Source organism: Heterodontus francisci, chromosome 22 (assembly GCF_036365525.1).
Source record: "Heterodontus francisci isolate sHetFra1 chromosome 22, sHetFra1.hap1, whole genome shotgun sequence".
NCBI lineage: Eukaryota > Metazoa > Chordata > Chondrichthyes > Heterodontiformes > Heterodontidae > Heterodontus > Heterodontus francisci.
Genome location: NC_090392.1, coordinates 62,495,578 through 62,567,666, shown reverse-complemented (window position 1 = coordinate 62,567,666; position 72,089 = coordinate 62,495,578). Strand labels below are relative to the sequence as shown.

At 43.6% G+C, this 72,089-nt stretch overlaps 1 protein-coding gene across 1 annotated transcript; it reads left to right on the top strand.

Annotated features, from left to right (window-relative positions):
* Nucleotides 1-44,093: 44,093 nt before the first annotated feature.
* On the top strand, nucleotides 44,094-44,828 carry LOC137381562 (putative nuclease HARBI1). Its single transcript, XM_068054255.1, has one exon. It carries the CDS (start codon nucleotides 44,094-44,096, stop codon nucleotides 44,826-44,828), a length of 735 nt encoding a protein of 244 aa, XP_067910356.1.
* The last annotated feature ends 27,261 nt before the right edge of the window (nucleotides 44,829-72,089 follow it).

Genomic DNA, 72,089 nt, shown 5'->3' with positions numbered 1-72,089 from the left:
GATGAGCAGTCGACTGTGAGATGCCACCTAAGTCCACAGATGATCCTGGGAATGATCTGGTTGCATAGAGGTTTAGGGTGATGTAGGCCTTGATGGCTGCAGGTAGGAGACTGCCAGCAGAGCCATGAGGTCTCAAGACATTGTGGATCAGAGCACACAGCACTGAGACTATCTGCCTGGATAGGTGCAGCCTCCTACGGCACTGGTGCTCTGTCATTTCCAGGTAGATGACTCTTGAACTGTACACCCAATGTCTTGGGTAGCACCTTCCTTCCCTTGCAGCATCCCCCCCACCCCACTCCGCATCCACCTCCCCCACCACCCGCCCACCAGTGTTCCTCTAGCCTCCTGCTGTACAGAAGTTTGCATCTGCCGCAGCTTATCCTGGCTGATCTGTCCAAAGTCAGAGTAGCCCGTTCCCATCTGACCTCCCTTAGCTGGACTTATTGCATTCACCAGGCCTTCTCCTCCAACCCCTGCTGCAATTGATGCCAGTGGCATCACATACCTTTCCGGTTTCCTGCCACTCCCCATTGAGAAAAGCAAGTCTTACAGCTGCAGCAATGGTCACTCTGTGGCACTTTTGAAGCAGCTGAGCTTTTTTTGGGCCTCTGTCGTCTTTTAATCGGCCCTTCTCATGGCCCCCTGCTGTGTTCATGACTTGAATACCCTGTCGTGCTCTCCCCAGTGGTGTCGTCCACATTCCCAGCCTTTTAAAAATTAAAAATTGCTGCTGACAAGTATGTTAATGAGCTCTTCAACGAGCTCAGTAGGCACTTAATCAGAAGCATTTGCCTGACCCATTCCCTTGCTGATAGCCTCACTTTAAAAATGGTGTCGTGTTCGGGAGCCACCTTGTCCCAGTGCCAACCTTTGAGAACACGATATTCTATTAATGCTGTCCTTCATACCTGCGCCCAGCGGGCTTTAATAATCCAGCCCTATAGTCTTTCTGATCTCCCAGTTTCTGGGTGAGATTGGTATGACAATACAACAAAATACTTTCCAATTATTGATGAATCATGTACTCACTGGTCTTTATATTAGTGAATAACGAGCTAAACTCTTTTGAGCATTTCCAGTGACTCGAGATTCAGTAATTTCATATTTTTAGTAAAAGTGAATAACAGTTGATCACCAGATGTGGGTTTGAATGTTAGAGGCAGAGTGGCTTGGGATTCATTGTGACTCTTGATTTTCCTGTGACACAAGATATATTTTAAAAGCAGTAATTTTGATAGTGGCACATTAGCCCTTACCTTGTCAGTTTAAGCGAAGGTCAGTTTAATCATCCAGACTGCATTCTGGGATTGCTAGCAAGTTGACTAATGTGCCATTAGCTGTTCCTGTCTTGATGTGTACTTTTTTTATGTGCCATTGAATGAGTCCAGGTCAGTCTATTGTATTTTCTCTTTAAACATGCTGTCTGACCTATTGAGCAGAATCTTACCATCTTTGAAAATGTGCTGCAGTCAGGAACAATAGCAGATTCTTTGCCTGATGGTGCTGGCTGCACGGCAGCATGATCTTAAGGGAGGTGGTCAATTAAGAGGCTTCCTCATCATTCACCATCCAATTAAGGCAGGTTCCCGAGGCAGGAGGCCCAGTTACAGGGCCCAAAGGTCTTGACGGCTGGCAGCCCCATCAGGAGAGGTGGCCGCTGCTGAGACAGGTAGGAGACAGTGAGGGTGCTCAAAATGGAGGTGCTCTCTACAGCATTCTAAAAATTTAAAATTCAGGGCCACAGCTGTCAGGCTATCAGGTTGGAGGGGGAACCTTTCCACAGGATGGCTTGTGACCGTGACTATGGCCCTTTCATCCTAGCAGCTCTGTACTCAGTTGATTAACAGGAGGCACCTATGGTCCCCTGACCTGCCACCGGGAGGCTGCCTGCAGTTACTTGCTGGGCTCTAGCCTCACTGGGGGGCCTGTCCACTATCAGGAAGATCCTTACAGCACCATAACATTGGCATTCAATGGTGTTAAGTTCGCTGTATCCCCCATTATCAACATCCTGGGGGTTACCATTGACCAGTATCTGAACTGGAGTAGCCATATAAATACTGTGGCTACAAGAGCTGGTCAGAGGCTAGGAATCCTGCGGCAAGTAACTCACCTCCTGACTCCCAAAGCCCCTCCACCATCTACAAGGCACAAGTCAGGAGTGTGATGGAATACTCTCCACTTGCCTGGATGGGTGCAGCTCCAACAACACTCGAAGCTCAACACCATCCAGGACAAAGCAGCCTGCTTGATTGGCACCCCATCTACAAACATTCACTCCCTCCACCACCGACACACAGTAGCAGCAGTGTGTACCATCTACAAGATGCACTGCAGCAGTGCACCAAGGCTCCTTCCACAGCACTTTCCTAACCTGTCACCTCTACCACCTAGAAGGACAAGGGCAGCAGATGCATGGGAGCACCACCACCTGCAAGTTCTCCTCCAAGCCACACCATCCTGACTTGGAACTTTATCGCCGTTCCTTCACTGTCGCTGGGTCAAAATCCTGGAACTCCCTTCCTAACAGCACTGTAGGTGTACCTACCCCACATGGACTGCAGTGATTCAAGAAGGCAGCTTACCACCGCCTTCTGAAGGGCAATTAGGGATAGGCAATAAATGCTGGCCTGGCCAGCGATGCCCACATCCCAGGAACAAATAAAAAAAAAAAAAAACTATGCCCTGCATTGACCCCTAATGGACCTAACTGGCTATCCCCTGTTGCCAAGCAGGTAGCCCATGCCATGGTGACCCCACCTCTAGCAAGATTGCTCAGAGGCGGGAACACATCGGGTAGCCAACCCGACATGCTAATTCCCAAATTTCCTCCTAGCCTGCCTCCATGGGGCTGGCAAGATTCCATCCTTTGTGTGTTTTCAACATTTTCTGGTTTTATTACAGTCTTTGGAAATTTAATTGTCTAAATAAAGGTCTTGGGAGAAAGTTTGGATAAGGCACAGGGATTGCGATGCCTGATTAACCCACACCCGTACATTGCAATGTAGGCAGCATGCCATCGCGAAGTGCATTGCTGAGTGGCTGCATGTCTCAGTATTGGGCTCAAATTTGTATGAGTCTAGCACTATTTAAAGTTAGCCTGTATCTGTTAAAGGGGAGGTGCATCAGCAAGCCTGCCAGAAAGCCTGCTGTCACTATCGAGCATGGAGGAGTCCAGTACTAACTGGACTTTGCATAGAGCTTGGAGCTGATCCTTTCTGGTGTTGAAGTGGCGGTCAAGTTTATGAGAACACTTGGAGACCCAACCATGATGCAGCATCTGATGGCCAATGTCTCAGCTTTCATTTTAGTGCAAACAGAAGTCACCCAATGTCTGAGTGCTGCATTAAAGCTCCGACTGCTTTCCTGTAATCTCAGCTTGTTGCCATGCAGACTTAGACCGCTGGCATCCTGCAACAGATTACTGGAAATGCTGAGGCGCTGCCCTGGGGGAGTGGCAGTGGTTCAGTGAAGCACCAACCTGCTGTAGTTTTTCATGATAACAACATTTGTCCTCCCACCACTGCCACTCCATCAGTGCCCTTACTATTGCCTATCAATCAGCTAGCCTAGCCCAGACTGCTGCTGCCATACTAAGATGGTGCAGTTAGCATCTGGGCCTTCTAGGGCCACAGGTGCTCAAGGTCGTCTTGTAAGGCCATCTGAAGTTTCTTATGCTGAAAGTCAGCAGCCTCCCACCAGCTATGCTGTAGCCACTGGGGTAGCATTGCAAGAAGCATTAAGATACGCAAAGGCAACTGCAAAATAGGCACAAAGGGAATGCACAAGGGTGATTTGTTGACTTCTGTATGGAGTACTGGATGGTTTGTTCAGTAAAATTGGTTTGGAATGGGTGTTTTGTGGTGGCTTTTATTTCAGCATTCTGTATCAGTACGCTGGACCGTAAGATTCTCCTTTATCACTATCCTCTTTATTGGCTTAGGTAGTACTTGTCCACCAACAACCAAGTCCGAGGTTACATTGTGAATAGCTACATTGTGTCCCTCCAGTATACCCAATGTCTTTCCCGCGCATGCCAACCCATCTACTCCCGCATAATACAAATTTAAACCTTCTCTGTCCTTTGTTGGTTCGAACTATCTTGATCTGCCGAGCAAAGTTGTTTCTGGCTACAGGATAATCTTCCCACGTCGCCACTGCTTCCAGCGCGTTCATTCGTTGTGATTGCTCCAATGCAGATTCACCCATAGTCCCAAATATGGTCAATCCAATTGCAATGCAATGTATCACCCTCTTCTTTGTGGGCTGGACCTGTAATATAAAAGTGTAATTTCTGCTCTTATTTACAGTTTCTTTCTTATCCTATTTTAAGTCCAGTCTCTCCATACACTGAGCCAGACTGTCTATATCTTCTTCCCAATTTGTTACTGATTCTAACCATCCATTTCTCCTCGTCCACTTACTTTCCCTGGTTTCTTTATTTTTCTTTCGTTTTTTCCCATGATTTCCCTCTATGTGGATGTACAACGTCAGGTTGTCTTTCAAACACTTCCGCTTGGATCTGCAATTGATCCTGCTCTTGATCTCCCTGACTTCGATCGGAACATCGGTAGCATCAAGCATCACATGCCAACTGTGATTATCTTGTTTTTCTCCTACTAACTTTAACTGATTAATATGATACCAGCCACTTTTATCTGGTGCCGTCAATACTTTGTATACAGATGGACTAGCTTTATCTACGATCTCATAGGGACCGGCGAACTTTGGACTCAAAAATGAGATGGGCTGGTATATTCTGATCATTACCCTTTGTCCAAGGTCCAACTCTATCGGGCTGGCTTTCGCATCGAAATAAGCCTTACTTTGCTGTCTCTTCTTTCCCTGTTGGTGAGCTGCCATGTAATTTGCTTCCCTCACTGTTTCTACTAACTGTAGTACCCATTTTTCTGATAAAATACTGTCCACCTCAGGTTCGGACAAGTCCAAACCTACCAACCCCTCCATTCCTCTCGTGTCCCTTCCTGTCATAAGTTTATAGGGAGTAACCTGTTGATGAAGCTACGGTATTCCTGATTACCATCAACACATAGGGCAAAACAACCTGCCAGGTCGCCTTATGCTGCTGTACCATTTTAGCTATCATGTTTTTCAATGTCCGATTCATCCTTTCCACAATTCCACTAGACTGTGGTCTATAGGGTATGTGGAATCTCTGTTTAACTCCAAAGAGGGTCATGACATTTTGCATTACTTGGGCTGTAAAATGTGTTCCCTGATCTGCTTCTATGCTTCGGGGTAAACCCCACCGAGTGAATACCCTGTCTAACAGAATTTTCACGGTGACTTTGGCTGTATTTGTTCTGGTTGGGAAAGCTTCCACCCATTTGGTAAACGTATCTACTATTAGAATGTACTTAAACCCTCCTGGAGTGGGGGGTAAGGGTCCTACATAGTCTATATGTAAATTAGTCCAAGGCCCTTCTACTGGTCTAGTATGTCGGAGGGCCCCTTTCTTGACATTCCTATTGGGGTTGTGTTGTGCACAGATCAAACAATTCTTGACGTAGTGTTCCACGTCACCTTTCATTCCAGGCCACCAGCACACCTCCTTTATCCTTTCCAGGGTACTCTCTGTCCCTTTATGTCCCCATAAGTCATGGTACCAGTGGATTATTTGGTTTCATCCCCCTCTGGCACTACGAATTTTCCTTCACATAAAAATACTCCGTCCTGTATATTTATCCCCTTGTACTCTTTGTATGTATCTGACTCTACTCCTTCTATCAGTTTTTTCAATTCTCCATCTTTCTTCTGCTCCTCTGTTAAATCCATTACCTTTAACCTGTTTTCCTTTCTGTTCCCCAATGTCCTCTATCGGTGGCTGCCATTCCTGCCCACTAACAGCACCTTGTTTGGCTAGCTCATCCGCTTTCCTGTTCCCTTCCGGAGTAAGTTTTGAATGAGCTTTGACCTTCGTGATCCCATATCCTTTCCATGGCTTCCCATCTGCTGAGCCAAAATCTCTCTCCTCCCATAAGGGCAAATGTTCCGTGAGGCTATTACAGACATACATGCTATCAGAATATATAACCGATCCAGGTGGGAAGTATTCTGGGTGGCCAACCACATATGCAACAGCTGCTAATTCTGCCGCCTGCGCGGTCATGGTTTTAGGCAATTTTAAGGCTGCGCTAAACTTTTCCCGACCGTGTTCGTCTTCTACATATATCCCACACCCAGTCCTCCTCTCGCCATCCTGAACTGATGAGGAATCATCCACAAAAATTTTTAAGTGGGGTTCTTCTTTTACCTTTGTATCTTTACTTTCTATCCCTGTTGCTTTCTCCAATCCACTCCTACCCCCTCCTTTTTGTTTTGATACAAATGGTCCCTTGGGATCATTTGCTATCATGACTTGACACTCATGTTTCTCTCCTTGAGACACTAGGTTGTCTGCCAACATAGTGGTAGTTTTTACTCCTTTCACGCTTATGTTTCTTCCCTGCAACAACAGTGTCCACCTAGCAATTCGGTTCTGACTTACTGACCCATCTTTGATCCTACCGTCTAATAGTAACTGTACAGGGGTATGTTCTGTCAATATTGTAAGTGGATTCAGTCCCACTATGTAAGTAAAATACTGTACTGCCCAAAAAACTGCTAACAAATGTTTCTTGCACGTCGTATACCCCTGCTCTACCGGTGAAAGCAGACGCGAGGCATACGCTACTGGTCTCAATTTCTCGTGTCTCCTGTAACAGAACTGCCGAGAGGGTGGTGTCTGTGGTAACTACCTCCAATGAAAACGGCTCAGTTGGATTTGGGGTTTTCAGAGCAGGCGCAGCAGCTAGTGCCTGCTTTAAATCTAAAATGGCCTGTGTGTGTTCAGTTTTCCACTCCCACGCCACATTCTTTTTCAATAGTTCCATTAATGGGGCCGCTTTTGTAGTGAATCCATCAATGTGGTCCCTGCAATATCCAACCAAACCCAGGAAAGATCTCAACCCTCTTACATCCCGCAGGACAGGGAGTCTGCCAACCGCTACTACCCTTCGTTGGTCAATTTCTCTCTTTCCCAATGTCAAGATCATTCCCAAATAAGTAACCTTCTGTTTCATAACCTGCACTTTTTTAGGGTTTACTTTTAGTCCCAATTTGTGTAACAATTGTAGTAATTCACTTAGTAACTGATAATGTTCCTGTTCCGTTTCAGTTTGTAGCAGTAAGTCATCTACATATTGCACCAGACATTCAGGCTTTGAGAACCTTTTTAACCCTTCCCTTAAACGTTGGTGAAATATAGACGGGGAATTATGAAATCCCTGTGGCAGGGCGGTCCATGCATATTGTTGTCTTTGAAAGGTAAACGCAAATTTATATTGGCATTCCTTCTCCAGTGGAATAGACCAAAAACCGTACTTATGTCTAAAACCGTGAACCACTGTGCATCTTAATTTTGTTTAACTACCATCTTTGGGCTAGTTGCTACGATAGGGGCTGTTAACGGGGTTACCTTATTTAATTCTCGATAGTCTATCGTTGGTCGCCAGCTACCATCCGGTTTCCTCACCAGCCAAATAGGTGAGTTGTTAGTGGAGGCTACCGGTCTTAATATCCCTTGTAGCAACAAACTCTGTATCACCTTTCCTACCTCCTCTTCTGCCTGTTTCAGAAAACCATACTGCTTCTGTGGTTTGGGGTCTGGGCCCTGTATACACACACTTCCGATCATTTTCCCACAATCATGTTTATGTCGAGCAAATACTACTGCATTCCGTGTGATAATTTGTTGTACTTCACTATCGCTACTCATTTCTTCTGGTGTGTCCACAGTTCCCCAAACGTGCATATCCTATCCTGGTATTCCCCCACCGGGACAGATGTGTGATCTATACTACCCATGCCCAAGGGCATTTGCCAAATCGCGCAATTAACAGGATCAAAACAGAGTCCCGCTTTAGCCATGTAATCACACCCTAATATATATATCTAACCTGTCCCCCTCTGAACTTGAGGCACTCCGTTCTCTCAGGTCTAACCCCGACATGGTCATCAAACCTGCAGACAAGGGTGGTGCTGTTGTATGGCGTACCGACCTCTACCTTGCAGAAGCTCAACGCCAACTCAGACACCTCTTCCTACCTCCCTCTGGACCATGACCCCACCACCGAACATCAAGCCACCGTCCAAAGGACTGTCACTGACCTCATCTCCTCTGGAGATCTTCCCTCTACAGCTTCCAACCTCATAGTCCCGCAACCCTGGACAGCCCGCTTCTACCTCCTTCCCAAAATCCACAAACGGGACTGTCCTGGCAGACCCATTGTGTCAGCCTGCTCCTGCCCAACTGAACTTATTTCTTCCTATCTAGACTCTATCTTTTCTCCGCTGGTCCAGTCTCTTCCCACCTACATCCGTGACTCTTCTGACGCCCTACGTCATTTTGACAATTTCCAGTTTCCTGGTCCCAACCGCCGCCTCTTCACTATGGACGTCCAATCGCTCTACACCTCCATCCCCCACCAGGATGGTTTGAGGGCTCTCCGCTTCTTCCTGGAACAGAGGCCCAACCAGTCCCCATCCACCAACACCCTCCTCCGCCTGGCTGAACTTGTTCTCACATTGAACAACTTCTCCTTCAACTCCACGCACTTCCTTCAAGTAAAAGGTGTCGCTATGGGTACCCGCATGGGTCCTAGTTATGCCTGTCTTTTTGTGGGATATGTCGAGCATTCTTTGTTCCAGTCCTACTCAGGCCCCCTCCCCCAACTCTTTTTCCGGTACATTGATGACTGTATCGGTGCCGTTTCCTGCTCCCGCCCCGAACTAGAAAACTTTATCAACTTTGCTTCCAATTTCCACCCTTCTCTCACCTTTTTACATGGTCCATCTCTGACACTTCCCTTCCCTTCCTCGACTTCTCTGTCTCCATCTCTGGGGATAGGTTGTCTACCAATATCCATTATAAGCCCACCGACTCCCACAGCTACCTCGACTACACTTCTTCACACCCTACCTCCTGTAAGGACTCCATTCCATTCTCCCAGTTTCTCTGTCTCCGACGCATCTGCTCTGATGATGCTACCTTCCATGACGGTGCTTCTGTTATGACCTCCTTTTTCCTCAACTGAGGATTTCCCCCCACTGTGGTTGACAGGGCCCTCAACCGTGTCCGACCCATTCCCCGCACCTCTACCCTCACCCCTTCCCCTCCCTCCCAGAACCGTGACAGGGTTCCCCTTGTCCTCACTTTTCATCCCACCAGCCTCCATATCCAAAGGATCATCCTCCGCCATTTTCGCCACCTCCAGCGTGATGCCACTACCAGTCGCATCTTCCCCTCCCTTCCCCTGTCAGCATTCCGAAGGGATCGTTCCCTCCGCGACACCCTGGTCCACTCCTCCATTACCCCCACCACCTCGTCCCCGTCCCAGGGCACCTTCCCTTGCAATCGCAGGAGGTGTAATGCCTGTCCCTTTACCTCCTCTCTCCTCACTATCCCAGGCCCCAAACACTCCTTTCAGGTGAAGCAGTGATTTACTTGTACTTCTTTCAATGTAGTATACTGTATTCGCTGCTCAGTGTGGTCTCCTCTACATTGGGGAGACCAAGCGCAGACTGGGTGACCGCTTTGCGGAACATCTCCGCTCAGTCCGCAAGCAGGCCCCTGAGCTTCCGGTTGCTTGCCATTTCAACACTCCCCCCTGCTCTCATACTCACATCTCTGTCCTGGGATTGCTGCAGTGTTCCAGTGAACATCAACGCAAGCTCGAGGAACAGCATCTCATCTACCGATTAGGCACACGACAGCCTGCCGGACTGAACATTGAGTTCAATAATTTCAGAGCATGACAGCCCCCCACTTTACTTTCATTTTTAGTTATTTTTTCTTTGGCATTCCTTTTTACATTTTTTACAATCTTTTTTTGTATTTATTTCATTTCATCTTAGTTTGTTCAGTTTGCTCACCCACTGTTTTTTTTCAGGTTGTTTTTCTTCAGGTTTGCACTTGCTGATGTTCAATATTCAGTATATTCACACCTAATCTGTACTAATGCTTTGTCTTTCAACACACCATTAACATATTGTTTGCCTTTTCTCCGTGACCTTTTGGTCAGCTATGTGGCCTGGTCCAATCTGCACCTTCTCCTTTTGTTATCTCTTGCCCAACCCCCACCTCACTTGTTTATAATCTGTGACTTTTCTAATATTTGTCAGTTCCGAAGAAGGGTCACTGACCCAAAACGTTAACTCTGCTTCTCTTTCCACAGATGCTGCCAGACCTGCTGAGTGAATCCAGCATTTCTTGTTTTTGTCCCTAATATATGTTCTTGTTCTCTGGGTAACTCAATGAGAACCACTGAGTGCTCTATTGCTATGTCCCCCACACTGACTTCCAATGGTACGCTCACATATCCCACTTGTGAATGTCCTGTAAATCCACGTAAAACAAGTTTACTTTGAATTTTCCAATCTACTTAACTAACATTGGTGGTGTTTATGGTGGTTCGGGATCCTCCAGTGTCCCAAAGGAATGTAACAGGGCGGCCTCCAACCCTACCATTCACTAGGGGTCTCCCACCGTGTGTCACACACCCATAACGGAGAGGCCTGCAACCGTCATTGTGGTTCAGGGTACAACCCCGAAGACGGTGCTATCTCTAGTATATCACATTGAGGATTTGACCTATTTGGTCCTTCCACGGGTAGGCTCTGGCATTTGTTCTGGCCTCCTCCCCGACCTACATTTTCTCGTCTCAGGTTTGGGCATTCTCTTTTGAAATGTCCCTCCTGGCCACAATTATAGCAGTGGGTCAGCCCGCCCAGAGTTCTCCCTGTTCCTGGGACGGATCCTCTCCCAATGCCTCTACCCTTTCCTCCTGTCTGATAGGCTGGGTGGGGTATGCTCTATGTAGTTCCCCTCCCTTCATTTTTCCAGGTTATTTCCTGATCTTTGACCGGCATCGCCTTTCCCCCAGGGGCCTTGGAGAATTTTGTTGTTTCCTTCTCCCATGCTCTAACCATCCTCCTGAGTACCCAAGCCTCTGTGTGCGTGTCATCAGAGGGATCAAATTGATCGAGTGCCCTTCTTGACTCCTCAGTGCCATGCGACACCAGCGTTCTCAGCCATCAGTTTCTAATCTCTGGCATTGGATTGGCTCTATCTAGGTTCGTGCCATATACTCCTTGAAACACCGCCCAGATGTGGGCTGAAAACACGACAGGGTGTTCACCTTTTCTTTGATAACATTTCGTTAGTGCCTCCATTGGGTCCCCTCTATTAGCACCCATGACATTTAATACTTGTTCTTTTAAAGCCTCATTTGTGCCTCAACCGGGTTTTTGCTCCTCTGGTAGGGCGGAGTGCATGTGTGGGTGTCAGCACATTATAATTAATTTTCTTTCTTCAGCATCACTTAAGTCGTGTATTCCTCTCTGTTGACTGACCGCTTGGAACAGCTCCCTAGGATCATCCCCGGGTGCGCACGTCCCAATATCTTTTGCAATATCCCTCAATTGCTGTCCCCCCATTGGAGTGGAATATGTCATACGCGGGCCAGCTGTCACCTGGCCATCTGCCCCTATTGCTGCCCTAGTGGTCACAAGGGGGGCCATGGGGGCCGATGACTCCTTTGGCTCTGGCTCATATGCTGGCGGAGGATCCTCGGGTAGAGGGTCTCCATCATCATAACCGTATCTAGCCGCTTCGTCTGCTAACTCATTCCAATCTATGCCCCCTTCACCGTTCTCCTCACTTCCTTCGGGTGCAAAAGCACAGATTATACCTCTCTGCGTGGCTAGCTGCTCTTGCAGTCTCGCTATGTATTTTTGACAATTTGTGTGATCAGCTGAATTACTTCTCTTTTCCTGAGCTGCTCTCTGAATCACATTCATGGCAGTTTTTAAATCACTACATTGCTGCTTCCATCCTTCCACCTCAGCTTTAGCTGTTTGGGCTTCTCCCTCTCTCCTACTTTTTTCCGTAACTAGTTTTTCGCACTGTAACTGATATTGGTTCATATGCATCAAATCTTCACTTCTTTGTCCCTGCAAATTAGTTACTTTTTCACTAAAATGGGCTGTCTCCTCACGGAGTTTTTTAATCTCTTCCTCTCGTCTGTTCTGCTCATTTTTAGCCTGCTGTTGGCATTCTATCCATTCCTCAAGTAAGCAGTTACCTACTGATTTCTGTATCTTTTTAAATTTCCTAGCTGACATCTTTGCTTGTGCAATCTTCCAAAGGGCTTCCCCTACAGGTTTTCCCTTATCACTAGTGTGACCAGCATATGCTCTGTATTGCGGCCATTTCGCTATTACGTATTTTTGGAGGAATCCTTTCCAATCAAAACAATCCGGGTCTCCAGGGTTTGGAGATTCCCTTTGTTTCGTCATCTTATGTTAGCTACAAATTAACCCCACGTTCCTGTTCTCTCTGTACTTTGCCAATTCGGTTCGGCTCGAGTCTCCCGCTGATTCAACGGAGAGATTTATCCTCGAGCCCACCCAGGGACGCCAATTATGTTAACCATGGAGCGGAGTCAACTCCCCCTTGTCCACAGCTACAGTTACTGGCTTAGTACAAAGAGGGGAACTCAGTCCTTTCTTTAACTATCAATTTACTTTATTCACGTTGTACAATGTAAGAATAAGGCTTATACACTTAGTTAGACAAAAACCTACAACTCCCCTGAATTATACAGTTAATAACAAAACTAGCTAGAATTCATAAGCACACCCACTAGGTTCTTCTGACCTTTCCCTGTCCTAGTCACAGAATACAAAGGATATTACCCGAAAAAGGGAGAGTTAACGCTGGCCAGGCATTCCTGTCTCTCTGTCTCTCTGTCTCTCTGTCTCTCTGTCTCTCTGTCTCTCTGTCTCTCTGTCTCTCTGTCTCTCTGTCTCTCTGTCTCTCTGTCTCTCTGTCTCTCTGTCTCTCTGTCTCTCTGTCTCTCTGTCTCTCTGTCTCTCTGTCTCTCTGTCTCTCTGTCTCTCTGTCTCTCTGTCTCTCTGTCTCTCTGTCTCTCTGTCTCTCTGTCTCTCTGTCTCGATGGTTGATCTCCGGAGTTGTTGCTGGCACTATGCCCAAAAAAGCTCCGATTCTTATCCTGTTGCTTATCTCTCCAAATCTGAGCTGTGTCTTTCCGGTTGGTTTAAGCTTGATCACCTCGTTCACAGCTGCTCTTAATTGGCCCAGGCTCAAAGACCCCGGTATCACACTGTCCAAATAAGGCCCTTTTCCTGTGTCCTCTTCTTTGTCTTGTCCCATAAAGTAATTAGTTCAAACTGGTTTTTACAAGCACAGGCCAGTGTCCGAGCTCCAGGTTACTACAGGTCAAACAATTCCAGCATTTTGTAACTGATTCTGTGTTTCTTGCAGCCCCTGGCCAACAGTGGCATCGTGGCTTTCATTAAAAGTGCACATATGCATGGGTTGCTCACCAGAGACCTGAGCCAAGGGGCCAGCAAATAGCCCTCACTCAGCAACCACCCTCTGGTTTGATGTGCTGGCTCAAATACTGAGGGAACAGTGGACAGGCACAGAATATAGGCATCATGATGCTGATAGGATAGCTGGCTTTCACCTGCATGATGTGCTGTGCATGGTCACACACCAACTGCACATTCAGGTAGTGGAACCCTTTGTGGTTGCAATACATCTCTGTATTTAGATGCTGTGCCCACAAAGCCATGTGTGGGGCCTGTTTCTCTGGTCAGAGAGCTCAGTGTACTCCCCTCTCCTGTCACTAAAAAAAGCATCAGTCATTTCCCTTATGCTGCAGTGGATGCCAAACTGGGTGATGTGACAGATGTCACCTGCTCCAGCCTGGAAGGATCCCAATGCAAAGAAATTCATACCCATGTTCACCTTCACAGCCACTGGCAATGCCACCCTTGCCCTGCTCTGATGTTGCAGGTCTGCCTGCAGGAGGTTGCAGATTTCTGTGAGCACCTCCTTCATGCAAACAATACACACACTGCTCCTGGCTTAGATTGAGGTAAAAGAAATGTTCTCTGAAGGCCCTTAGTTGAATAAGGCCTCCTGCTGACATCCCTTCTTCCCCTCCTCCTTTTCCCTCTGAAGCAGCTGGACCTCTTCTGTCCTGCCTCTGCTCCATCTTCCTTTGATGCTGCAGGCCAAGGGTGATTGTGATTATAACAGCCATGACTGGGAGAACATGGTCTGACCAGAACACTTGAAGTTAAAACTAAGGTCTTCTTCATGGGCAGCACCACTCCCTGTCAACTTCACCAACTTTAAGCAGCAATAGAAATCTCACAGCCCTTCTCTAAACTCAGACAGAACCAGTAAAAATCAATCAGCAACTAATCCAAAAGTAGTTGATCCATTTAAGGCTTCTTGAGAGAAGCCTTCCTGCTGAATAAATATTCAGCTGTGCGTGTTTAAGAGATGGTGTTAGCTGGTTGTAAATGGCAGCACTGGCATCAAACCAGCGTTACACGCTGACGGACACCCTGATCTGCCTACTCTGAACATTTCCAGCGCACGCTTGTCATGCCTTTACCAAAATGGCACCTGCAACGTCAAAACTACGGGCACTACAGAGCTGAATTTTGAGGCCTTTATGGTCAGTTTATGGCAATTTTTGCTTTTTGGGCCCACTTTCACAGTGGATGGAGGAAACAAGGGTGAACATTTTTTAAAGTTTTACTTTTAGAAGAGAACTAAGTTTATGAAAGAATTTTTAGGTTAGATAATGAAGAAAAGGGAACATTAAAGTTAAACTGTTTACCGTTACACTCTAATGGCAGTAGAGAGAATTGAAAGAAGAACGAAAGAGAAAAGGAAACCAGGTAAACAGAATTAATATTTTGTTTTTTATCTAAAAATACTCCAAGCATCTATTTTAGTAGCAGTGTTATTATTGAATATCTTCATCTTTGTTTCTGTCTTTTGCAGGAATTGCATTTATATAGTATTTTGTCATGTTTTTCATTTTGCCGACAGAACCGTTTGTGAAGTATTTTGGGGCAATTCTGAGAAATATCGCATAATATGGAATGGGAAAAGGCAATTCAACATCAAAGCGTGCTCATTCCATAGGTTATATTTAAAACTACCAAATCATTTTGATTATGACCAGGTGAGAAGGGATTCTAGGAGTCCCTCTCAGCCTTCATTTCGTCTTACCGTAACAGGGTCTAATTTTAAACACACTGTTTTTAGCTCCCCCTTGGTGAATCCTTGTTTACGGCTTTCCAATTATAAGGTAAAGAAACCAGCACAAACAGGTTTTCTTTGGTTTAAAGAGCAAAGGTTGAAATTTATTAAACTTAAACTCTAATTCGGTTAATGCCTACGGATACATGACATGCCCACGCGAGCAAGCATACGTGATACACACATGCACATAGAGACCGAAAAGAGTAGAAGAAATAAAGTGGAAAAGTTTGAGGCAATATATGAAGAGTTTTTATTACAGTTCTTCAAACTCACTGTGGAGTCCTTGATTGGAGGTAGATCTTGATTTTCGTTAGGGCCCAGTATTCTTCTTAAACCTTGTTCGCTGTAGGAGACTTTTCTCTCTTGGGGTTCATGGGGAATTCAAGGCTTGTGAGAAAGAGATGTGAGCAGACAAGAGAGATCTTCTCAGTCCAGGAGAAAACAGTCTTTCTCAGTTCAAACTCTCTGTGGCTAGTTTAAAGGACCCTGGAACAGCCAGTTAGCCATGTGACCAGCTGGTCCAACCAGTCCTGGACCCTGTGGATTGCATCACCCCAGCAGGCCTTGGAATGCGCTTCCCCACCCCCTCACTGCCTGGTGATCAACATCCATTGTGGGTTGAATGGGTCAGGGAATGGTCCTTTGTTTACACAAGCACCGTCTATTAGTATGCAAATGCTTTTTTTCCAGCCACAGTTGATCTGTTCAAGTCATTTCCTCACTCCAGCAACAGTTCAAAATCAATGTGCCTCATTCTTGGCAGGTGAGGGCCTCCACACCCAGCGGAATGAAATGCAATTTGAGAAAAGCGCATTTCATTAAAAGGGTTAAGAAAAAATATGATACAGAAAAAAACATGCATTTTCTGCATTCATTCACATTCATTCATAAATCCTAAAACCTATTATAGCTTGTCTTTTCTTGGTGCCAGTGCTGCTTTAATTGTCACCTTTTTGGCATCCCAGTAAACATGTGGTTCTTTGAGGAAATTTTTCTTCAGTTTGCCCATTTCCTTGGCTGCCTAGGGTCTTTGAGATGGTTAGGTTTAATTAGCCCTGAGTTGGAAATTTTTTTTCCAGGTCGGTAGTGGGCAGATCTTCTTGAACTTGCTGAGTCATGCAAAAGCTTTTGACTTTAGGGGATGGGTGGTTCACTTTTTTTCAGACTGTGAGGGAGGATTCTTTGCTAATCTCCCCTTTGTCCTCTGGGACACTCCTGCCTGCAGGTATTTGTGCAGACTCTACTGCACTCCCCTGTGGCACTTAGACTAGGTGAGGCATCACCCTCAATGTTTCTCTGCCCCCTAGGAGTCTTACTTTGCTGCTGGCTCCTGTACATGATGTTAGAAAATCTGGTGGGGTGCTTCTAGTGTCTGCATTTACATAGGAGGATGTGGGGTCTAACTTTTCAAATATTGCGGGGTTGGCTGACCAGACGGGAGTCCTCCCGGACCTCCTTTAACCTGCCCTCTTGGTCACTTTTTCCCCTTCTCTTTCTAACCTTTTGCCAGCCTTGTGCCCGCCTGCTCCTTTTGTTCTCGGCGGGGGTCCTTTTCAGTTTACCAGCCCTCTGTTGGAGGGTCCCCCTAACACCAGTACAAGACTTGGGGGTGCAGGTTTCACTGTAGGTTGGGGTTTCCCCTCAACTTGGTACTTGTGGCAACTCCTGCAGTACTTCACCACATCTTTGTGAAGTTTTGGCCAGTCAAACTGCTGTCTAATGCGGGCTTTGGTCTTTTGCATACCGGCACATACATGCACTGTAGTCTCGTGGGCCCTTTTTTAAATATTTCTCTCCAGTACTTCTGCGGCACCACTAACTGAACTACTGTCCACTCCTTGCTGTCCGGTCTGTGAGGAGAACTCCATTTCCTCATCAGTACCCCATTCTTTAAATCGTAGTAATCAGAGACTCCCTCTGCTTCACTCTCAGATTGGGCAGCCTGTGCTATCCCTCACTATACTGGGTCGGCTCACTGAGCCTCAGCTAGGGAAAATCCATTTAATTCATTCCCTGGGTCTTCTAACTTTCCAAAGAAAGTCTCAGACAGACAGACCTGGTCATCTGCCTGCAGTGCCAATTCAGTCTCCTCTGGGGGAGCTGGTTTGATCGAAGCAGAGGGAGTCTCTGCTACTATTTGAAGCCACGACACATTCAGGGAAACTGCAGGGCCCATCTCCTGCCACAGCCCTGTCTCTCTGACATCCTGCGGTCTTTCTTTCACTACTGGGGAGGCTACCACCTTCACCCCCGCCAGATCATTACCTAGGAGCAGGTCAACCCCGTCCATAGGCAAACTAGGGACAATCCCTACAGTCACCGGTCCTGAAACTAGGTCGCACTCCAGGTGCACCCAGTGTACAGGTACAGGCATATATTGCCCTCCAATATCATTCACCACCATTCTGGTGTTCACTGCACTCTCTGGGGGGAAAGGTCAGGCCTGAGAATTACTATGGGCTTTCCTGCCCCACTCAAGGGGTTACTTTCCCTTCAAACACAAAGCCCTGATAACCTTCAGGAATCCTATTAGCTTTTCCTGCACTTGGAGCCATAAGCTTCCTGGGTCTCGCTCTTACTGCAGTTAAAGCCACAGCTTGTTCTGCTGTGCTTTCCATCAGGTTCGCTTCTTTACTGAGCGGGTGTGCCCTGATTAACCCCTACAGGTTTTCTCTTTTAGTTTCCAGCTGTCAGCTTATAAATGCCCTGCTTTATTAGAAAGGAAGCACACAGGTCTCCAGGTCTCACTCTTGCTCACAGCACCTTCCTTTTTGGTTCGAGGTGTGCCCCCTGTGTCTCCTGATTTCCTTTCTCTCCCAGGACTGCTTGGGCTCCTATCACCTTCCCACCTTTTGTCCCTTTCAGATTTGTGGAGGTGATTAGGAAAGGTTCTCCCCTGGGAAACTGATAAATTAAAGCAAACTCATCAGCTAGAATGGCCGATTGTCTGGCTCTCCGAACCCGCTGCTCCTCCACATGTGTCTTTATGGAGAGTGGGAGAGAATTTTTAAATTCCTCTAACAGAACTACTTCCCTGAGATTCTCATAGCTGAGCTGTACTTTAAGTGCCCTCAGCCACTGGTCAAAAGCCAGCTGCTTACTTCTTTGAAACTCCAGATAAGTTTGATTAGCTTGCTTCTTGAGGGTTCTAGACTTTTGGCGATAGGCTTCGGGTACTAATTCATATGCCCCAAGGATAGCACTTTTTGTCAGTTCCTAATTTGATGAACTCTCATCTGGCAACAGAGAATAAAACTCATGGGCTTTTCTGGTTAGCTTGCTTTGTAATAAGAGGCCAGGTCTCAGCTGGCCATTTTAGCTGCCTTTCCAGTTTCTGAAAGGGCACAAAAATTCTTCTACATCTTCCTCATTGCATTTTGGGATTAATTGAGCTAGTTTTAACGATTTTGTACCCAGCCCTGAATTATGCTCCTCCATATTGGCCATGCTTTCACTGGGGTTACTCTGTCGCCCCCTAGTTAACTCAAGCAGCTTAAGCTCTCTTTCTTCACATTCTTCTGGAATATTCTTTCCCTCTCTCTGTCCTCTCTCTCTCTCTCTCTCTCTCTCTCTCTCTCGTTCCTTCTCCTGTCTTACTTTTTCTTCACGTCCCTTCTAGAAGGCTCTTTCTTTCTCCCTCTCCTGCTGCCCTCTCTCCTTTTCCTGTCTCTCTCTTTCCCTGCCTTCTAATTAAATTTTCCTTTGTACCAATTGTATCTTTGCTAGCAATACCCTGTCTGGGTCAACTTCTAACCCTGCTTCTGCTTCTTCAGATTCAAGGGAAAAATGGTTTGCCACTAGTCTTATGAGTCTGGACTTCCTAGACTTGCCACATACAGTGATCCCACACTGCTCAGCCATTTTCCTCAACTCCTCAATAGACAGTGCTTTTAACTTATCCCAAGTTACTTCACCCTGGCTTGAGGAACTACTAGCTTCAGTTGCAGACATGTTAGTATTCAATCACACACAACCACAAGAAAACCTGTATTGAAATCTTGCTCTTTTTTGATTGGGAACAATTTGGCTTCCCACTTCCAATTTCTCTCCTTTGTCTGTGGGTCAATCCTGGAATCAAGGACCCAAATTTCTGTTATGACCATGTGAGAAAGGGGTCTAGGGGTCCCTCTCTGCCTTCACTTGGTCTTACTGTAACAGAGTTTAATTTTAAACACACTGTTTTTAGCTCCCTCTTGGTGAATCCTTGTTCACTGCTTTCCAATTATAAGGCAAAGAAACCAGCACAAACAGGCTTTCTTAGGCTTAATGAAGAAAAGTGACATTTATTAAACTTAAACTTAAACTCTAATTTGGTTAACGCCTATGGATACACAATGTGCCCACGCTAGCATGTATAGTGATGCACACATGCAGGTAGAGACAGAAAAGAGCAGAAGAAATGAAGTGGAAAAGTTTGAGGCAATATCTGAAGAGTTTTTGTTACAGTTCTTCGAACTCACTGTAGAGTCCTTGATTGTAGGTAGATCTTGCTTTTCGTTAGGGCCCAGTATTCTTAAACCTTATTTGCAGTAGGAGACTTTTCTCTCTTGGGGTTCATGTGTCTTCAGTGGATTCAGAGGCTTGTGAGAAAGAGCTATGAAAAGACAGGAGAAATCTTCTCAGTCCAGGAGCAAACAGTCTTTCTTAGTTCAAACTCTCGGCTAGTTCACAAGACCCTGGAACAGCCAGTTAGTCATGTGACCAGCTGGTCCAACCAGTCCTGGCCCCTACGGATTGCATCACCCCAGCAGGCCCTGGAATGTGCTTCCCCACCCTCTCACTGTCTGGTGATCAACATCCATTGTGAGTTGAATGTGTCAGGGAATGGTCCTTTGTCTACACAAGCACCATCTGTTAGTATGCAAATGATTTTTTTCCAGCCATGGCTGATCTGTTCAAGTCATTTCCTCGCTCCAGCAACAGTTCAAAATCAATGTTCATATGACAAAACCAATGTGCCTCATTCTTGGCAGGTGAGGGCCTACATGACAATTTGTTCAGCCTAATTACTTTCTCCCCCATTTCTGTGCAAGTATTCTCTAATCCTCAAAGCTAATCGAGCTAAACTCTCAAATATTCAACCACCCACATATCTCCAATATTCAGCTGCCCTCTATAGTATTTTGGACCCCAAACCTCAGTGACTGGGAATTAATGTTCCTCTGTCAGAAATTGACTGTCTTTCTCTTTAGCTGATCCTTTAACTTCACATTTGAGTTTTTCTTGGAGGAGTTAAGTGACAGTTTCCTATCGAATAAAACAGAAAGCACAAATCAGGCAGCATCAGTAAAGAGAAAAGGCAGGTTATGATGCTTTGGATGTGGGCCCTTCATCAAAATTCTGCCTGTTTTTTTTAATGAGAGCAGGTTTTACATATTCACTGCACTGTCAGGTTAGTATTTGCTTAAGCATCATGATGTGTAAATTTTAAAGAGTAAGAATGAAATTCTCTTGGATCTGATGTCAGTCCTTGGGTTAATAAAACACATCCCAAGACACTTTTTAATGTAAGTATGAATCGTTAGGTGAAGAAAGGATATATAGTAATTTAAGTTCCCTGATGTGAAACAAACATGAGCACCATCAGGTTCTTGAGTCAAAGTACAGTGTTTTTTTATTCATTCATGGAGATGTGGGTGACGCTGGCAAGGCCAGCACTTATTCCTCATTCCTAATTGCTCTTGAGAAGGTGGTAGTGAGCTACCTTCTTGAACTGTTGGACTCCAGGTGGTGAAGGCGTTCCTGCCCTCATAGTGCTGTTAGGAGTTCCAGTATTTTGACCCAGCAACAATAAAGGAACATTATATTTCCAAATCAGGATGGTGTGTGACCTGGAGGTGAACTTGTGGTGGTGGTGTTACCATGCACCTTCTGTCCTTATCCTTCTAGATGGTATAGGTCGCAGGACTGGGAGCTGTCATTGAAAAAGTAGCGTACAATCTTCACTATGGGAAAATTCAGCAACCTTTATTCTTGCTTTATCCTATATGCAGCTATCATAATTTTAGTAAATCAAAGCATAAGTAAAAGTAGAACTGAAAATGGGAGGACATGCTTCAAAATGCACTAAATGACAGAGATTATTAGCTGTAATAGAATTGGAGCATGATTGCAAAAGTAATAAAAAAAAAAGTGAATGTTCAGTATCTTATTTTTTCCCATCACCTGGGGGGATTTCCGTAACGATATCACATTTTTCTCTGGATTGGCAGCTCATATTGTATGCTGTGTTGGATTTTCCTAGGGCTGAATTTTATCAGTGCGCCGCGCTCTGCGGTGGAGTTCCAACACGGAAGTTCTGCCGAACAGCCCCCACAATATTTCTCCGGGGGCTGATTTAAATAGAGGGGGCGGAGCGGCCGTCCCCGATAACATAGACGGGATGGCCGCCACGTCCCCGGCAACGGCGTCCAGCGCCACTGGGCAGGCGCCGGCGCCATTTTTAAAGGCCTTTAAGCCCTTAGCAGAGATTTAAATTTTTAAAGGCACAGTATGCATTTTGTTTGTAACAAATAATTAGGATATGGAGACCCTTCCCCAACCCCCCCCCCCAATAGTCATTTTGTTGCCCAATATATACAAAACTTACTTTATTCTCCAACCGTACTTCCCCCCCCCCTTCAAACTTTTGCCCTTCAACCCCTTCCCACCATCACAACAGCCAATAAAATGTGTTTTACCTGCTCCCCAACCCCTCCCATTCTGAAAATTTTATTCCTTCCCTCTACCACCAGGTTCTTGCCTTAGAACACCTTATGGAGTTCCGAAGGCACGTGAGCTGTGCTCGGCAGCTGTAAAATCGGCATGGGACGGCCGCTGCCTGCAGGTAAGTTAATTTACATATCATTATTCTGCATTTAAAGATTTAGATGAAGGCCCTGCCGCCATGTGGCGGGGAGGGCCGTACCGAGATCACCCCGCTGCCGGTAATATGCGGCGGGCCCTTCTCGTCGTTGGAGGTCGAGGCAGATCTCTTCCCCCGTTGAATTTTATGGGCCCCCCTGCTGTGATCCACAGCATCGAGGGGCTGGTGAAATTCAACCCCTAATCTTTTGAGGCAGTCACAACCCTCTCTCTTCTCTTTTCACCTCGACGCAATTGTTAAAACTCCAACAGATTGTGCAAGTATTTAAATGTCACATATTTGATAACTGGAAATAGTCAAAGTGAAAATATTTCAAACAATTATCAGCTTTAGTTGCCACTCCCACTGCTGTCCTAAACACTTCAGGCCTGATGTTGACCTCCTGCATTTGATGAGAACGAGCCCTGCCGTAGGTTAAAATTAAGGCAGCCTCCTTCCCTTACATCAGGTGCCATTCTTTCAAGTGTATTTGTGGCGGCATGTGAGGCCCTCACCAAAAGCAGGCGAGGGCCTTATAAATACTCAAAAGTTGGAACCTAATGACATCATTTAGACACTGACATGAATTTAACTGGCAGTCTCGAGGTTCATCCGAGGAGCGAGAAGATTAATTTTCAATTTTTTTTCAAAATTTTCTTGTGGATTGAGAGGAACACAAGGACACCTAGGGCCTACCCTGTCCCAAGACTAATCACATCTCATGAATGAATTTTGAAAATAGCTTCTTCACCCATTAATGCTGACCATGATCACCCACCATCACTTAAGTGAATGCCAGGGACCATTCCCACATGCCCCCAGGTAGCGGACTCCTGTTGTGCTCTCCATGTCATTCCAATCAGGCTTCAACAGGAGTTCGACCTAAACTACGTTAATGAGACTAGGAAGTTAAAATGGCTCAGACTTCAACCTAGTGAGTTAAGGTGAGCCTGCTGGTAGGCTCTGCTGGCCCCCACACTTCAAGTTAAAAACGGAGTATTCAATTTTTCAAGTAATCAATCGTGTCAAACTTTGATGAAATATATAGGGCTGAATTTTACTGACCCCCCCCCCCCCCCACCAACATTGGGTGTCGTGGCAGAGTGGGGGGGCCCAGAAAATGCCTCCAGGAGAAACCAGTCATGGGCCTCAATGCCGGGAAGGCCCCAGCCCATATAACCAGTCATGGCGAGGCTTCGTGGCAGCCCCCACCGTCATCAACGGGAGACACATTTAAATATGTTAGATGTAAATTGAAGAATAATTACTTACCTGGTGCCACCAGCCATCCCACTCTGATATTACGATTGGTGGCCGGCACTCCTACGCCATCCGATCTCCGACCAGTGAAGGATGGCAGAACACTGGTTGGGAGTGGGGAGGAGGTAAGTATATCAGTGCGGGGGTGGGGGGGTGGGTGGCGAGCGGGGTCAAACCTACATGATTGATCTAGGGGGTGATGGGAAGGGGTAAAGTTAAAAGTTTCTGACCTTTGTGGGGGAGGGGGGTGGGTGAAGGTCAGGGTCACAAGGTGAGTATTTTGTGCTGGGGGGAGCAGGCAAGGGATGAAATATAAGGCCATTGGGGGAGTGGGAGAGGGGCTGGAAAGATATGTTTTATTACTTTTAATACTTACAATATCCCTTTCAACATTTAAATTGTCATTTAGGGCTCTAAGCCCTTTAAAAATGATGCTGGCGCTGGACGCCGTTGCCGGGGATGGATCGCCCATCCCCTCCACATCGTCGGGGGGGGGGAGGCGGGGATGGCCCACCCCAGCCATGTAAATAAGATGCTGTGTTTACTATTGCGGTGGCTCCGTGGAGCAAATCCCGAGATTGGCGGCAAGCTGGTAAAATTCAGCCCATAGTTTCTGGCAGCACTTTTTAGGTGAGGAATGCTCAGGAATAAGGAATGGAAGTTTCCACCTTTTGCACTAGTGTAAGAATTCCTATGACAATTGTACTTTGCAGCAGCAACAAAGTTGCAATTACATTTATTTAGCACCTTTTAGAGAAACAAATGCCCCAAGATGCTTCACAAATAGATATAAGGAAATGTATTCTCAGTCAGGAGCAAAAAATGGGTTAGAATACTGTCCCGAAAACTTGGTTGAAGAAATGTTCTTTAAGATGGTTTTTAAAGGTACAGATAGTGTGGAGAGGTGTCGGATTTTAATCAAGTTATTGAAGTCAGAGGATGGAGCCAGCTGAAGGTTCTGCCACCTATACTGAAGCATAAAATGCATGAGATGCCAGAGTTAAAGGACTGGAGTATTCAGGAAAGGATATAGACTTTAAGGTGACTGCTGATATAAGGTGGAACAAGGTCCTGGAGGGATGTGGTTGGAAATTTTAAATTTAGTGTCTTGAAGAATGGGCAGCCACTATGGGTCAGCTAAGATTGGCAATCAGGACAGAATACAAACTGCACAATTTTGTACAAGAACATACTTCATTCCTCAGTTTCAGAAGAATTGCCTTTGATGCACTTTGACAAAGTTGGCCTGTCGGGGAAGTTAAATAATCAGATTATTCTGGCCATTTAATTCATCGCTGTTTGTGGGACCTACCTGTGTATGGTTTGGTTGCTACGTTTTCCTACATTACAACGGCGACTACATTTCAAAAGCACTTCATTAGCTGTGGAACACTTTGGGATATCCTGAGGACATAAACGATGTTACATAAATATTTCTTTCTTATATATGTTACGGCCACATGGTGCGATGTGGGTGGTTCGCATTGTTCAACTCCCCACCTGACCGCAGCAAGTGTTTTGTTATTTAATCCCATTGGTGTTTTGTTTTTCAAATAAACAGACAGCGACAGGTTTTCTTGTAGGTTTCAGAACCAGAACATCAATTGTTTATTAATTAATGCGCCATATCCTGAAATTGTCGCAACCACGTCCACTCAAACATTCACTCACACACACACACAAGAAGAGGCATATAGAGAGGGAAACAAAAGATAGTGATTGTTAGTTGGGGGTGGGGGACGTCACGATAAACCTGTTGAATTCTCTTGGAAATGAAGTTCTCGATAGATGCAGGCCTGAGATGATTGTAGCTTTCGCTCTTGATTGAAAGTTTGATTGAAGCCGATGGGACACTTCTGGTTCATTGCTGTCTAATGTAGATATAGGATTTTACAGCAGGGTACATGCCTCTGGCTTGCTGGAACACAAGCTGTTAGATGTTGCTTCTCCCTCTCTCTTTCAGCCTCAGGCTGTCTTTTTATAAGGTAAAGCTGTATTACTTCTCACCTCCTGTTAGGAGACATTCTCATCTCTTCCCCACAGTGATTGCAGAATGGCCCAGGATGTGGCTACTTCACACCTTCTTTGTTTCAGAAGAAGACATTCAATTCTGGAATGTTTTAGGATGGGGTGCAGTTGATACCTCTTAGCTTTGAAGATTTGTCCTTTGTCATTGTCAGACAGTTTGAATACACAATTCCTTAGGTGGCATTGTTCATTTTTTAAAAGACAATGTCAGTTTTCATAACTCTTCAAAGTTAGTCCATAGTTTGTATCATCACACTTCTGGTGTGCATGACATATGACCTCCTGTGAGTCAGCCAATGTAATGTAATTAATAGGGCATTTGATGCAATTTTGTGGTGGGGACATGTGCCTGTGTAAATTGAAATAAAATTGACTGAATTCAGTTTGACCAGTACAACTGACAGGAAGAGGTAAGGCTTTAATTCTATTAATTTGGACCGGATTAAGCACAAATCCTTGAGGTGAAAGAGAGTATTCTAACCCAATGCAACATCCAATTTCCCTGTATTTTAACCTTTCCTACATTTTTCAACAGTGTGGAAATTTGTTAGAGCTGAGAAAAATTGCGATGATTCGAACAAAATAAGTTGTCAGCCAGATTGACCTACCAGTACCTTTATCCCATCACTTACCAGTTATTATGTAGAAATCTGTCAAAGATTGTTTGTGTCTCTCAATAGTAGGGCAACTGGACTGGTGACCTAAATTGCTGCCTTGTATGTCAGATGTAAAAGGGATGAGAGGAGAAGAGAATGGAAGTGATGCCACTTGAAGTAATGTCCTCAATCTAAATTCCCTGGAAGAATAAAATTATAATAATTGTAAGTTCAGAAATGTATTATCATGTTCAGAATGTGAACTTTAATGGAATTGTAGCTTGGGAGCAGTCATTTACTATTGAAAATGCTGGATTTTTTCAAGTAAAGATTGATTTATGATGTCAGGCTTAATTAAACTTTTCTTATTCGTGACAGTATATGACTTATTCTTCTGAAAATATGTCAAAAATTTGAAAAAGTAATATTTGTTGCAGATTAATTCATTCAAAAGCCTCAAAGTGGTGCTATTGAATCATGGGGAAAGTTGAAATGTTAAAAAGAAAATAATATACATTTCTAATTTTGAAACCTTGGCAGATTGGTTTGGAAGTGAAAAAATTCAAGTTTCTAAAATAAAAAACAGAATTGGAATAGAAGCTGCAAGTCTATCCTGACCACTGGAACAACAGTGTTTTGGGAGAATTATATATAACAAAATTGTACTGTTAAAGACTTCCACAACTTTCATATTTTCTGCAAAATCAAACAGTTGATGGTGCTGATACACAGATAGTGTTCTTTTTACTAAAATCATACCATTTGACACCTTCTAGGTGACAGAGCCTATAAAGAATCACCTAATTTAAGCTTGTCGGAATATAAGAACTCACAGTGAAACAGAGGCATAGCCAGGATTTGGTTGCTTGAAAGCTCTAATGTAAATCAGCCATGTTCACCACTGGGGAGGGACATTATCATGTTCTAGTACATTGCAGCTTTACAATTAATACCCTTGATTATATAATAAAAAAAATTGTAGCAACAGTAATTTACATCAGTGCAATGACAATCACATAATTTCCCTGCCCCCACCATATGCAAACATAGTTGATCAATAACCCATTAATATTGCAAGTTTCCATCACTTTCAGATCTATTCCCTTTCATTCTGCATATCAGATTTAGTAACAATGAAAAACTGCGCATGAGAGATTCACTGGCTTGAATCATACCTAGCACAAAGGGAGATGGTTGTGATTGTTGGAGGCCAATCATTTCAACCCCAAGATATCGCTGCAGGAGTTCCTCAGGGTAGTGTCCTAGGCCCAGCCATCTTCAGCTGCTTCATCAATGACCTTCCCTACATCATAAGGCCATTAGTGGGGATATTCATTGATCGCATACTGTTCAGTACCATTTGCAACTCCTCAGATACCGAAGCGGTCTGTACTCACATGCAACAAGACTTGGACAACATTCAGGCTTTAGCTGATAAGTGGCAAATAACATTTGTGCCAACAAGTGCCAGGCAATGATCATCTCCAACAAGAGAGAATCTAACCATCTCCCCTTGACGTCCAATGGCATTACCATCTCTGAATCCCCCATCATCAACATCCTGGGATGGGGGGGGTGGGGGGTCAACATTGACCAGAAACTTAACTGGACCAGCCCTATAAATACAGTGGATACAAGAGCAGATCAGAGGCTGGGAATCCTGTGGTGAGTAACTCATCTCCTGACCCCCCCCAAAGCCTGTTCACAATCTCCAAGGCACAAGTTAGGAGTATGATGGAATACTCTCCACTTGCCTGGATGAGTGCAGTTCCAACAACACTCAAGAAGCTCGGCACCAAACAGGACAAAGCAGCCTGCTTGATCGGCACCCTGTGCACCGCCTTAAACATGCACACCTTCCACCACCAGCTCACAGTGGCAGCAGGGTGTACCATCTACAAAATGCATTGTAGCAACATGTCAAGGCGCCTTCGACAGCACCTTTCAAACCCGAGACCTCTACCACCTAGAGGAACAAGGGCAACAGACACATGGGAACACCACCTGTAAGTTCCTCTCCAAGTTACACATCATCCTGACTTGGAACTATATCACTGCTCCTTCACCGTCGCTGGGTCAAAATCCTAGAACTCCCTCCCTAACAGCTCTGTGGGTGTACCTACAGCACATGGACTGCAGTAGTTCAAGAAGACGGCTCACCACCACTTTCTCAAGGGCGATTAGGAATAGGCATTAATTGTCAGCCTTGCCAGGAATGTTCACAACCCATGAATGAATTAAAAGAAAATTCACATGCATGTATCACCAAGTCAGAAGCACGCATATTAAACTACTATGAGCGTCCCTTGTAAAGGCCATTAGTTTAGGTTTTTGATTTTACAAGTCTGGTAGGGCCATTGCCAGATACTGTTGTCAGGCTAATAAAAACAAAAAGTGCTGGAAAACATTCAGCAGATCTGGCAGCATCTGTGGAGAAGGAAGCAAAGTTAACGTTTCAGGTCAGTGACCTTTCATCAGATCTTTCCGATTAAAGGTCACTGACCTGAAATGTTAACTTTGCTTCTCTCACCTCAGATGCTGCCAGACCTGCTGAGTATTTTGCAGCACTTTTTGTTTTTATTTCACATTTCCAGCATCTGCAGTATTTTGCTTTTACTGTTGTCAGGCTGCCTTGCAAAATATTCATACTGCAGTGACTTTATAGAGCTGCCTAAGATGTCAAGAACACCATCACAGACAACACTATGAAGTAAACAAAGTGATTCCAGTGCCATCAAAAGCAATGATGCCAAAAACCACATTGCTGAACAGGAGTTGAGAAGTCAGCGTGCACATAGTTCAAGTCAAAATGGTGGACCTGACGATCACTAATGCTAGTAATTGGAGGTAATCTCCTGCCAGAGGAAGGCAAGGTACCTTTGATGGCACATGCATTGATATGTTTCGTTTACAGTATTGTTAATGAAAGTGCTGTTGCCATGTGAGGCAGTTCCACAAAGTAACTGGTGTTTAAATATCTTGCAAGACACATTACCATTAGAAAAATATGTGCCTGCGCTGTCTTGCTTGACAAGCACATCTGAAAGTAGGGTCCTTGCCACTGATTTATTAAAGGTAAATCTCACGTAAAATGAATTCATGGCAATCTTTAAAAAAAGATTTATTTTTCACTGATTCTGTAATACTCTTCACAATGTAAGATTTAAAATGTATAGACAAAGAAACAATAGATAATAAAGATATGAAGGGGGATAAACATGGACAAAGACAAAAATATCATCATTCAGGAGTAATTTTGATAGTAATGTTTTGATCAGGCATTCCTCTTCCAATTGTCAATTGTTTAAACTTTCACAATTAAGAATAGTACACTTATATTTTCAAGCAGCAACAATGAAGAATGTAAGATTCCAGGTCAAACAAATGCTATTTGGGCTATCAAAGGTCATCCTTTTAGTACTATATTTTTTTCTGCCATCAAGGAGCCCCAGTAAAATTGAAGCCAATGGGAATCGGGGAAAATTCTCCACTGGCTGGAGTTAAACTAGCACAGCAGAAGATGGTTGTGGTTGTTGGAGGCCAATCATTTCAGCCTCAGGACATCACTGCAGAAGTTCCTCAGGACAGTGTCCTAGGCCCAATCATCTTCAGCTGCTTCATCAATGACTTTTCCTCCATCATAAGGATAGAAGTGGGGAAGTACGCTGATGATCGCAGTGTTCAGTTCCATTTGCAATTCCTCAGTGCCCACATGCAGCAAGGCCTGGACAATGTTCAGGCTTGGACTGATAAGTGGCAAGTAACATTCATGCCAGGCAATGACTATCTTCAACAGGAGAAAGTCTAACCATTTCTGGTTGGCTTTCAATGACATTACCATCATCAAATCCAAATCCAACACCATCAATATCCTGAGGGTCACCATTGACCAGACACGTAACTGGACCAACCACATAAATACTGTGACTACAAGAGCAAGTCAGAGGTTGGGTATTCTATGGCGAGTGACTCACCTGACTCTCTAAAGCCTTTCCACCATCTACAAGGCTCAAGTCAGGAGTGTGATGGAATACTGTCCACTTGTCTGGATGAGTGCAGCTCCCACAACACTCAAGAAATGGGACACCATCCAGGACAAAGCACCCAATTTGGTTGGCACCCCATCCAACATCTCCATCAGTGCATTGGGACTGCAATGCTTACAATTTACAAGATGCACTATAGTAACTCACTAAGGTTTCTTTGACAGGACCTTCCAAACCAGCGACCTGCATCACCTAGAAAGACAAGGGCAGCAGGTGATTGGCAACACCATCACTTGCATGTTCCCCTCCAAGTAACTAACCATCCTGACTAGAAAATATATTGCCCTAGGTGTGAGGGTTCTCTATTTGTTCCTGGCTTTCAGGATTGCTTTGGGTGGTGGAGGATAGCTTTAAACAATTAAAGGTTTGGAAAGCCTGTGCATTGTATAACAGGGCAATCAGTTGTACAGATTTTAATACTTTAAAAAATAGTTGAACTTCTTTAGCCAGAGCTTAGACATAATTGATATAAGGATTTCCAATTTTTTGAATAAAATTGTAATACTGCATTGTTGAGGTGGTTTGAGTTGAATTGTAGTTGAAAAATATACAGCAAAAAAAGACATCTGCCTCTCTGGTAACTCCAAGCTGACAATAGCCAGCAGCTGTGTGTACGTAGGGCTGGATTTTGTCGAGGAGCCTTGTCTCCCGGCGCCGGGCCATAATGGCGGGGGGAACCCCACCTCGGTCGTTTTGTGCCCCCCAAAAGTGATCTTCTGGTGTTTTGAAGGTTACATGTCTTGCGCCGGGATCTCCACCCCTTTCAGGACGGGGATCCTGCCTCCATGAGTTGCCAGCCAACGACAGGGCTGGCAGCTCAGCAGTATTGGCAGCGCCACCAGGAGTGGTGGCCACTGTTGGTATTGCAGAGGCCTTGGACCCTCGCCCAGCCAGGAATTCCGCGCCTCAAGTCCGGAAGGCCCTGGAGAGGGGAGTTGGGGTGTAGTCGTAAAGCACGGGGGGAGGGGGGTCCTGGGAGTTGCATTGTTTCACGGCTGTGCTCTCTGTGGGCCACAGATTTCCCATGGAGGAAGGACATCCCCCACCCCCCCCCCCCCCCCACCAAGTCTGCAGGAAGGGAGCCTCATTTTACAAGGTACCCTCCCCACATGGTGGGAAGAATCCCTTAATTGGCCGCTCATAGGCCACTTAAGGGCCTCAGTTGGTCTCTGGATGGGAAGGCCATCCCTGCCCTGGCAAGATGGCTTGGTGACGGGGCGGCGACGGGCCCTCCGCTCCCACCATTGCGATTCTGTGGGTCCCCCACCTCTGGCCTTGCCTCGGGGGGGCCCATACGATCTAGTCCATAGAGATGACAAGAAGTAGCAGCTCAAGCCACTGAAAACAATGCAGACCATCTTTTTGAAAGGACTGATGGTCAAATATCCAGATTCCATATTGGCATTTCCTGGAATTATCACAACTAGTTTAAATTTGGATTAATTTGGACTCAGACGTGGTGCTTATCCTCACAAATTAGTATTAAATTTGAAGCTGTATTTATCCCTTTTCTCAATACAAATTGGATTGGAACTGTTGAAATTGATTTTCTTTTAAGACTCTTAGCCAGCAGAAAGAAGAGATTATCCGATGTTTCAGGTTGAATTTGAATCCAAGTTGCGAAGGTGAAGTGACGGTGTTCTAATTTACAACACACAATTCCTTATGGTCCATGAATTAGCTGCATGGAAATTATCCAAGTTATACCACACCTGAAATGAGGACAGCCTAGTATCGCCAGTAGCGGCATGCTGGCCGTCAGTCAGAGGACTAAAAGTTCAAATCTCAACTTTAATAAAATTCAACTCTACCAACAGATTTCGCTAGTTGTTGTTTGGGCTGCTAGTGGACTATTTTAGATTTGGGACAGGATTGGAAAAAGATCAGAAATCTGACCTATCTTATCATACAAAGGCTATGGCTGATCAGTTAACATGGAAGATCATCGACAGTAGACATGGCAAAGTCAAGTGCCTAGATACTTCTGACCTTTATACTGAAGGAGCACACAGAAATTTGGAAAAAACATATATGGCTTAAAAAAAATTAAACCATCAATATAAAAATATGGTTTGAAAGAAAACTTAATTCATGGGATTAATTATCAGCAACAGATCAATGGAAGAGATCATTTTAAAAACAAACGGCAGCTGCCACTGATGTATTGGGCCTCATCCATCGTAAAGATGAGAATAGATCTGTGTAAATCTCAGTTGAGATCAAAGCTAAGTAAAGCTTCATGAATCTTGTTTAAAAGGCAGGGGGCACACAGAGGGCAGGAGTGATAAATAGATGCACATTATTGATTCTAACCATAAAAGGCAGAGATGGAGAATTTACGATATCATGCTGTAGACCTGAAAAGCTATTCATAATCACGATAATTGAACAAAGAATGGATTTTGAATGTTAAATGTCCCCAACGTCGACTGGTAATTTTTAGTAAACATGAGAAATACCCATCCTCTGACAGGGAAATAGGCAACTATAATTAGTAGCAGTAATAACTGCTGCCAGACAGAATAAACTAAATGAGGCAAAGCAACGTGAACAGTAAACTGTGCACTTCATTTTACAAGACAGAACAAGGGACTCTTTTTCTATATATATACATTATTAAGAACCTTCTGAAAATATCTCATTATGTTGTAAAGGCAGAAAATGCTGGAAAACATAGCAAGTTTCAACATGTGAAAGGCAAAACAAAGGTTAATTTTCTTTGTTGTTTTCTGGGTTTTTTGGATCCTGGAAAACTAGAATAATACAGCACAGAAGGAGGCCATTAGATCCATTGAGTCAGCACCAATTCCTTCAAAGAGCAATCCAGTTAGTCCCACTCCCCTGCTTTTTCCCCATATCCCCGCAATCTTTTCTCCGGCAAGTATTTAGCTGTTACTTTCAATATCCTTTCCAGCAATTGCAAAAGATGTAGTGGTTAGATAAAGTAGAGCTAGCCATAACTGCCTATGGCCATGCAGGTGATACCAACTAGATGCTGATGACTGAGCGCCTCAAGAAGAGACCAAGGAACATAGCAATGATCAGCAAACATCTCCACAATCAGAGGTAATGAGTGAATTGCTGCCTTCTTTTCCTCTGTTACTAATTAAACAGAAAGTACAGCCCATCTCAAACATACTATACTACATGCTTATTATGTTCCGTTTGGCAGAGTTTATGAATGGTACAACACTACCTCATTTACTGATGAAAGCACAAGATTTGGAAGTAGAGTTTCCACTTCGGATGCAATCAGCGAATCAGGCACAAATTGTGCCCAAATTTGTGCTAGTTTGCAGAAGTGTTTATTTTTCTCAAGTTTCCACTCAATCTCATTTGCAACCCATCACCAGATGTAAAATCTGCCATCGAGCAATGTTTTAGAACTTAGAATCATGGAACGGTTACAGCACAGAAGGAGGCTATTCGGCCCACCATGTCTGCGCTGGCTCTCTGCAAAAAGCAACTCACCTAGAAACACTCCCCTGCCTTTTCCCTGTAGCCCTGCAAATTGTTTCTCTTCAAATAATTATCCAGTTCTCTTTTGAAAGCCTTGATTGAACCTGCCTCCACCATACCCTCAGCCAGTGCATTCCAGATCCTAACCACTCGCTGCATAAAAATGTTTTTCCTCATGTTGCTGTTGCTTCTTTTACCAATCATCTTAAATCAGTGTCCTCTGATTCTGGATCCTTTGCCAATGGGAACAGTTTCTCCCTATCTACTCTGTTCAGACAGCTCAGAGTGGTAACTTGATGCAGTTTAATTAGTACAGCTGCAAATGGATTTATCACTCTGTACAGAAAGTAGCACAGATTCAGAAGATACCCCAAGAGTGAGAATTGAGGTAAGTCTTCTTCTGTCCAATTCTATATGATAGGCAGAACTGACAACATCAAAGGAGCAGTGGAAGTTTAAAAAACCCTAAGATAATGAATATTACACATCTTGCAGTAAATTACTGAAAGAGCTGTAGGTTAGAACTCACCTAAAGCCCTCTGTTACAAATTTTGGGCCCACTGTTGTATATTTTGGGACTGCATTAAATATCCTGTTGGCTTCCACGTCACCGGAAAGTGCTGTATTTTGATTCAGTGTCCCTTACAATCAGGAATTAACCTTTACTGCCCAGGGAGATGGAACAAAAGAAAACTGTGTTAAGTCAACTGAATATCCTAATTGCCCATTTTTGTTCTGGAAAGTAGGGAAGGAATTCCATGTCGTTCCTGTCCCTTGTCCCTCTCCTCTGCTCTTCTGATGCCCACCTCTCTGCCCTTCCTGTGGAGGGTGTTGCTCCTCATCACCACTAGACACCAAAATCGGAGAGTTGTGCTCCCATTGGTGGCTGCTGTCTTCATTACGCTTAGGTGCCACCATCCCACCACCCCCCCCCCCCCCAACCCACCAATTGTGTTTAGAAGCCTTGTCCCTGCTCTTATGCCTTGCAATGCCAGGAGAGTGCCAACCCCTTCCACTGCCTGAGCACTTTTGGAGTGCTTTCCCTGAAACTTGTGCTGAGCCAATGGCACCTGTGTGCCAATGGCCGAGTCCCTTCTGCACCATTTACTCTTTCCTGGGGCTCACCTAATTCCCTGGGGCAGCCATGACTGGCTCCTCACTGTATGTTCACCTCCATTCACCTGATCTGCCTCAGAGAGCCTGTGCATCCCCCAAAATCAGAAGATGCCCCTTAATGAACCCTCAGGGAGCTCTTTAAGAATCTTAACAATCATTGGTAATGGATCTGGCAGGATCTCGGGGCTGTTGTACACCGCACCCCGCTCTAGTGACTCTCGCCAGTATTTTTGTCCTCTGCCCACCTCCATTCCCATCACCTGTGGGACCTAAAAATTCAGCTTGTGGTGTGTATAAGATGAGGCTGGTTAAAAAAGCAACAACTTGCTTTATTTTACATGTAATATGTAAGTAAATAGAATAATATTTGCAGTGAATTTTTACCTTTTTTAACTCTTTTTGTAACAGAAAATATGCCACATTATACCTGTTAACAAGATAAATACATTTTTCTGATTAGCAATTTTCTGAAACTAGCTGATATTAAACTTAAGGGAAAGCTCTTAGTGCCTCTGTAAGAGTTCTTTATTTAGTGGGATGTCATTTAGGGTGATCGGGGTGGAGATGCAACACTGGAAGTGGTTCGCAAATTCTGCTACCTTGGGTCCACGGTGACAGACAACCTGTCCTGTGATGCAGAGCTCGATACGCACATAGGGAAAGCGGCTACCACCATTGGCCGACTCACGAAATGTGCATGGGATAACACCAATCTGACCCTTAGGACCAAGCTGATGGTTTATAAGGCCTGTGTTCTCAGCACCTTGCTGTATGGCTGTGAAATATGGTGACTTACAGCTTCCAGGAAAGGAAGCGCAATAATTTCCACCTTCACTGTCAGTGACACGTTATGGGTATCTTCTGGAAGGACAAAATCACAAATGTGGCAGTCCTCTCAAAGGCAGAGCTCCCATGTGTGTTGGCACTAATAAATGTGAAGTCATTCATTTCAGTAGGAGTAACAGTAAAAAGGATTATTACTTGAATGGTAAAAAGTTGCAGCACGCTGCTATGCAGAGGGACCTGGGTGTCCTTGTGCATGAATCGCAGAAGGTTGGTCTGCAGGTACAGCAAGTAATTAGGAAGGCAAATGGAATTTTGTCCTTCATTGCTAAAGGGATTGAGTTTAAAAGCAGAGAGGTTATGTTGCAGCTGTATAGGGTACTGTTGAGGCCGCACCTGGAGTACTGTGTGCAGTTTTGGTCTCCTTACTTGAGAAAGGATGTACTGGCACTGGAGAGGGTGCAGAGGAGGTTCACAAGGTTGATTCCGGAGTTGAGGGGGTTAGCTTATGAGGAGAGACTGAGTAGATTGGGATTATATTCATTGGAATTTAGAAGAATGAGGGGGGATCTTTTAGAAACATATAAAATTATGAAGGGAATAGATAAGATACAAGTAGAGAGGATGTTTCCACTGGCAGGTGAAGCTAGGACAAGAGGGCATAGCCTCAAGATTAGAGGGAGCAGATTTAGGACTGAATTAAGAAGGAACTTCTTCACCCAGAGGGTTGTTAATCTATGGAATTCCTTGCCCAGTGAAGTAGTTGACGCTTCTTCAGTAAACGTTTTTAAAGCTAAGGTAGATATCTTTTTGAACAATAAAGGAATTAAGGGATACGGTGAGAGCACGGGTAAGTGGATCTGAGTCCATGAAAAGATCAGCCATGATCTTATTGAATGGCGGAGCAGGCTCAAGGGGCAGGACGGCCTACTCCTGCTCCTAGTTCTTATGATCTTATGAAAACAGAGGCGGCTTCAATGGATGGGACACATCCGAAGGCTGGAAGATGGTCGCATACCCAAGGATCTTCTGTATGGTGAGGTAGCTGGCGCCAGACAACCAGTGGGGCCGCCCAAAGCTCCACTTCAAGGATGCTTGCAAGCATGTGAAGTGAAGTAATATCAGTCAGATTTATCCATGACACAACAGTACACAATATGCACTGGGAGGTTTTGTTTTTGGGCAATCTGTTGCATCACAAAGTTTGTGATATATTTTTCTATATTGGGGATTGCACCGATTATAATTCTATTATCCTTCCTCAAAACACAACAAAAAGGGAATGATATCTCTCTGACACTGTGAATGGACAATAATTTCCTCTACAGTACCATGGCACATACTTCAAAAGACCTATGAGATGATTGTAATCATGAATAAACTATTTGAAGTGTAAAATAAATAGAGGAGAATGACTCTTTAAAGATTTTATTAACCACCAGCTGTTTCCCATGAGTTTCCTTTACATTATCTCACACTGGTGCACAAATTTGTGGATTACAGATAACAATTTAATGCTTTTCTTTTTCTGTCTACAAGTCAAGTTTGTCAAGGTTTTTGTTTTTGGAATAGAGACCAATCTTATTTCATATTGAAAAAAGTATGAGACACTTGCATTTATATAGCACCTTTCACGACTTCAGGATGTCCCAAGGTGCTTTCCAGCCAATTAAGTACTTTTTGAAGTGTAGTCACTGTTGTAATGTAGTAAACATGGCAGCCAATTTTTGTACAGCAAGGTCTGACAAATAGCAATGTGCTAAGGACTAGAAAATCTGTTTTAGTGATGTTGGTGTGGAACAAATATTGACCAGGGTTGAACCTTCTTTGAATTGTGCCATTTATGTCCACCTGAGAGGGCCATGGTTTAATATGTCATCTGAAATGCAGCGCCTCCAACAGTGCAGCACAGAGCCTAGATTTTGTGCTCAAATCTCCATGGAACTTGAACCCACAAACCTCTGACTCAGAGGTGAGAGTGCGACCACTGAATCCAGGTTGACACACGATAGTACAAAATCCAACAAATGTATTGAGCAGATAACTAGACTGGACTCTCATTGGAGACAGATTGAGGTGAACTTTCATAGTCTACTAACATTTACACCTAAATTAACAAAAGGAATAATCCCAACACCTGCCCTACTCATCACAGACCAATTTTGGAGAGGGGACCTAAAACAGGCATTAGACTCCTTATTCTGTCATTTGCATATGTAATAGGCCTAATGCATGTTTTAGGTAGCCTCTAGAGGAATCTGATAAACGGTTCATCCCAATTTTTGGGTTCAGTATTACTCATTGGGCTACAGGAACTTGATCCTGAGATCCTGAAATGGGCACAATGAGGTCCAATTTTCTACCCCTAATAGCCTTTTACCTATTAAGATTACTTTGCTGATTTTTGCCGGATTTCATTTGGGAAATAGATAGAAACCATTCTGGGATCGGTATTCCATGTATTGCTCAAGTGACTGTGGAACAGCACCAAGAGCACCAAGCAATAATGTTTATAGACTAGATTATCCTTATTTCCCACCTGATCAGAATAGAATCAAACATGCTGACTTTTTGAAACAGCTGTCCAATTAGTCCCACTCCACTGCTCATTTCCCATAGCCCCAGAAATTTCTCCTTTTCAAGTAGATAGCATGAATATAAGGGCCTAGCAATGTGAGGAGACCCCCAAAAGAGCAAGTATCTAATATCTGCTCAATCAGCCTTTTTTTTGCAGTTTAACCATTACACTCAAAAACAGTGGAAGTAAGAGATGAGGAAGAAAACATTACAAAGGCTTTTTGGAGGGATATTTGGTCAAAAAATACTGATTATGCTACCAGAAGAGTCAAAAATGTAAAGTGGATCTTCTTGCCAATTAATATGAAATATTGTATATCAAAGATTTTTTAAAAATTAAAGCAACAAAAAATGCAAACAGAATATGAACTAGTTAGAGTTACTTCATCTTATAGAGATAAATGGCAATACCTGTAATGGAGTGGAATTGAACTGACAAGTTCCTGATCAGTCATCCTGTTACACTTGTGAAATTTACAGTATTAAAAAAATCAGTGAAGTGATAAAGTATTATGTATTGTGAAATTTCTGGTGCATGGAAAGAATCCCTGTGCCTGTAACCTTCATTTGCGTTGGTTTTGACACTGTTTTCAGTAACTTTGGTGTTGTATTGATAAAGGCCTCACAATCTGCTGCACTAATTTCTGCTTTTTGTTTCTTTACAATGAAAATGGAGCATTTGGCATTGCCTGGCTTTATAACTGTAGTGATAAAGCCATGGATGCCAACTCAGATTTCAAAGCCTAGCCTTGAATAATATTCAATTTGACTTTCTCCGTGGAAACGTTTCACTGGCCCTAGTGTTCCATTAAGTGAGCAAACCTATTCCATCCCATAAAAATACTCCTCTTGTGTAGATGATCATTGTGGCATCAGGCAAGAATTAAAGCCCGCTTCAGTAGACTTTAATTGTGGACATGTTTAATGCTGTAAACAATATACAGAATTGCTCCTGCACTTAACACATCATGCTGCTCCTTAATGTTTGTTTAACATGATGATTTTCCACTTGTGCACTATTATCTAACACTTGCCACTAGTCTGTAACACAAAAGCAACTTTGCAGTCAGAAGATCCAAAGTATATTTTATCCCCAAATGTTTTGTCCTGCTGAGCAAAAGTGTTATTGCATGCAGACAGCCTCACTCATGGAGACCCAGAGTGGTGATTTATTACCACAGAAAGACTTATCAAAACCAAGTATACTTATTTGCATTACTTATCATTTAAGTACCTTCGCTAACTGAAAGAAATATTCATATTTAAAATGATCAAAGAAAGTGAAAGCGAGAATCTGCCTGTTTGAATAACCCCATGCATTTTTTAAAAAATCCAGTTTCCTGGCTTAATCTAATAAACAGACTCAAAGGTTCCTTTAACTACTTCTTTATTCTTCTTTACCCCTTTTATATTCTGTTAATCTGCTTCCAGCTGCAAATCGAATTGTAACTCCCAGGCCAGCAAGGATGATACAAATGAGATAATGAGATTAGAAGTAAGAACACACAATTCTACAGGGCATGCACTAACAGTGAATTAAGTTGCAATATTTAAACATTTAGAACTAATGAAAATTTAAAACTAATGGCTACCATGGAAACCATTCGATATTTTTGAACAGTTTTGAAAAGACTAACTGACTTTACCACAAAATGTTGGTGAACTCAACAACCACCATAGTATTAGAAAGCCTTATGAAATGTCCAATCACACATACGTTATAGAATATATTGGTTTAAATATATATAGTTATTATTCTATAGTCAGAAATCATCATAACCTCATGGAGTGCAGTACTACTTTTTTTTTCAAAATATTCTTAGAACAAAACCACCAGAAAATGTAACGTGAAATGGAAACAAATGATTTGAATTACTAGATCATCACAGGAGCTTCTTTTTAATAATCGAGCTGTTTGGGGCCCTTAAATGGTTAGAAAAACTGTCATACATCAATATTGCTCCAAATCATTCCAATTAAGAATGAGAGAAATGGTGCTTGGTATGGCTGGGAAAGGTTGGAAAGTATTTCCCAAAAGTGGCTAAAGGTGACTTCCAACAGTCAAATACATTTTCTTTTGCAATTTTTATATAACAATTTTAATTTTACACTTTTAGATAGTATATCAGCTTCTATTTCTTGTGCAATATTTGTAATGGTGTTGAATTATGCTGAATCACTGTCCATGCTGGGAATAAGGAATGCAGCAGCAGAAAAATCACATTGTTATAGAATTCAAGTTAGAATTATGATGGAATCATCTTTTTCATCTGTTTTGCATTCATATAGCTGGATTTTAAGAGCCCACTGCCAATCTTGGCGGTGAGCTCAAAAAATGGTACCCCATGTGGGCTGCACGCCTAAGAGCCACCGCAATCTCCCACATGGCGACTCATTTAAGTAGCCGGGGCGGCCTGCATCCCCCCAATCACATGGAGGCAGCGGGCTGTCTGTCCCCGACAATGGCATCAGCTGTCTGTGCGCAGGCACTGTTGCCATTTTTAAAGGGCTGCCAGCCCTGCTGGCACGTTTACATTTTTAAAGAAGTAACCCCCCACCCCCAAAATTAAATAAATAAGTTTATAACGTCCCTTTCCCACCACCCCCCCATCACAATTACATTAACTATTTTCCCTTTCCCCCAAAACACGTACATTTCACATCTGACTCTCCCTCACAAACTGCACAAAGTTTAAAGTTCAACCCTTCCCACCATCCCCGGCACCCATTCCATTTATTTGACCCCGTTCTCCCCCACCGCCCGCACTGAAAATCTTACCTCCTCCCCCCTTACCAATAGTGTGGCACCGCGTTTCCCCAGAGGGGGATTTGAAGGCACGGGAGTGCCGGCTGCCCTGCCAAAAATTGTGGTGGGCCCTCAAGATCGCAGGTAAGCATATGTTAATTCATTCATTTTATTGATTTGAATATGTTAATTGTGGTCCCGTCGTACAGTGGTGGCGGGGGGGTGGGGGCGCCATGGTGGGCTTCATCCAGACCCATCTTCAGGCCTCCTCCACCATGGAACCCGACACCAGGGGGACAACAAGATCCAGCTCATAAGGTGTATTTTGTATTCACTTAACACTTCATTTTAGCGTTAATAGTTCTCATCTAGCATTATGTTCCAGTTTTGTTTAACCATGATTGTATCTTACATATTTTGAATATATCTGCCATACATCATGTCCCTTTTTGATTCTTGAGTCATAACATTTTACTTGTTTAATACATTATCCATGGTATTATCCATTCAAGGGATACAAATTAGTTCTCTTAACATTCCCACTGCATTCTCTCCAGGGTCCCGCAGAATATAAAGTGAACTAGCCAAGGTAAACAAATATTAATAAAAAGGAAACAAATCCCAAGCTAAGCAATTTTGTCCCTTGTGTCATCAATATTCTGCACAGTTTCTGCATCTTACATTAAGTATGTTACAAAATAAGCATGCTGTACCCCAATCTTACATTACACCCAGCAATATTTATTCTTTTTAAACCCAAAATGTATCATATAATTGGAAATGGCTCACTGGACTGGGACCTTTTTCTAAGAAGGGACATCTGCATAATTCATCATTCTGAGCTATAGTTCAAACAGTTCAACTGTGATTTTCACAAAATACAAATCCTACTGAATTCCTTTTTTTATAGTATTTTTGTGTGGGAGAAAATGACAGACCTTGTTGTCAGCAAAGATGCCATTTGTGTGCAGACTGCACTTTGGCACTTTATGAACAACAAGAAGCCCTTTGCTTTCTTCTTTATACCAATACCATCAATGGCAATGCATTCATTCATTAGAAACTCCTCAGCTTTGGATTCAGATGATTGAAATTCAGAAATTTTGAATACAAATCATATAATGAAAAGCATTCAGTCTCAGGATGTATGGATGCACCCTTTACATGTTTTGCACTATCTCCAGGAATTTTCAAAATGTTTCTTAAGTTTATTGACTATTAAATATTAGGGCTGGGTCATTAATGCTGATAACGTGGAGCTGGTAAAACTATGCTCTTGTAGAACCAGAGAAGGGAGCTGACCTCACTCGATTCAGCAAGCTTAGTACCTTAAAGAGCTGCTGCTTTATTTGAAAATAGCTGGTTATTTTGGCTGCAGTGAAGACTGACTATGGGAGATCAGTGGGAACATGGTAGAACTTGTCCCTTTGATGATTATAGCTTGGATGTTGCACTGGAAGAGGTACAGCAGATGAGAGTAGCCATATTTGGTGCAGGGGACACTCTCTGTGCTACAATGTGCTGAAAGCATGGCAGATGATGGTTAATATAATGAACGCTGTCTCCTGTGCCCATAGGTCATGGGAGGTAGATGAAAAATAAATTCTTAGGTGTAGGCAGGTGTGCTAAGGTAAAGCTATCCATCAGTTTGACATCTCCAATGACGTAAATGTCTACTGGTTTTAGTTTTTAGTTTAGAGATACAGCACTGAAACAGGCCCTTCGGCCCACTGAGTCTGTGCCGACCATCAACCACCCATTTATACTAATCCTACACTAATTCCATATTCCTACCACATCCCCACCTGTCCCTATATTTTCCCTACCACCTACCTATACTAGGGGCAATTTATAACGGCCAATTTACCTATCAACCTGCAAGTCTTTGGCATGTGGGAGGAAACCAGAGCACCCGGAGGAAACCCACGCAGACACAGGGAGAACTTGCAAACTCCACATAGGCAGTACCCAGAATTGAACCCGGGTCGCTGGAGCTGTGAGGCTGCGGTGCTAACCACTGCGCCACTGTGCCGCCCGCGGTTGTGCCACAATCAGGAAGTTGGACTAATTTTCATTTCGCCCTTTTGATTATTTTCTGTACCTCTTCATGACATTTTAATGATCTGTGTACTTGGATCCCCAAGTCTCTTTGGACCTCCACTGTTCCTAGCTTTGCACCATTTAGTAAGTTACCTGTTCTATCCTTTTTAGGTCCAAAGTAGATGACATCACATTTGCCTACATTTAAAAATTGTCACAGTTTTGTCCATTCACTTAATCTATCAATATCTCTTTTAATTTTATGCTTCCATCTACATTGCTTACAATTTGGCCTATCTTTGCACCATCGGCAAATTTGGATATGTAGCTTTCTATCCCATCGTCTAAGTCATTAATGAATACAGTGAATAGTTGAGGCCCCAACACAGATCCTTGTGGAACACTACTAGTCACATCCTGCCAATGACAGTTCCTGCCCATAATCCCTACTCTCCAGTTTGAGTTTAGTGAGGCCGTTTGGAGTAGGAATGGAGTCATGGGGGGGCCAGAGAATTGCATCGGACACGTCCGCCTGGAAATCCAATGTTGTGACGCCAGTTCCAGATTTAGTCAGTGGCACGAAAGCACCAAGGCGTTGTTGCTGTCCTAACGCAAAGGGACTGCACTTTAAATTGTAGAACAATTAGTTTTAATACATTAGCATGTAATTGATCGTGATTCAATGGGGGGGGGCTTGGGATTAAATGGATGACGGGCGGCCCTCACGTGCCTTCAGATCCCTGGCCATTGAAAGCTGGCAGCACTGAGGCAAGGCCTTAGTGCCACGATGGATAAGCAGCATGATGAGTACTGTGTAAGGGAAGGGGGGAAGCGGAGGCCATTGTCAGCCTACAGTGCTGTGAGCTTTGTATGGGTGGGCTTGGTCTCGGGTGACAGTAGCGGATGGGCTTGGTCTTGCGTGGCAGTAGAGGGGGGGAATTGGTCTCGGATAGTCTGAAAGGGAAGGTGTATTGGTCTTGAGTGAGAGGGTCAGGTGGCCATACTGCTGGGTGAGAGGATCAGGTGGCCGTGCTACTGAGTGAGAGGGTTGGCTATCAGCAAGGGTGGGCACTGAGGGCCATTAACAAGACAACCAAGAGAAGTAGCAAAGAGAAAGGTACCAAGGCAGGTCCGTCTCTGCAAGGATATCGCTCTGGAGGCCTACTGTTCACCTGGCATGGGTCTCATACACCTTGGGCGCCTTGGCGTGATGCAGCATCTCTAACAGAGGGAGGGCCAGGAGGCAGCTGCGCCTGGCCATGAAGCTCCACGACGAGAGCAGCAGCAGCCGGCCATGCCAAGAAGGGCCCACCTGCACCAGAGAGTGTGCCAGACTCGAATCAGCTACCTGGAGATGTTCGAGCTGTATTGTCAGTGAAGACTACGGCTCTCCAGGGAGGCTGTCACCAACTTATGCGCTGTGCTGTAGGACGAGTTGTGACCTATGGGATTTGGTGGCCACTCTATGCCCGTGGCCATCAAGATCACTGTGGCACTTAAGTTCGGATCATTCCAAGGATCCACTGGGGACATGTGTGGTGCCTCCCAGGCAGCAGCTCACCACTGCGTCAAGGAGGTGACCAATGCCCTGTTCAAGAGGGCCGACAACAATGTGCACTCTGAGATTGACCCTGACAGTCAGGCTGAGAGGGCTCTTGGATTCAGGGTCATCACTGGATTCCCGCAGGTACAAGGAGTGATAAACTGCACTCATATGGCCATCAAGGCACCAATGAACCAGTCAGCCTCCTTCATCAACAGGAAGGGCTTCCATTCCATCAATGTTAAGTCGGTCTGTGACCACCAGAAGGGTTTCCGGCAGGTGTGTGCCCACTTCTCGGGAAGCAGCCACGTTGCCTACATATTTCGACTGTCCCAGGTGCCACAGCTTTTCAGGTCCCCCCACTCACCTTCAGGGATGGATTCTCGGGGACAATGGCTACCCATTGAATACATGCCTACTGGTGCCTGTGGGGAAATCTTGCAATGTAGCAGAGGAGAGATACAACACTTGTCACAGCTCCACCAAGCGACCATTGAACAGGCCATTGGGCTGTCAAAGATGAGATTCCATTGTCTGGATCGATCTGGTGGAGCCCTGCATTATGCCCCAGTGAGGGTCTCTCGTATCTTTGTGCAAAGCACAGCAGATCACAATCCAGCACTGCAGAGGGGGTGAGGCCTTGCACGATGAGGGCATGATTGACTGCCAGTCCTCAACTGATGAGGAGGATGCAGAAGAGGTGATGAGCAGGCAGCATAGGATGTTGAACCCCTTGCACTGGAGGCCATGTACATTGAGGCAGGAGGTAAGAGACAGTCTCATACTTGCCTATTTCCAGCCACCATGATGGCCTCTTAGAGTGAAATCAATAAAGACTCACCTCAAAGCATTCAGTCTGTCCCCTCCTTTCTTTTTGGGTTCTGTAGATAGTGCCTAGCTGAACCACACATGATGTCCCATGTGAGATGCTTACCAAAGGAGGGCTGTGCCTACACTGGCAGCCCACCATGGGGGAAGGGGGAAGTCAGCATCTCACAATTAAGGCATGAAAGAATAAGCATTTTCCGCAATGAAAGTTAACTTTAAAAATGAAAAAATGTTATAAAACAAAACAAATGGCAAATTTCAAACACCCAAGTGTGCCTAGGTGGTTTTCTTTATACATTTACGAGTGTTTCTACAAGGTATAACCCCTGCAATAGCAGCTGGGCTGGAGACAGGCTACTGGTCAGGCTGCCTCTTGGCCTGTGATGACTTTGGCGGCCGTCTGCTAGCTGCCTGAGGCCTGGAGGGCCCCGTCTGCCGTATGGTTTCCTGCACAGGTATAGGACTCTCCTCAGGTGTTGTGGCTACTGGAGCTGGGCTCACTTGCAGAGAGGCTGAATAATCGCTGTCCACACTGGACCTTTCAGCCATGTTGTTCTCTGTGCGAGCGGCCTGAGGGGAGGCCCCAGCTGGGAAGGTTGGCCTCTCCTTCTCAAGCCTCACTTGAACCTTACTGCTGACCAGAGAAGGGTAAGGAGCTGGAGAAGAATCCAGGGGCCTCATCCTTCTCTTGCTTTGCCACTGCTGCATTGAGCTCATGGCCAAGGCAATGGTTTGCAGGTCTGCGTGCATCTGTGGGATCTGGCTCTCCAGGAGGGTTGCCAACCTCTCTATGGAGGAAGCAATGCTCTCACATGCCTGAGACATGGCAGCACTAATGGCATGGATGGACCTAGCTGCTCGGGTGCATGTATGGTTCTCTGACCAGTTTGTGACCCTGATTCTAAAGCGAAGTGGAAACCCACCGAGGTGAAAGTATCTGCGCTAGTAGAAGGTGCAGCAGAGTCATGTGAGGGTACATCCTCTGACTGCTCCTCCCGCTTCTGCTGGGTTAGGCTGTGCAGATCTCATTATGCCAACCGTGCATGATGGGGATCTCCAGAAGTGAACTGTATGCCATTTGAAGACAATCCTCACTCTCTTGTGCGGAGATTCCAGTCTCACCATCATCTATTGGGTGACTGCCCTGGATCTCTGCTAATTCCAGTGTCTCTTACTCAGCTGTTGAGAGATGCCAGATGTCTGGGATGCTTCTGCCAGTCCCTGATGTTTCCCTGCTGTTATGGGCCCTCTTGTCCTGCAAGTGGAAAGAGGGAGATAGTTATACTTCGCAGAAAGATCAACATGACAGTTTAGCTAGTGGCAGCCCCTTGCCCCCTACTTGGGTATCACATATAGCTTATCCTCCTGTCAGCTCTCCGGGCACATAATAGGGGTGAGATGTGAAAGCAGGTAGCCTTTGACCGAGATGCAGTCATGCAGCTGTCAGGTTGAGATGATGCCTAACACCCTTTACCAGCTCCTTTGTGGTGCCTCCCTCCCCATGTCCCGCTTCCTCCTGCATAGCCACATGCAATCCCTAAAAAGGAGAGAGTTATGGAGCAGTCACCTTGGCAGAATGAAGAAGGTCACTGATCCTCTTGTGGCACTGTACCCACAGTTCCTGAGCTCTGGTGCCATTGCTGGGGAAGAGCACCTCCTGCCTTTTTTGCAGCCTGGAGGAGAATCTAGAGGGAGGTATCTCAAAACCATGGGGCCACCCTGTGTCTTGGCTTTGCCATCCTGCAGCACCCTTCTCCGGTGGGTAGAGGGGGCCCAGGGTCACTACAGCAATGACTTCAGCAGAGACCACAGCAAATGAGTCCAAGGCAGCAATGCTGGCAGGGCTTTAAATATGGCACCAGCACCTGCTCCGGAGTCAACTGATGCCGTATTTGACGCCTCAAATCCCGTCCCCTGTCACGTAATTAGCCTTGCCCTACGCCTCCATTATGAAAATTGGCTACTTGCCGTGTGATTGCGGTGGGCCCTCTGCACATGTGACTAGTCGAGACAGTGCCCACTTCCTGGTCTGTCACCAGGACCCACAATGGGCTCACTAAATTCAGCCCTCTATCTCTTTCGGCTCAGTCAGTTTCCTAAGCAGGTCAATAATTTGCCTTCAGCTCCATGAGTTTCAAACAGTCTCTTATGAAGGACTTTATCAAATACCTCTGGGAGTCCATATATATAACATCCATAGACATTCCCCTGTCCACTACTTCAGTCATCCCTTTAAAAAATGCAATCAGATTTGTCAGGCATGATCTACCCTTTACAATTCATGCTGGCTCTCTCTAATCAGCTGAAAATTTTCAAGGTGTTCAGTCACCCTACCCTTAATTATAGAATCTAGCAATTTCCTGACAGCAGATGTTCAAACCCCTGCTGAAGTATCATTTCAGATTTTTGCTAAAGTGAATTTGACCAGAAATCCTTAGTTGGCCAAACTTAGGCCAGGTCGAGCCTTAACATACCTTGCAAAGACAATGCCTAGATGGAGTCTCTTAAAGTAGCCTCATGTTTACCTTAACTCCGCTCTGCCTGTTTTGTTAAAATTTGCAAATTGCTTGTCATACCAACAAAGTGCAGCCAGAGACAGATAAAACAACTTGCAGTATCTTGTGAACTTGAACCTTTGTGAATAATCTTTGCAATAACCTGGTAGATTCTCATCAGCAACTTAAAAACAACTGTCTTTAGGGGAAAAAATACTCCGCAAACATTAATAAAAATTGGACATAATCATTCAGCATATTTTGATGTTGGTATAAGCATTTGATTTTTCTGGAACAGTAATTGCTGCTGAATTTAAGAGCTCATTGCACCATTGAAATAATTTTCTAATTAGAAAAATGCATGTGGTAGATCATGTGGTGGAGGAGAGGGTCAGTAGATGCCTTATTGCAATCCCTTGAGTTCTGGGACTTTATGATTTTCATTTATGATTTGGACTCAGATTTTCTGAGTTTCAGTTTCTGAATCCAAGCCAGTTTTGCTTATCTCTCAAAATACACAGGCTTTGGGATTTTAGATTAGATTAGATTAGATTAGAGATACAGCACTGAAACAGGCCCTTCGGCCCACCGAGTCTGTGCCGAACATCAACCACCCATTTATACTAATCCTACACTAATCCCATATTCCCAACAAACATCCCCACCTGTCCCTATATTTCCCTACCACCTACCTATACTGGTGACAATTTATAATGGCCAATTTACCTATCAACCTGCAAGTCTTTTGGCTTGTGGGAGGAAACCGGAGCACCCGGAGAAAACCCACGCAGACACAGGGAGAACTTGCAAACTCCACACAGGCAGTACCCGGAAGCGAACCCGGGTCCCTGGAGCTGTGAGGCTGCGGTGCTAACCACTGCGCCACTGTGCCGCCCTTTTCTACTGACAATGTCATCCAACCATTGTTGTTAATTAAAGAAAACCTACTCTTCTGTCTAGTCAGTTCACTTTGGTGGAATGTTAGCCTCCTTTTGGAAAGAAATTATAATGTATTATGCAAAATTCTGCATGCATTGTTAAAGGATCTCTAGTTTCTTAATGATTTGCAACAAGAATGGATCCTGTGTGTTAAAGACTGAACCTATGGAGATATATGCAACTTGTTTCTACTTCATTCAAGTGGAAGGGAAGATTTACTGAGGCAAAAGCCTGAAAGGATAATGGGGGTAGGAGAAAGGGATTGAGAGAGATAGAGCTGGATGTCATCAGTGTACATGTGGAAGCTGATCTTATGGGGCGAGATTTTAACTCAGTCAAAACCCAGCCACTTACACAAAGTTAAAATCGGGTCCGTTAGTCTTTGGATGATGGTGCCATGGCAATATCAACAGGGTTCAAGCATGATTGACTGTCAATGATATTTCTGGTGGACATCCATGGTTGCTAAAGAGTTAGCTGTTCATTGTGTTGATTGAAATGGTGTAATAAGAAAATTCCTTCAAAGGTTTTAACACTATTTCGGAACCATTTTCTTCATTTTCTGCTGTCAGTTTCTAGTCATAGAGTTATAACTCTCTATGTTTCTGAGGAACAATTTGTGGTATTTGATCTACTGCTTTTTCCCTCCCTATGCCTACATTACTGCAACTAATGATTTCCCAATAGAAATCACCTTAAATCTGAGCATTCTGCAAGAAGAACAGAGGAGGTTAATCAATACCAGAGGCGCCATGTGTATCTACAGATAAAGGTTACACACCCCACTTTGGCAGAGAATTAGTGTATACAGAGATTCAAATTCCAAAAGGAAACTGTCACAGCTGACCAGATGGTACAAAAATTATGTGACTTACCACAATGTTGGATGTTCCTTGCAATCACCCCAAACATAGCATGATAAGATTTACATTGTACTGTATAAAAGAAGTCATGGCAGCATACAGCACAAACAGCTCACATAGCCTGATTGAAAGAAGTCACAAGTCATATTTTCAGACCCTGAGACCTCTACCCGCCAATGACCATGGAAAAGACAGGCTCCAGCTCAATAGGGAACCAGATTCAGATCAGTGCCATCTGCTGCTAGGACACCTGCAGCTACAATGCAGCATTGCGTCAGGACAGCCATTGGCAATGTTAGCAACTGAGGCCTCAATCCAGCCTCTGCCAACTTGTAGGGATTCTGCAATGCCAACCTGTGGGAATGGTGTCATGAAGCGGCACAGAAGGACATCCTCCTCACAACCACCTCATGCAGCACCATCACCTGTGCTCATCCAAAGGAGGCCAGGAACTTGGCTGCTGTTGCCTGCCAGTTCAGCTTTACTTTTATTTAATTTTTCCTCTCCCTCTGTAACCTTGGTAAAAGCTGTCAACAGGATGAAATGCCTTTTGAGCTTTTCCTAAGACAGAAAGGATTTTTATCCCCATATTCTTCTCCCACCGCTGGTATGTTCTTTACACATATCGAATTTTAAACCCAGAACTAAGCATAATTATGACAATAGCTTGAGTACAGAAAATTGTGTGAAATCAGTGTACTTCACTTTGGGCAAGCGTTGCATGTATTTTTAATTGTTTTTGAGTAAACTACATCCATATTGGAAAATCTACTGGTAATCCTGTCACTAATATGATATTAACCCATCTTTAAGTTGTTCTGCTTATTGCACCATAATGCCATTATGATTTAGATGCCACTGTAAATGCACGTTAAGCAATTTTTTTTAATACTATTCCAAGAATGTTTTCTCTGATCTCTGTTTTTGCATTGATCTCTTGCAGTGATTTAATCATTTAAATACTGAAGACAAGATTTGCTCTGTGTGGGTGGGTTGTGCTTACCAGATAGAATATAGTTACCACCCCACTGCATCAAATTAGTTTTCCGATAGCAAGACCAATATTTTAATAAAAGTAGTTTAGCTGTAAGCACTCAACCATATTAATACCTAAAATGGTGAATAATAACCGCTTAATGGAGGTGATTAGTAAAGTGCAGCTGAATGAAAAAGACATAAAATATATGCTTTAAACCCATTCTTGATGGTTGTGATAACATGTGGTAAGATTCCTGCTCTAAATCCATAAGGCAAATATAATTTTATAAAATTAAATCAATCCAAGAGTGCTGCAATCAGCGTTGTTTATACTGAGTTATCACTTCACGTTTCTAGTTGATAAATTTAGGAACAGGCAATAATTCTGATGATCTTTCCTCTCAGTAAGCTATCCAATACATTTGGTTTTTAAAGCATTCAAATTCAAATAGAACCATATAATTTGAGATCAACTCTTTTCAGAAGAGCTGTTAAACTTGGAAGTACCAAAAGATCTTTTGCAGTTTGAATCCAAATGAGTCAAAATGATGCAATCAGAAAAGATACAGAATTGTTGGCCCTTTTTGCTTGGGGAATTTTGATTAAATCAGTAATTATTGGGAACGAGAGGAAGAGGGTTGTAACGTAAACAAGTTCAGATTCACGGCAGCTGGGTGACTTTCCTGACCCAGAATAATAAAACAGTATTCTGGAGTATTACCTCATTGGATATTGGATAATTATATCTCTGTAATGTTGCTTACATTGTTTGTGGTGGTTTCAAAGACTGCACGGCACTCAGATCCTCCCCAAACACAAAGATGGCATCCAACAGGCTGGACACAAATTGGACTTTTTTTTTAGATTATTAGAAACAAAATCATTATTTGTGAATAATTAAGCAGATTTGGACAGAAAGGTCACCTATTCCTGCACATTCCCCTCAGGCGACAAGCACAACTAAGCAAAAAAACAGCATATTGCATTCACTGTTGACTGAGCTCAAACGAGTGTTTTTGATCCGAAATGGAATATATTACAGGTCTTTTTCAAGAACGGTATTTTTACCATAAAGGTTTGCGCATGATGAAACATTGTGCTGAGATATTTTTGCACTGCTCTCTATTCCAGCCCCTTACACAAGCTCTTAATATGCTGCACATTTGTTCCAAGTGTACCTTCTCTGTCAGCGTTAACATTGGAATCGATCCAACTTAACTTCCTGGATGATGTGGCCAATCTGTTAATGTATCAGTTTGAATCAATCGGGTGGTTTTCCCATGAGACAGCAGCCTAGGAATGCAGTATAAGAGAAGGCTTTGTGGTGTGCAGAGCAGCCTCACTTTCACCATGATTCCCCTCAAGTCAGCATTGTTTTGTGGAAATGATGGCCTGAAGGGAATTGTTTTACTAAGAATATGTGCACTACATTTCTTCATCTGTCTCAATTTTCTCCTTTTTTGGTTGTCAGCTTCTCTTTTCTCCTGCCGAGTTCTAGCATTTAAGAATGTACCACAGGCTAATTAACCTTTCATAAGCCATTATTGTACATCTTTGGAAAAGACATTTCCAGCTATTGGTTTTGTATAACATCAATTGAATGGAATACTAGACAGCAAGGAAAGTTTAATGGCCAATGGAATGGGCATCAGCATAAATAAATCTGGATGGTCTGTATGTAATCCAAACGCTGAGGTGAAAAGATTCTAACCTTCAAAGTTGCATTTCAGTGCTTCAAAAATATGTCACCTATGAGCATTTATCATTTATCTGACTATTAATCCCATTCTGATTAAATTTTTTTCAGAGGAAGGTTTTAGCCTGGGCAGGGGCATGTGTTGCGTTACAATTGTCAGCCTTTTTATCTTGTTTTCCTCTTTAAAAGTATATTTTTATAACAGTTATTTTTCTTCTATTTTGTTCACTGTTTTCCCCCTCTCAATCAAATCTTTTCTCAAACAAGATTGAGGCTCCATTACAGCTCCATGGGTAACAGTGGCCTGTCAGTACCTTATTCCAGTAATCATTCCTTTTCTAAAACCCCTTGGATGGTGAGTCCTGGAGAGCTGATCACCTGTGGAGCATTCACACGTGTTCACTTCCAGCTGGGTTGCTTGACCATGAGTGGGAACTTTTCCCCACCCAGGCCAGAAGTTGCTGAATTTGTATGTGGCAATGGCACTTGGACCCAAGTAAGATTGGCTGACTCAGGACAACCTAGGGATTGAATAGTATTGAATGCATATTTTGTGGAAGCAACTGTTTCAGTTTAAAATAATTTTTAAAATCTTCTAATCACTTTCCCTTTATTTTACTGGCAACAGCACCAATCCTTTGCTTTGTTCCTGTCAGACAATACCATGCTGATACCAATTTTCATTTCCAAGTCAGGCTATTACAATGTATTCCATTCTTTGCTTCCTTCAGCTCTATTTCCACATATCATCAACAATTTACAGTCCGCCAAAATGTATTAGTGCTTTCTACTGCTTAATATATCTCTTCACCGCTATCTTATTTTAGCCTGTTAACTACATTGACAACATGAGATAAAAGTTAATATACTATTGATCATCTGAAAGAAAATTAATTTAAAGCAAAAAGCAATTTTATTTCTAACCATTCAACGATGTACCAGATATGAAAGATCTGGGTTTCCTTCAAATGTTGGGTTTGGAGATCTTTATTTACATTCAGACTTCTATATTACACATGCAACAATGTACAGTGCTACATCAGAAAGGATATTAAACTAAGGAATGATTATTCAGACAGTACTAAACAACAATATATATTTAATAGATTTTTGTGGGAGTAAATCTGTTTTCCTTTCTCTCTAATAATACATAGTAAAATATTAAAATGATATTGTTTAAAAGAATAAACAACTGAATTGTTTTTTTATTTCTTCTCAGGAGTTGACAATGCTATACCTATTCCCAGCCCTAGATACCCTGATAAAATAATGGTAGGCCTTCTTGTTTAGCAAAGCCTTTGTGGTGATGGTACCCTACTAAAGAATTCTAACTTTTGACACAGCATCAATGAAGGAATGCCAGTATATTGTCAAATCAGGATGGAGTGTGACTTGGAGAGAATTGTGGAAGTGATGGTATTCCTATAATCTTGCTGATTTTTTGCATCTTGGTAAAGGTTTTGCAGTTGTGAGGTGCTATTATAGTAAACTTGATGAGTTGCTGTAGTGCATTTTATAAATAGGACATACTGCAGCCACAGGTCACCAGGGGTTGAGAATGGATATTGAGGCGGTGGCATGGACCAACCATGAGGATTGCTCTGTCATGGATGGTGTCAGGCTTATTGAGTGTTGTTGCAGCTGCACCTGCCCTGGGCGAGTGGTGTGTTCCATCACACTCTTGACTTAAGCCTTATGGATGGTGAAGAGGCTTTGAAAGGTTGGGAGGTGAGCCACTTGGCACTGAATAACCAAATTATGTCCTGTTTGGTAGCCATGTTATATACTTTCATTACTAACAGGGGAGTTTTTCATATTTCATTTCATTTTTCGGCTTCATTCTTTCCTGCTGCCTGATTCGCAATTTATTGGGCCATTAAATGCTTAGTTGTTGGCACTGTTATGTTCATCCTGTGACTGTCACCATTCTAACAAGCCCAGACAATGCGCATTACAATTGTTCAACAATGGCTTCCACAAATCACTGAACTAAAACCCAAAAGTGTTTTGAGATAGTTGATGAACCGAGCATTTTCCAGATTTAGCCTCGAATTTGACCACAGAGATTCTATTTTCAATAATGATTCATATGATAATTTATTCAGTCTAGTGAAATAAGTTTTTTTTTTATTGCTCATCTGCATTATTTATTGGTGGAATTCAAATTATGAGATTTATTTAATTGACATTTGATTACCTCAAACTGGCTGCTTGTCCCTTGCTCAATACTATTTCTACCTAGTCTTCTGTTTGTGTCCGAGATCTGTAAGCAGCCTCTCCTCCTGCTTGTCCATATTCAGTGCTGGTACATGCTCAGGTCGCCATTGAGCATGAGAATGTGGCTCGAAGCCATTTATAGTGGGCTCCACAAGGTAGTCACAGTATTGTAGATCCTTCCTGGAAAATACAGGTATAAAAACCTGAAATTAATTTCAGTTAGGAGGATAAACCAAACATGTTAGTATCATTGTCCCAGGAGGAGCGTGCTTGAATAACGATTGGTGACATTCTAGCTTACCAAAAATAGGCCTCCTATTATTTATTTAAATTCCCTCTTCCAATTGTTTGAGGGTTTCGTTTATAATGGTTAGCCAGAATATTGAGTTGTTTAGTTAGATGAGTTTTTTTTCCTGTACTTTGTCTTTATTAGAAGGGATTACTGAGTAATTAAGGTCAGAAGCTAGCTACAACTTTTGTTAGGAGTAAAAGGCAAAAGGAATTTCTTTCAAAAAGTTATGCTGCATATGAACATACGAATTAGGAGCAGGAGTAGGCCACTCGGCCCCTCGAGCCTACTCCACCATTCAACAAGATCATGGCTGATCTGATTGCAACCTTGACTCCACATTCCTGCCTACCCCTAATAACCTTTCACCCCCTTGCTTATCAAGAATCTATCTACCTCTGCCTTAAAAATATTTAAAGAATTTGCTTCCACTGCCTTTTGAGGGAGAGTTCCAAAGACTCACGACCCTCCGAGGGAAAAAATTTCTCTGCATCTCTGTCTTAAATGGGCGACCCCTAATTTTTTAAACAGTGACCCCTAGTTCTAGATTCTCTCACAAGGGGAAACATTCTTTCCACATCCACCCTGTCAAAACCCCTCAGGATCTTATATGTTTCAATCAAGTCACTTCTTACTCTTCTAAATTCCAGCGGATACAAGCCTGACCTGTCCAATCTTTCCTCATAAGACAACTTGCCCATTCCAGGTATTAGTCTAGAAAAGCTTCTCTAAATGCTTCCAAAGCATTTACATCCTTCCTTAAATAAGGAGACTAATACTGTACATGGCACTCCAGATGTGGTCTCACCAATACACTGTATAACCTCTCTACTTTTGTATTCAATTCCCCTCACAATAAACGATAACATTCTATTAGCGTTCCTAATTACATGCTGAATGTGCATAATAACCTTTTGCAATTGATGTATGAGGAAACTCAAATACCTCTGCATCTCAGAGCTCTGCAATCTCTCACCATTTAGATCAAGGTTGTCCAACATACAGCCCGTGGGCCAGCATCCGGATGTAAACTGTACTGGACCGTTCCTCATCCTTACCAGGGGTCCGTGACTGGAGGTGAGATATTTCCCTTTGTCAGACTGTCTTTTAAAAAAGTTCTTTACCAGAATTTTACAACCCCTCCAAAAGAGCGGGCTGGTGGTGGAGAGGCAGGGGAGCAGTACATAAAATTGACTGGGAGGCTGGAGGGGCCCTTCCCACCCTGCTCCTGCCTCCGCTGCCAATTTACGCGGGGCAGTGGCGGCGAGAAACGGTCCACCCGCTCCAGGCTAATTAAGGCCCTTAAGTGACCAATTAATGGCCACTTAAGGGCCTCTGCTCGCCGCCAAAGGGATTTTACCTTTGGCTGGCAGGCAGCTGAAGCTTAAGAAAAGCCACCTAATAAAAACTAGATGCCCTTCTGGTGGCCTGGGGGGGGAGTGGGGGGGGGCGCTCCTCCTGATTGGGCACCCTGTGCCCCACGGACAGCCACCCCCGAAGCCCCAATCGCTCCAATTAAGAGGGCTAAAAGGGGTCATGAAATATCTTTAGCAAACAGGGTTAAGGAAAATCCCAAAGCCTTTTATTCATATATAAGGAGCAAGAGGGTAACTAGAGAAAGGATTGGCCCACTCAAGGACAAAGGAGGAAAGTTATGTGTGGAGTCAGAGAAAATGGGTGAGATTCTAAACGAGTACTTTGCATCGGTATTCACCGAGGAGAGGGACATGACGGATGTTGAGGTTAGGCACAGATGTTTGATTACTCTAGGTCAAGTCGGCATAAGGAGGGAGGAAGTGTAGGGTATTCTAAAAGGCATTAAGGTGGACAAGTCCCCAGGTCCGGATGGGATCTATCCCAGGTTACTGAGGGAAGCGAGAGAGGAAATAGCTGGGGCCTTAACAGATATCTTTGCAGCATCCTTAAACACGAGTGAGGTCCCGGAGGACTGGAGAATTGCTAATGTTGTCCCCTTGTTTAAGAAGGGTAGCAGGGAAAATCCAGGTAATTATAGACCGGTGAGCCTGACGTCAGTGGTAAGGAAGCTGCTGGAGAAGATACTGAGGGATAGGATCTATTCCCATTTGGAAGAAAATGGGCTTATCAGTGATAGGCAACATGGTTTTGTGCAGGGAAGGTCATGTCTTACCAACTTAATAGAATTCTTTGAGGAAGTGACAAAGTTGATTGATGAGGGAAGGGCTGTAGATGTCATATACATGGACTTCAGTAAGGCGTTTGATAAGGTTCCCCATGGTAGGCTGATGGAGAAAGTGGAGTCGCATGGGGTCCAGGGTGTACTAGCTAGATGGATAAAGAATTGGCTGGGCAACAGGAGACAGAGAGTAGCAGTAGAAGGGAGTTTCTCAAAATGGAGACGTGTGACCAGTGGTGTTCCACAGGGATCCGTGCTGGGACCACTGTTGTTTGTGATATACATAAATGATTTGGAGGAAAGTATAGGTGGTCTGATTAGCAAGTTTGCAGACGACACTAAGATTGGTGGAGTAGCAGATAGTGAAGGGGACTGTCAGAGAATACAGCAGAATATAGATAGATTGGAGAGTTGGGCAGAGAAATGGCAGATGGAGTTCAATCAGGGCAAATGCGAGGTGATGCATTTTGGAAGATCCAATTCAAGAGTGAACTATACAGTAAATGGAAAAGTCCTGGGGAAAATTGATGTACAGAGAGATTTGGGTGTTCAGGTCCATTGTTCCCTGAAGGTGGCAACGCAGGTAAATAGAGTGGTCAAGAAGGCATACGGCATGCTTTCCTTCATCGGACGGGGTACTGAGTACAAGAGTTGGCAGGTCATGTTACAGTTGTATAGGACTTTGGTTCGGCCACATTTGGAATACTGCGTGCAGTTCTGGTCGCCACATTACCAAAAGGATGTAGATGCTTTGGAGAGGGTGCAGAGGAGGTTCACCAGGATGTTGTCTGGTATGGAGGGCGCTAGCTATGAACAGAGGTTGAGTAGATTAGGATTATTTTCATTAGAAAGACGGAGATTGAGGGGGGACCTGATTGAGGTGTACAAAATCATGAGAGGTATAGACAGGGTGGATAGCAAGAAGCTTTTTCCCAGTTTGGGGGATTCAATTACTAGGGGTCACGAGTTCAAAGTGAGAGGGGAAAAGTTTAGGGGGGATATGCGTGGAAAGTTCTTTACGCAGAGGGTGGTGGGTGCCTGGAACGCGTTGCCAGCGGAGGTGGTAGACGTGGGCACGATAGCGTCTTTTAAGATGTATCTAGACAGATACATGAATGGGCAGGAAGCAAAGAGATACAGACCCTTAGAAAATAGGCGACATGTTTAGATAGAGGATCTGGATCGGCGCAGGCTTGGAGGGCTGAAGGGCCTGTTCCTGTGCTGTAATTTTCTTTGTTCTTTGTTCAATGCCTAACACGCCCCCCCGCCGCCCCTAACAGATCCCCCTTGCCTCACTGGGGCCGACCGATTGCCCCCGTCGAGGCCCCAAAAATTCCCACTTTTCCAGTTCTCTCCGTCATCTTCAGCTTGAGCTTGGTTGCAGTCGCAGCAGTGGCCACCACTCCCAATGACACTGCTGGGACTATGAGCTGCTGGGCCGCTGATTGGCCGGCAGCTTCATTAGGCGGGACTTCCAACCTCAATGTGGTGGAAGTCCCGCCTAAGACCAATTAAGGGCCTGGGGACCGTAAAATCTGGTCTGGATCCCCAGGCCACTGACTTTTCGGCTGGTGGACAGCACCCTTCTGGCCACTGGAAAATCCAGCCCCTCAAGTCAGTTTCACAGCTGACAGACCTTGGCATTGGGAACAGCAGTTTCTGAACTTCGGACAGATTTGCGGTTATCTGGTGGGCTTTTAAAAAATTCCGAATCTATCCAAAGTTCAGAAACTGCTGTTCCAAATGTCAGGATCTGTCAGCTGTGAAACTGATGATTTTTAAAAAAACTTATCAACCAACTGCTGAGCGTTCCCACTCTCTGCAACTGTCAGAGCGAGAGAGAGAGAGAAAGGGGGACAGACAGACAGAGAGAGGGCAGAGGGAGAGAGCGTGGCAGAGAGAGAGGGGGAAAAGGGGACTGAGAGACGGAGGCAAATAGAGAGAGAGGGGGCAGAGAGAGAGAGAGGATAGAGAGAGAGGGGGCGGAGAGAGGGGGTGGAGAAGAAGGGAGAGAGAGTGGTCAAGATCACTCCTGACAGAATTATATCTACCCAGAATACTTTGCATCACTACAAGAAGTGTGCAGGCAAACATTGACTGCTTGTACAAGCAAAAAATGCCAGGTATCTCAATAAATCAGTGTCCAACATCATGACCAGAAAGTAAGTCAATAAATTAGTCTTCACAAAAATGCACATTTGTCGTTGTTTTGATTCATAGTAAGATAAATTTTAATTCCTTTACCTTTCCGAAATTGTCTCACCAGCGACCCCCACCCCCCCCACCCGATGTAAGACAAAAATTGTTCGATAATATGCTTCTTCTTTATTCTTCCCGCCAAATGGAGAATTTCACATTTTTCCACATTTTCCACACTCTGCAGGACCCAGTATACATTCTGTACAAGTTTTGCAGCAGTAATTTCATGAGAACAGAATAATTTTTTCAGGTTTCAGAACAGATTTGACATTTTTCAATAAATGATTTATGATTTTGCCCAGGTGATGTCAATTGATTCACACAGGATTAAGCCTACCAGAGAAAACAATTCAACTTTTTGCCATGTAATTTTTGATTATAAGCTCAAGACACAGGATAAACATTTTGCCTATCACAGTATTAATTACCAGACTAGTGCATGTACATTGGGAGTGAAAATATATTTTTGCCTCCAGTTGTAACTGACATTTTTATACAGAAGGAAAATGAAAGAAAGACTTACATTTATATCGCACCTTTTATGACTACTGGACATCTCAAAGTGCTTTTCAGCCAATGACGTACTTTTTGAAGTGTAGTCACTGTTGTAATCTAGGTAACGCGGCAGCTAGTGTGCACGCAGCAAACTCCCACAAACAGCAATGTGATAGTGACCAGTCAATCTGTTCTTGTGATGTTGATTGAGGGATAAAAATTGGTCAAGACACCAGGGAAAACTCCCCTGCTCTTCTTGAAATAGTGCCATGGGATCTTTACATTGCATGGCAACAGAAACTGCACCCCTGCTAGAAATAGTTGTTTGGTAGTAAAGAACTTGAGTATTGCTGAAAATAGAGACATTATGTCAAAGCTTTTCATCTTGCACTCATCAGGACAATTCGCAGGAATCCCAATATAAGGGAAAACAACAAATTTATACTGTATGAGAAGAGAGTGCTGGGCAAGGTACAGGCCATACCAAACCAGCCCATACTTGCAAAACTCAAAAAACTGTGTCCAACATTAGCTGTGATTCTGCGATTGGACAACATTTGCTAAAAAATCCTCAGTGTGCTCAGAATTACGCTGACAACCAGTTTACGATTGTCAGTCACACTCGCAGTGTGGCGCATTTGCACATACTGGAAGCTATATATATTAATACACAGAGCCCTGTTCTTTGCAGACAGAAAGAATATGTACAAACATTTGACCTGTTTCAGCTAAACAAAATAAGTGACAGCCATTTGCTGGTTCATTCCTCAGGGCAATGTCTTGACCAATCAAAGTCAAGCTGCCTGGTTTAAATTTCAAACAAAGCTTGGCAGTTAACTGTCAGTCACCGTTAACTAGTGCATTCTCCATGGCAATACCTCTACCAATCAGAGTTCAGTTGCTAACCAATCATCACTCTCTTCTCATACAGTATAAATTTGTTGTTTTCCTTGTGTATTCTTGTCCTGATGAGTACAAGACGAAAAGCTTCAACAAAATGTCTCTATTTTCAGCAATATTCTTTTGGAGTTGGTAATCATGAAATATTAGATCCTTTAAACACAGAACAGCTAAGTGCCAAACATTTATTCTTTTTGTGATAAAGCAAAATGACAATACACATCGTGGATATTCTGTCCTGATGGTGTTCCTAACATTAGCAGGTCATTTGCTCTTTTACATCGGAGAAAATAATGGGGCCTGGGCCAATGGCTGAATTATTTAAGGAAGTGGCTATAACAGTGGATGGATGAAGTTCTGTGGATATTGCCTATTTTGATTTCCAGAAAGATTTTGATAAAGTTCCACATAAATTGCAAAGAAAAAAAAAGATTATGGGATTTTTGGGGGAATTGCACAATGGACTGAGAGTTATTTAGAATTACATAAACAGAAAGTGAATTATGATAAGCTGGTTTAAATGGGACCTGGTGACGAATAACATTCTCCTGAGCTCTGTGCTAGTTCATCACTAGTTCTGATAAAAGGTTATCAACCTGAAAAGTTAACTCTGTTTCTCTCTTCACAGATGCTGCCTGACCTGCTGAGTATTTTCAGCATTTTTCTGTTTCTTTTTCTCATTCATCACTCCTCATTATTTTTGTTAATGTTCTTGAAAGAGTATTGATAATGCTGTTATTACATTTTCAGATCATATAAAAATTTGTGCAAGGATTGACAATGCATAAGTTAGTAGGTGATTATTAAAATGTATGGGCTCTCAAATGGCAGATGCCATTTAATGTGGAGATGTGCTGTGTTATGCATCTGAGGCCAGACAACTCAAAGCTTGTCTACTCCATGAATGGATCCCCTATGAAAGTAACAGAGCAGAAAAAGACTTGCAGGTAGTCATTTACTAGTCACAATGGTTCACAACAATGTGCTGTAGGGAAAGTCAGTGGAATTTGTGGAAGTGTTATGATTTACGTTTCCACTTGAAGTGTCGGGCTGAATTCAACTTGACGGCCTTCCGACGTGGAAGGACTGCCGAGGAGCCCCCGCAATATTTCGCGCAGGGGGCTCATTTAAATAGTGGGCCTGAGCGGCTGCCCCCGATGTCGTGTAAGGCTGGCCCCCGTGTCCCCGGCCATGGCAGGCAATGGCACCATTTTTAATGGGCTTTAAGCCCTTAGAGTTACTTTTAATTTTTAAAAGTACAGCTGTGTTAAATTTTTATGAAAAAATAAGAAAGATGTGGATGGCCCTTCCCCAACCCCCCAATGGTCATTTCAATGCCCAAACAATGCATGTTAATTAGATCATTCTTGAGTGAACCACCAACTAAATTAGAACCAATGTAAGAAGATACAGAATTAAAAACTACTTATGGTCAGCAGATTCACATGAGTGTACAGCAATTAACTGCAAGAACATGCTGTAGGATAGCAAGAATAAGGAATTGATAACCAGTAGGAGAAGGCTGCTGATCTCCAATTGAGGAGACGGCAGATGGTCTTTGAGGACAACCTCGAGCAGTTCTGGACCGAGAAGGCCCAGCTTCAGTTTGCATCATTTTGGCCTGGCTGCAGCATTCAGTGTTGGCTGGCTGACAGGCAATAATAAGGACACTGGCAGATTTGCAGGATTGGATGAGGAATGCTGTCATCCTGAAAGAGGACAGTAGGTTTGTGCCCCACGGAGCCACTGCCACCCTCCTGGGGTGGTGCCTTAGCAATCATACTGATATTTGGAAAACAGATTGATGGACAGCTGCGATGCATGGAAGTCCCTTTGAACAGTGGTATACAGAGCCATGATGGCAGCTGTCTGAGTTTACACAACACCACTCAGACCTTTGATGGAATCTGTTCGTGCTGCAATGGAAGTTGTGACTTTGGCCATCAGATGCTGCATCCTGATTGGTTCCACAGGTGTGCTGATGGAGGTAACCACCTGTTCCATGTTGAAAAGGATGGGCCCCAAGCTCTGCACCACACCCTGTGCCAGGTTGCTGCTGGATTCCTCCACTCCTCCGTGCTCCTTCACATTGACTGCAGGCTTTCTGGCAGCTTTCCAGTGCACCAAATATTTGATTCACTAGACCCATCAGCCTTCTTCTGTAATATAATAAAAGCAAAATCAGCTTTCTTCCGTAGCCTGGTTCATCCAAGTCCGCATCCAAGTCTTCTGCAGCAGAACCAGTGTGCGACCTCACTCTCTGGCAAGATGGCACCTTTCCCACTGCATCTGGTGTCTCACCACAAGCAGATCCCTTTTCTATCCTAACACCTAAAATGTGTGCAGTATTAGTATCTGAGCTGGTGGCTGGGACTGTAAGATAGAGTGACAGTGTCTCTTCATTTTCACTGTCTTTTTCCTCTTCCTTCACTGAATGCCATTGGCCATAGCCTCAGCGATACCCCTTCCCACAATGGCCAGTACTGTCAACTCCATGGGGGTTAAAACATGCATGCGTGCTTGTCCTCCTTTGTTCAGTTCTTTGCTGCTGCCTGCTATTATGAGCCACTTTCTTCTGAAAGAAAGAGGCAAGTGCTTCAGTGAGCATCCTGCTATATGTTTAGAGGATAATGCTGTCATGATTGAATAGTTGCCAGTGTGTTTGAGTTCTGAGTTGTGGTTTCCAGGTTTCAGAAGTTCTGATGAAGGGTCACTGACCTGAAATGTTAACTTTGCTTCTTTCTACACAGATGCTGCCGGACCTGCTGAGTATTTCCAGCATTTCTTGTTTTTATTTCAGATTTCCAGCATCTGCAGTATTTTCCTTTTATTTTATTGCAATGGTGCTCAATATGCTGGGGTGAGGTAAAGCATATTTATGTTAGGGTTGAGTACTGATTGATAGAGACTGTTGGAGGTGGGTGATGGGGGTACACTAAATTGAGCATTAGTTGAGGTTAATGGCACAGTTGGTAGGATGTGTCATTTGAAGATGAACTCATTGACCTTGATAATTCCCGTGAGATTGTTAAACTTCTTCCTCCGCTGCATCCATGTTTTTGGAGCTACACTCCTGGCTGCACCAGCACTTCTTCCCACTGCCTCCTCAGTGTCTACCTGGAGGGCATCCTGTCCCCTCCTCCCTGCAGATAGAAGACATTACTCCTTCTTTCCACCGAGATCTCCAGTGTAGAGTCTGAAAACCTTGGTGCATGTGCTCTCACATGTTCAGCCATTGCTCAAAGTATCAGAGCACAGAGTCAGTTTTTAAATGCCTCCCATCACCAGCTGCCTTAAAGTAGGCAGTCTCGATATTGGGGCCCTTGCTGATGCGTGCAGCTCACGAAGAGCGTGGATAGCCCAGGCTGCACACAGTCAATCATGTCAAACAGGAGGCATTACCAATTTATCATGGTGCCTTAAATACAATGGCCGGAATTTTACGCCGCCCCAGAGGGTCGGATGGTGGCGTGGGGGCGGCGTAAAATTGACTGGCAGGCTCCGGGAGGCCTAACTGTCCCGATTCCGTCTCCGAATCAGTTTCCAGAGGTCCAGCAGGGGAGCGAGGGGTGGGAAACCGCCCACCTGCCCGAGGCCAATCAAGACCCACAAGTGGCCACTTAACGGCCACTTAAGTGCCCTCGCCCGCCTCCAAGGGTATTTTACCCATGGCAAGCGGGTGTGCCGGGGACATGAAAGGCCACTCAGCGATAGCTGCAGGCCTTTCCGCGCCCCGGCGTGGGGGTGGGGGGGGGGTGGCGGCGGGTGCATGGCAGTCGGGCACAGGATGCCCGATTGAGGGCCGCCCCTGCCTCCAAACACACCCCCGGGATCCAAGACACCCCCATGCCCCCCAAACAACCACCCTAGCCTCACCAGGGCATGACCGATCCCCCTGGTGCGGCAACCCAAACTTACCCACTCTCTCAGCTCTATCAGGTCAGCTGGGCTGCAGTCCACTGATTGGCCGGCAGCTCACTGAGGCGGGACCTCCTCCCTCAAGTGGGTGGAAGTCCCGCCTCAGGCCAATTAAAGCCTGGGGATCCGTAAAATACGGGACGGGACAGTGGGTGGACCGGAGCCGGACTCCGATGTAAATGTCGGTGACGACCCCACTTTGGCCCAGCCTGGGGATCTGTAAAATGCGGGACGGATCCCCAGGCTGGGCAGAAGCAGGGTCGTCACTGACATTTACGGCTCCCGTTCACCCACTGTAAAATTTTGGCCAAGGAATGGGTGTGGGTTACTTGCACAATGCAATCCTGTTTTCGGGGGTTAGCCAATTTCTTGCCCACAATTACTTATTAACACATTGAGGTTTCAGTTAATGGAGAAATATATTGGGCTGAATTTTATAAGCTTGCCGCCTTTCTCTCTTTCTTTGTCCAACCTGAAGATCTCACAGGTGGAAAAGTTCTGTACAAAGCATCTGGCCAGAGAAACTAGAGTAACAAAAGGTGACTGGAAATTAATACATATCTGCATATGCATATCTACATATATATAAAGTATGAAACATAGAAACATAGAAACTAGGAGCAGGAGTAGGCCATTCATTATGATCATGGCTGATCATCCAACTCAGTAGCCTGTTCCCGCTTTTGCCCCATACCCTTTGATCCCTTTAGACCCAAGAGCTATATCTAACTCCTTCTTGAAGACATACAATATTTTAGCCTCAACTGCTTTCTGTGATAGCGAATTCCACAGGCTCACCACTCTCTGGGTGAAGAAATTTCTCCTCATCTCAGTCCTGAAAAGTTTACCCTGTATCCTTAGACTATGACCCTGGTTCTGGACTCCCCCACCATCAGGAACATCCTTCCTGCATCTACCCTGTCAAGTCCTGTTAGAATTTTATAGGTTTCTATGAGATCCCCCCCTCACTCTTCTGAACTCCAGCAAATATAATCCTAACCGACTCAATCTGGTAAACCTTCGCTGCACTCCCTCTATAGGAGAATAATAATAATAAACAAGGAGAATATAATCTTCCATAAAAGCCAGCTTCATCATAGTTGAAACATGAGACCTTTCTCCTGAAAGAAGTGAACTCAGGCAACTTTATGGGGATAGTGCATGCAGCCTAGCCTCAACAATACAGTACACATCATGCTCTTGGACCCATAGCATAGACCCAATGAGCACAAAAATCTAGGTTGACAGTCCAGTGCAGTACTGAAGGAGTGCCGCAATGTCAGAGGTGTAGTCTTTTGGATGTTGGATGAGATTTTCGAATGGGCCTTGTCTGCCCTCTCAGAGGAAAGTAAAAGAACCCCTGGCACTATTTCAAAGAAGAGCAGGGGAGTTCTCCCTGGTGTCCTGGTCAATATTTATCCTTCAGCCAACAGCAGTAAAGAACAATTACCTGGTCATTATCATATTGCTGTTTGTGGAACCTTGCTGTGCACAAATTGGCTTCTGCATTTCCTACATTACAATAATGACTGTATTTCGTTGGCTGTAAAGCGCTTTGGGACATCCTGAGGTCTTGAAAGGCACTATAGAAATCAAGCCATTTTTAACATTAACACTACGATAAGGAGTATATTAGGATGTTTATTATAGCACAGATACCTAAAGTTAAGAAGTTCGCATCAAGAGAAAATTGCCTTGTTCTGCAGAAATTGCATGACAGCTAGAAACTGTCAGATTTAGAACTGTCAGGACTTCATAATGAAGACAGTAAGATATTTGTAGCAATGTAACAAATGTAAAAATGTTATTATAAGGAGTTCAGCTGAATCACTTTTCAGAGTGGTGAATGAGGCTTATCAGAAAACATCAAATATATTGAATGCTTGCCCAACAACACTTACTCGTAGCAAGGTATGATAAGACCGTCCTAAAACCTTACTAAGACATCAGAATTCGTACACCATGAAGAGATTCCAGTACAGAAGCACTGCCATGTTTAACAGTTGTCACAGCAGAAGGAACCTAAGTTGACATGACAGAATTGCCCAAAGATGATTTCAAGTGCATGTTTCCAGAAAGTTACAAAATTTAGAGACCATATATCAGGTATTTGTATTAACTGTTATTCAAATAGTTTTATAATAAATATGTTTTGTGACAAATAAATCAGTATTTTTGTTAAAAGCAAAATACTGCGGATGCTGGAAATCTGAAATAAAAACAGGAAATGCTGGAATCACTCAGCAGGTCTGGCAGCATCTGTGGAAAGAGAGTTCCGATGAAGGGTCACTGACCCGAAACGTTAATTCTGCTTCTCTTTCCACAGATGCTGCCAGACCTGCTGAGTGATTCCAGCATTTCTTGTTTTTATTTCAGTATTTTTGTTACTTGATTCAGAAAAGGAAACAAAGGAGACAAATTTTGCCTGTGCAGTCATTGAACCATCAATAATCAATAAAGTGTTTTGGGGTCTCATGCTGACCTAATATGATAGCATCATTTGGTGAGAATGATTTGTTTAAGAAAGGGGCAGCTCGCTGAGGAGATAAATGAGTTATGAACACATAAGCACATGAAAAGGACAAGGAAAAGCTCCTTGTCCGATCCACTCTATGGTTCCAACTGGTGCATCACCTTCCCTAACAGCCATTGATGTCGAGGAGGCAAAAACAGAGAGAATTCATCTGTGGCTAACTTCAGGAAAAGGTTTGATAAATTCCTCTGACTTCATAAGACAATTAAGAAAACTCTAGGGGATCATGGTTACTGTGACAGTTCACAAGCCAAACTTAACTAATTCCTGATACTCTCTCAAGCACTTAGATTTTAGATTTTTTAGATTTAGAGATACAGCACTGAAACAGGCCCTTCGGCCCACCGAGTCTGTGCCGACCATTAACCACCCATTTATACTAATCCTACACTAATCCCATATTCCTACCACATCCTCACCTGTCCCTATATTTCCCGACCACCTACCTATACTAGAGCAATTTATAATGGCCAATTTACCTATCAACCTGCAAATCTTTTGGCTGTGGGAGGAAACTGGAGCACCTGGAGGAAACCCACGCAGACACAGGGAGAACTTGCAAACTCCACACAGGCAGTACCCAGAATTGAACCTGGGTCGCTGGAGCTGTGAGGCTGCGGTGCTAACCACTGCGCCACTGTGCTGCCCACTTGTCAAGTTTTCTTTTATTAGAAGACTACAGCTTACTTTTACTTATCACATCCACCATCTTCAGGAGTGGAACAGTTTTCTGAGAGAAGAAATACTTCCGAGCATCTAACCTGCTTCTATTTAATAGGCGTGCCCCCGGTTCTACTATCACTATTCATTTTGTGCATCTTATCCAAATTGATTAAATCCTATTTGTTTTTTAAAAAAAACTCAAATGAGCCTGCATTTCTCCAATGTGCATAACTCCAACTCCCTAAACCATAACTAAGAGAATTATGTTTAACTATCGCCCCTGTTCCCTTCCTCTGCAATTTATCTAGAGCCTCAAAATTTAACACCAGATATGAAGACTAAAATTAGACACGATGGACTGAATTTTACCAGCCCCTTGATGCTGGGGGTTGTGGCGCGGGGGCCAGTAAAACTCTGCAGGGAGAGGCCTGCTTCGACTCGCGACGTTGAAAAGGGCCCGCTGCATGTTACAGATTTTGAAAGCAAGTGACCTATGCTGTAGGGATGAGCTTTTATAGTTTAATTTAAAGTTAATTGACCTCCATCTTAGGTAGGTATGTCTAACAGTACAAAATCATATTTGTTCACTTACCAAAAATTTCAGCTGCTTACATCATCAGAGTATTGGTAAAGGCCTGCAGTTGATGATTTACCCTTCCCTCTAAATTGCAACATATAATGGACCATAAAAGCAGAAAATCATAGAGTAAGGTGTTCAAACAAATTGCTTTCTTAAGAAGAAAGACAACTTTCAAAATTGACAATTGACAGATGCTAAGTGTGAAGGATATTTGATTTGTGGCTCTGTTGCATTGAATTAAGTCATTGATGCTTCACACATGCACAAGTATAATTATTTCTCTTAGAGTACAATATTGCATCATTAATTAGAAATCACACACATTGAGATAATTGATTAGACAATCAGTTGATATATTCAGCAGTTAGTTGTACCGTTGTTAGAATATTTTTTTCTTTACACTGATTGCCCAGAGATGATTTATCAACACAATGTGTAATCTGTCGCAGACATTCCAGATTAATAAATAATAATTTCTCTCCCATTCTTATTTGTTAATATCCCACTTAACCTTGAGGAAAAACATGAATGATCAAACACAATGCTGTGGAATCATTACTCAAATCTGTCACCCAGTTTGTAATGAATGTTGACAAGATGCATATTATCTGCTTGTGATAGGTTCAATATTGAGGTCACAATGGGTGATGTTCTGAGGCTGAAGCAGAATGATTGATATTTTGGGAACTATTTGTAGCATTTTGTGCCATATCTAAACTATAGTAAAATATAATCATAATCAATGGAACAAAGAGCAATACTGGAAATAATTGATCTGCGGTTCAGTACATATCTCTACTACTATAAAATCTGAGCATTAAAAGTGCGCAGAAAATCAATTTGCTAACATTATATGATAGGAAACCTCTACAGATTTTGAAAGCAAGTGTCCTAACAACTAATCCTTTTCCTATCCAATGTAGATATTAATCAGAGGAAATTTGCTTATATCTGCTTTCCGTTGTGGAGTTGGCTACATCAGATATCTTAATCTGTATTTATAGTAAACTCATGATTTGAATCCAATATATCCACAATTTTTGCTGCTTCTCTTGAAACCACAACATGTGCCAGCAGGGGACAAATTACAATTTGCTAAATATATCATAAAGCAGAGGTGAAACTGTGATTCTAGTTATTTTGCATTATGTTTAATTTTTCCACTGTACTTATCCACTAAATACACTGCTTTCAAAAGGACAATAGAGATTCTTTCAAACCACAGATTGTTAAGCTGTGAGGAGTGGCTAAGGAACCTTTCTTTGGAGAAGAATATGAGGGGTTGGAGGTACAATTCAAACTGTTAAAAATCATGAAGGGAATTTATATGGTGGATTTCCTCAGATAGGGAGATTCTCAATGCTGCCTTGTACGTGTAAGTAGACTTGCTCTGTTTAGAAAATATCACAAGGAAGTATATATGTACAATTTAAGGGGTACAGGTTGAAGTAAATTTGAACCATGCAATGGTATGGGTATAGTGGATTTCCAACTATATATACAGTGTAAGTACACCATGCAATGTAGGAGGAAATACAGTTGTACCATGTACATGATGTAGGTGTAAGTGAATTCACAAAATATAGATATTGTAAAGAATATCGTTAACATTTAGGTAGTTCCTTTTAGCTGCACTATTTGTAAGTATATGTTATGTTTATAATACTAAAATTTTATTTATTTGAACAAACAGTGCTACAAGATGGTCAAAGGAGGTAAGGTAAGTGGGACTAAGGAAAGGGGGTTCCATGTCATGACAGTGGCCTGGAGCATGCCCGAAGGCCATAGCCAGCTCTCTTATAACAAGGCCGATTTTCACCTTTTATTCGAGAGTCTATCAGATCTGTACTAGTAAGAGGGAAAATTTCATCTCTGTGGTAGGTGCAGCAGAATCCTAGGCCCTAAGCTGTAGAATTCCCTCTTTACACCTGTCCATCTCTCTACCTTGTTTTCCTCCTTTAAGACACTCCTTAAAACCTACCTCTTTGACCAAGCTTTTGATCCTCTGGCCTGATATTTCCTTATGTGGCCCGGTGTCATATTTTGATTCATAATGCTTCTGTGAAGCACCTTGGGACGTTTTATTACATTAAAGGCTATATAAGTATAAGTGTTGTTATTGATGCATTGGAACAAATCATCCAAATCACTCTTATTTGAGAATATCCTGATAATCAGTTCTCATCCTGCATTCTGCTCTGTGTCTTTAGTAAAGCAAAATTAGACTAATACCACAACAGGACTATATCTACTCATGCCAATGGCCATCACCTTGTCGTGCTTAATATTAAGTTCCAAACATATGTCTACTTTCTTCAATGCAAATAAGATTACAAAATGAAGATTGAACAACTTGTCATGGTCATCTGTGAACTATAGGATGATGGTTAGGTGATAAAGAGATTTTATAACTGTCTCAAATTTCTCAGGGCCTGGAGCAGGATGCCAATGTAAAAGGGAAGGGAGACAATAGGCAGCAGCAGGAAATTTGGCAAGACTTAGAAAAGCTGGGCCTCCACCACAAAGGGAGAATTATGGGAACTCCTGTTGGAGGCATGGCTGAGCAGAAGTTTTGTCTGCCCTCTTGAATGCTTGACATTGGGAAAGAAGTGGAAACATTCAGATTATATCACCAACTGGAATTCCTGCTGCTTTTGCTCCTTGCCCTGAGTAAGCTAGGCATGGGTATGTCCAGTTCAAAGGACATGTGTAAGCAGGACCAACCAGAGTGTTCCATGTCATGACCCTGGAGTGAAACACTCCAGAAGGCTAAAAGCAGCTCTCTTATAAAGAGTTGAACTTCTGTTCAATCTTAAGTTGTGCCTACCAGCTACAGCTTTATGCGATTTTAAAGTACCACATTTTGCAACACTCCCACCAACCCCAGCACCATCTTCCTGTCCCCATCTAACATGTGAAAAAAGATGCACCAACCCTGTTTCAGGTGTCCACCTACTTTATGTAAATGCACCCATCCCAGAACTCCAGCGAGGTCAGGCTTTCCACTCACTGGCGATACATCAATCCCATTCTACCATAGGTACAAAGATGAAGTAAGATCATGGATTGTTGGGGTTGGACATTCTTGTAGAAGATCATTTGATCCAGACAAGAAAATTCTATTTAATTAATCAATCCCTTCTACCTATTTTCTCATTATTTGTCCAGTCGTTCACCTTGTTCTTCAATCCCTTCATCCAATTTGTAATCAGTGTGTTGTAAGCACTTTTTTTTAGTTACAATCGAAACCAGGTCATCATATTCTTTTCTCAGTTACATATAAATGACCTGATTTGGAAACAGAGGGAGAGTATGTCAAAGTTTTGATAACATTTACCGAGCAGTTACAGTGAACTGTAGAAAATTGAAGAATATAGATAAATTAAGCAAGTGAGCAAATTGATGCAGATGCAGATCAATGTAACAAAGCGTGAGGCAGTATACTTAGGTTATAAAGTGGCAGATGCCAGGAAAGTCTATAAAGGGAAGCATTGGGTTGGACAAGGTAAATGAACAAAGGAACTTAGGGGTCCAGGTGAGAAGGAAATCTCAGGCTCCCCTTTCGCTCCTTCTCTTGTTTGACTGCACCAGGGTTTATCCTTTTTTAACACAGTGGTTGAGCTTACCACCTCAGTGAGGGTTTGCTCCTGTTCCTCCAAAATGATTGCAAAAGAACCAATCAGACAGGTTTTCTTGAGTTTAGAATTAGAATTAGAATTAGAATTAGAACATTACAGCGCAGTACAGGCCCTTCGGCCCTCGATGTTGCGCCGACCTGTGAAACCATCTGACCTACACTATTCCATTTTCATCCATATGTCTATCCAATGACCACTTAAATGCCCTTAAAGTTGGCGAGTCTACTACTGTTGCAGGCAGGGCGTTCCACGCCCCTACTACTCTCTGAGTAAAGAAACTACCTCTGACATCTGTCCTATATCTATCACCCCTCAACTTCAAGCTATGTCCCCTCGTGTTTGCCATCACCATCCAAGGAAAAAGACTCTCACTATCCACCCTATCTAACCCTCTGATTATCTTATATGTCTCTATTAAGTCACCTCTCCTCCTCCTTCTCTCCAACGAAAACAACCTCAAGTCCCTCAGCCTTTCCTCGTAAGACCGTCCCTCCATACCAGGCAACATCCT

Excerpts from the sequence above, each read along its gene's own strand:
- LOC137381562 (XM_068054255.1), top strand. The coding sequence starts at position 44,094 with ATGGGATTTGGTGGCCACTCTATGCCCGTGGCCATCAAGATCACTGTG.